Genomic DNA, 72,089 nt, shown 5'->3' with positions numbered 1-72,089 from the left:
AAAATATGTATGTATCCTCTCTTTTTTTTTTCTCTTTAATCTTGTGGTCATTTGCAGTGAGAATATGTTTCTATTGGATATGCACTTGTGACATCTTGGCCACAAGAAGAAGAATGAGGTATTTTGACTACAAAGCAGAATACTTATGTTGGGTTCATGGATTTAGCCCTTGATTGCATGAAAGTACATGAATTGACCATGTTGTGAGTTGTGAAGCTAATATATTTCATATTTTTTAAGATCCTTGATAACTTCTCTTTCTTGATAAGTTTGTATTTTTCTTTGTTTTTAGTTTTTTCTTTGCATATCTCTAGTTATTTCATTGTTTAAAAGTGGCTTTTCTAATTTGAATGCCTATATTTTTAATAATATTACATCCAAGTTATTCTAGGTAAATATGGTTATAGGATTACATGGTTTCATGGAAGATTCTTATTGGTCTAAGGCTAACCATATGTGTGTGTTTTGGAAAATCATGTCTACCAATGATCCCAATCTTTGTATCCTATATATCTACATGTTTTGTCTCATTATCCAAATTGATCCATTCAAAGAAGTGCTATAAGTATAGGCAACAAAGAGAGGCATGGTCAATTATTCATGAAATTGGTATGCGATACTATCTATTTGTTCAATTATTTAAGATTCGAGCATTGACTACGCATTTATTATTTTAGATGGTTATCATGATGCCTAGAAAGCTTGGTTGCAAGATTTAATTGAGATTTGATAGTGATGTAGATTCATCATTTTATGATGAATACAGTTGGCTTGAAGAAGGTGATATCTTAGTTTTTTATTAAGAACTTTTGAGTATTGGGTAAGGTGTCAATTTATAATACATTAATTTCATCATATGATCTCCAAAATAATAGATCATGGTGTAATTATATGTTCTTGATGGTTTCATGATTTTTTAAGGTTTCATTTGAAGTTGGAATGAAATTATAAGATCTCATAGAGACTAGGGAGATTTGAATGAGGCCAAGAGATTTGATGTTTTTTAGTATCATGTGTTGAGATGGTTACCAATGAGGATTTCAAAAAAAAGAATTGAGGATCCTACGATTGGTTATGGATGTGAGTCCATTTTTCACCTAAAGAGAATATTTTCATTTATTATAATCTTTTATTACTTTATGTAGTATGCACTTAATAATCCTATATCCCTCTCTTGGTCTACCTAGCAGGTGAATGATCTAAGAGGTGTTACCCACCCCATTAAATGCATTTTTAAATTGTTACAAGCATGAATATTGTTGGTATTCCTATGGGAGAGTATTGTAGATATGTTACTATGATGATATGGTACATTCATGATTGAGTTTGTCATTGATTTCAACATAGTAATTTTTTTTGGTATCTAACAGAAGAATAGTGGAAAGATCAAGTTAGTACAGATGGCTAGTTGAGTATTCTAACTATCTGAGGTTATAGGAGATACTTCTAAGTATCTAGTATATGCAGTTAATGTCAGAAGAAGAAATAATAAGTCTAAAAGAAGTAATGAAAGTTTTGGTGATTTTTGTTCTCAAATAGATTTTATAGAGGCATGTTCTAGTAAACTTGTTATATCTCTTAGCAGAGTTGATATTCTAAGGATTGAGGTTGAGGACATGAAGAAGACATGTTGATAATGATGTGGCTAAGTCTGATTGGCATAATATTGCATGTATAGAAATTTATTCAAGTTGTAAGGTGGAAGATTAATGTTATCGCTAAGTGTAATGTGTTCTTAATGTGGTCTTATAATGATTAATCATCTTCTCTCCACAACATCTTAGATACATCATTATCTACTAACATAGCTCTTGTAGCTTCTGTAACTGACTTGAGCTTTCATTCTGCAATCCCATTCTGTTTAGGGGTACTTGGAGTTGATAATTGCATAATGATTCCATTTTCTTCACAAAACATGTTAAACTCATTTGAAGTAAATTATCCTCCTCTATTTGATTTTAAACATTTAATCTTCATACCAGATTCATTCTCAACTCTATTCTTAAATATCTTAAACTTATCAAATGCCTTAGATTTCTCTTTAAGAAATGCACCCCACATCCTTCTAGAATAGTCATCAACTAGAATCACAGAATACCTTTCACCATAGAATCCTTTAGTCTTTATAGGACTATTGAGATCTGTGTGTACAATCTCCAACTTCATTATAGTAGTAAAATTCTTGCTGGGAAAAGAAGTTTTTTTATGTTTTTCCAAAACACACTCCTTGAAAATTGTGTTAGTAGGCTTTACAATCTTTGGCAAATCTCTAACTGCAAACATACTACTAGTGTTCACAATACTTTCAAAGTTTATATGACAAAATATCTTATGCCATAACTAACTATTATCTACCTTTGCAACCAAACATGTCATTTCAAGAGGATTCAACTTAAATACATTACCTCTATATCTGGTTCCTATTCCAATTACCTTTCCATCTTTGTATTTGATCATGCATGTATTCTATATGAATTGCAACTGATAACCTTTGTCCACTAGTTGTCCAACACTCAAAATATTGTGCTTTAAACCATCAACAAAGTATACATCCCTAGTGTTAGTTTTACCATCAAGAGTTATAGATCCAATACTTTAACTTGACATGTTGCATTGTCTCCAACTTTGACAATGCCTCCATCCTAACTTTTAAAGATAACAAACTTGTTCATATCACCAATCATATGATGTGAACAACCACTATCAATTATCCAATCAAATTTTCTCTCAACCTATGACACCAAAGCTACTTTATTTGGACTTTCTTTTTTAATTGCCACAAATCCTATTTCATCATCACTAGCACGTACTGCTTGTTCATCAGAATCATTATCTTTATTTGCATACAAACACTCTCTATCTTTTCTAGATTTTTAATTTCCCTTATACTTTTTCTCTCTTTTAGGATATTTACATGCATAATGACCATATTCATCACAATTCCAACATTTAAATATTTTCTTACCTCCTTTTTCTCTTTTTACCAGAAGGGCTACTCCTTCTTCAATCCCTCCTTAGATTTGTTGTTGCTAGCAAAATCTCCTCTAGTGCTTGTGCTCCTTGATAGACAAGGTCGAATATTCAAGGCACTAAAAGTTGTCTCTATTTTCGTTAATTCTCTAGATTGTTTAAGCTCATTCTCAACTACTTCAAGTCTTCCAAGAAATGAATCCTTTGTGAAATCTTTAGTACAATATATCATAAACTATATAATCTAAACTACTAACTTAAATGGTGGTGTTAGAGTCTTTAATATCTTCCATATAACCTCATCATCTTCTTTGGTTCCTCCTTGAGATTTGATACCTACAATAATTTATGATATCCTACCTATATATGTTCTTACAGATTCATCTTCCATCATTTTAGCACCTTGAAATGCACAAATCCAACTTTGTATCCTCAACTTCTTAGAATGTGCATCACCTTCAAAAATATTTTCCAAAGCTTTCCAAACCAAATGTGAAGTAGCAAGTGATTTTACCTCCTTGTATTCAATTTTATGAAGTGCACCCAATAGTGCTTCTCTAGCTCTCATGTTGCACATGAAGAGATCTCTTTCTACCTTGGTACAAGTTGCCAAATCCTTTTTAGAAATGATTGTCTATGCTGATTTGTCAAGATCCAATATCCTGGAACCATACACAATAGATGTGTCTTCATCTTTTCTTTCTAGCGATCATAATTTGTTCCCTTAAACTTCAGACTATCTTTCCTAAACATGTTCATCATGGATCTCCCAAAGTTGTTAAATTTTATCTTCAAGGACCTGATGCTCTGATACCAATTGTTAGAAACAATATTCCACCAAGATAACTGAGAAGGGGGAGGGGGGGTGTGAATCAATTATCTGAGAGGACTATTGTCTCTAACATTAATTTTGTGTCTTGTCTTTTCAATTCTTGAATATATCAATTCTGATCACTTATTAAGATGAAGATGTACAATTTTAAGATTTTTTCTATTCTCCTTGCAATTTTTCTTAAGCTATGAATCTATTTTTTAGGACTTGTTTGGAAAGATATAATAAATGGTTTGTGGATTTAGACACATTCCCTTTCTTGTAGGAATTATGGTTCATTTAATTTGAATGATGGATGTTGATGTTCTTTTAGTTTGGTAAGTCATTTTATTTTTGTAATGGTGGGGGAGATTTTATATTCCATAAATTGGTACATGTTCATATATACAATGATATTCTTTTATTTGCAAATTCTCTCTTTGTATGGGTTCTTCTACATGGATGTTTGTATCCACAAGTTTGAATGTCAAGACTTCAAAGAGATGAAGATTGATTACGAAAGAGATATTGTATTATACATTTTTTGCATGATTTGAATATCATTTTTTGTTTCCTTGACAGTATAATAGAGTAATTATATGCATGTTCTATCTGAAGTATTATAGATAGACTTGGAAGGATTTGATCTATTTTCAAATTTGACATTACTTCACGTGAAGGGGGAGTCTTTGGAAATATGTTTAACCTATCCTCTTGGATGTCTTGGTTTGTTAGTAATGAATATGATGATAAGTTTGCATGTTTTATTAGATCGGGATCTATGAATTATGCAATTGCATGCGTTGATTTCCATTTGATTACAATGGCATTCTTGGATGAAGGTTATCTCTATCCTTGAGATTAGTTTAGCATCAATATACAAATTATTCATTGTCATCTTTTGTAGTCATTTGTACATTTTTGTATGGTGCATTGGTATATGAGGATATATAGATGTAGACTTGATTATATTTTAGAAATGATATGTTAATGGCATCAATTCCTATTAATAGTGATGTACTTTAGTTTAAGGTATTTTTATTTTGATGAATTTCAATTTTCTATGGTCGATATTCCAACAAGTTTGAGTAAGGCCACTACTCAAAGATTTTGTTATTTTTTAAATTTGATGCTTATGCTCATGTAAATATTAGATAAAATTTAAATGATAATTGATATGTTTTAATATGTACCATATTGGATCTAATGTGAGAAGTTATTTGTTTGGTGGTGGTTATCAAAGTTTCTTTTACAATTATCTTGTTAGAACATGAGAGTATGGTGATGACTCAAATTCTATATTTATGGCTAAGAGATGTTTTTCTTTTCTTTGTGATTCATATGGGTGTATTTACAATATATGACATCAACTAGGATAATATTAAGATTAAAGTGTCATCTATCTTGTAAGTACTATGATGTGGTTCCAACATCCTTTGAAGGTATTCCAAAGCACTTAGAATTTATTGGGAAAAGTATTTTTTGTTGAAGTGTAGCTTCAGTAGAAGTGAAGTACACTAATTATATGATACTGTGTTTCTCATATGAGTATGTGTAGGATCATGGTCAACCAAACTATGGCCTTAAGTGGCAGTGAAAAGCTAGCAAATTAGGGTTATTAACTTGACACATAATTTTAAAGTAGTTATGGGTTTTATATCAAAAAGTTGTAAGAAAAGGATATATAGGAAATTGAATATAGTTTCTAAAATAGTAGGCTTTATCTCGAGAAAAAATTATTTGATTTGTCAAAATTTTAGATTTTAATGCAGTACTACAAAACTTTCATGGTGAAAATAAAAAGTAGGTGTATGTCTAACCACCTTAATCAAAATCAAATGATAATATGTTTTAATATAATTATAGATATAAAAAGTAGACTCATACCCGGATGTGATGCATATTTTTGGGTATTTTTATTCCAAATAAATAATTCAATATGAATTTCCTACTATAACTTTTTCAAAAATAAAAAAACTCCTATGTCTAGCCACCTTAACTAATTGAAAACTTTACAAAAAAAAAAAATCTTTTTTTTTTCTTGTACGCAACTTTTGCATTTCAAAATTCTTATACTGTTTGAAAGTTATAGCTATTTTCCAATTTGTATGTCAATCGGCAGTTTACAAACATCTTCATTAAAAATTAACTAATTAATAAATACTTATCAAACTCATAATTTGATAGTCATTATATTGATGGAATCTTGAGAGTGTTATAAAAAACCCTTTTTGTTTCATTGAATTTGGATGAAAAAATATTGTCAAATGGCTAGTCAAAGTTTGAATGTCACGGAAACATGTCTCAAACATGTCTTTTGAGTTGATCAAAGAGGTTTGGTAAATACCAAGCCTAATCGAGTACCCGATCCTTGATCTGGTACCCAATTTGAAATTGGGTACCTAAAATGTGGTGGCAATTTTTTATTTTTTTCAAAAATTGAGAAGGTGGGAACTAATTGTACATTTTAAACAAAAAGTTTACAAACATATTTAAATATCTTTTCACATTTAAGATATAATGATATATTTGAATAATATTATTTTTTTATTTTTTATTTTTTATTATATAACAAATTTTATTTTTATAATATTTTATATGATATTAAATATGATTAGATAGTATATTAGGATCATACTACTATATATTATTATATAGTATTATATATTATTTATAATATTATAAATATTGTCTATATTATTATTATATTAAATATATATTATTATTATATTAAATATATATTATTATATATATTACTATAATATATATTGTTACATAGTATTATAAATTATCACATAGTATTATATAGTTTATTAAATTATAATATGATTGATTACCCTATGTCCCTAGGAGTCCTATGACCCCTAGGGACACATGTCATGATGCAATGGGTCAAATGGGTCGTGGGCTAGCCTATGACCCCATTTCACCCTTTTCATTAATTACCCTATGTCCCTAGGGGTCCTAGGACCCCTAGTGACACATGTCATGATGTAGTAGGTCAAATGGGGTTGTGGGCTAGCCGACAACCACATTCGACCCATTTCATCGATTACCCTAGGACCCCTAGGGACACATGTCATGATGCGATGGATCAAATGGGGTCATGGACTAACCTATGACCCCATTTGACCCATATGATCAATTACCCTATGTTCTTAAGGGTCCTAGGACCCCTAGCGACACATTTTGCAATGCAATGGGTTGAATTGGGTCATGGGTTGTGGGCTAGCCTACGAACCCATTTGACCCATTTGATCAATTACCCTATGTCCGTAGGGGTCCTAGGACTGCTAGGGACACATGTTTCTATGCAATGGGTTGAATGGGGTAGTGGGCTAACCAACGACCACATTTGACCCATCTAATTGATTACCCTATTTCCCTAAGGGTCCTAGGACCTGTAGGGACACATGTCACCATGCAATGGGTCCAATAGGGTCATAGGCTAGCCTATGACTCCAATTGACCCAAATTTGATTGATTACCCTATGTCCCTAGGGATCCTAGGACCCCTAGGGCACAACAACATTTGGGGTCTAATTGCGATGACAATTTGGGATGATAGTCTAATTTGTGGTGATTTTCATTTTTTTGCAATTTTTCCTAACGCCATTGCAGTACTGATGTAATTGCAACGCTCGTGTAAGTATAAACAAAAAAAGAGAAAACATGACATAAATCATTTCCCTTTTTTTGATTGTGGAGATTTGCGCACGAAAGAAGGTGGAGAGCTCTAAATGAGAGTGGAGAGCTTTGAACATCATCATGCCCTTATGCTTGGTGCATTTTGTTCCTGTGATATATCTCTGCATTTTGTTGTCATGTCCTTGCTCTATGATTTCGTTGTTGTGATCTCTGCATTTTGTTGCCATGTCTTTGCTCTATGATTTGGTTATCATGCCCTTGTGATCTCTATGTTTCATTGTTATGCCCTTGCTCTATGATTTGGTTGTTGTGCCCTTGTCATCTCTATATTTTGTTGTGATGTCCTTGCTCTATGATTTTAGTGTCATGCTCTTTCTCTATGATTTTTTTCCATGTCATTCCCTTGCTCTGCAATTTTCTTGCCATGCCCTAGCTCTATGATTTTCTTATAGGGTATGTAAATGTTGGTTTCTTTTCCTTCTAAATAGGTATCTCTTTATATCTCCTTTTGAACATGTATATTTAGAGATCTTAGGTTCTTATTACATCTTAGCTACAGAACATAAAATTGATCTAACTACATAAATATTTCAGAATCTAAAAAAAAATACTCAACCTATGCTAAGTGACTTACTTCAAGATCCTCCACAAAAAAAAATGTAGACCAGGAAAAGTGGTTAGAGTTCGCAAGAAATTTTTAGAAAACATATCATAGCATATTTTTTAGAAAGAAACTGGCCATAACCAATTAAATGGATCTAGTTGTTGATTAGATGATTTGATTACAAATTCCTATAGAACTATCATTTGATTAGGTATAATAAAATGAACAATCATTTGTTCCTAGCTAGCAGGATCAAATACAGTTTTCCAAGGTGATAAAATTTCATGTGCAAGGAATTGAAGAATAACTTTAGTGAAGAGTTGAGTTTAAGGGGTTGAAGAAGAAATTTTTGCTCCTATGTAAATTTCATAATCATGAGGCTCATTCCCTTACAAAAGCCTCTACCACAATGATATTACCTCTAAACCATGCAAAGGGTGTTGAAGTGGTTCCTAACCTTGAAACACTCTTATAAGAATCTAATATTTGGGATTATCACACGAAGACTATGCCAATTTTTGAAACACTCTTATAAGCATTTGATATTTGGACTGTAAATTCTCAAAGACACTTGTAAGTGATTTTAATTTTATAGTACCTATCACAACACTTTCCTAGATTCTATCCAGTGGCTCCCATAATATCCTCTATGTTGTCTAGCTATTGTTTCTTCTGTGCAATCTCTTTCTAAAGCCACTCCTTATCCTTTGCTCTCATGCCTGAAAAATTGTTTATCAAACTTCTGAATATCTACCTCTACCTTATCTAAAATCAACTTCACATTGTGTTGTAACTTTGGCATAGGTGCTTGATAATCGATAGCTTTCATTTCAGCATTCAAATTTTCAAGATTGGTCAACACCTCACTTGTGGACCTCTCATGTCAAGCACTTTCTGTATTGTTTTAACACCATGTTCTTGCTTTTGAACTAACAATTCTTCAGGTGCATGTTCTTGTATAACATTAATTATGTTGAACAATTGTAAACTCATAGAAAGTGCATTATTATTTTCATGTATGTACATATGTATAATAATGAATAATAATATTTTCATGTATGTCAAAATAATAACTAACATTACCATTGGATCATGTAATAATGAAGTAATCAACCCATTTAATCAACAACTACACCAATTTAACTATTTTTTCCAATGTCATAATAACTACTACAACACTTTCCTAGATTTTATCTAGTGGCTCCCATAATATTCTCTATGTTGTTTAGCTATTGTTTCTGTTGTGCAGTCTCTTTCTAAAGTCACTACTTCTCCTTCTCTCCTATGCCTTAAATTTTGATTATCAAACTTCAAAATATCTGCCTCTACCTTATCTAAAATCAACTTCACAGTTTGTTGTAACTTTGGCATAGGTGTTTGATCATCAAGATTGGTCAACACCCCACTTGTAGACCTCTCATGTCAAGCACTTTTTGTACTGTTTCAACACCATGTTCTTACTTCTAAGCTAGCAGTTCTTCATATGCATTTTATTTTAAAACATTAATTATGTTGAATAATTGCAAACTCTTGGAAAGTGCATTGTTGTTTTCATGTATGTGTGTGTATGTATGTATGTATGTATGTATGTGTGTATACATAGAGATCTTGTGGATTGTGGATTATGGATTATAAACAAAAAAGAAAATAAAACATGACATTAATCATTCCCCATTTTTTTTAATTGATTGTGGAGATTTTTGCATGAAAGAAGGTGGAAAGCTTCGAACAAGGGTGGAGAGCTCTAAATGTTGGTGGAGATCAATGGAGATCTAGGATTTTTTCATCATTCCCTTGTGATCTCCATGCCCTTCCTCTACAATTTTCTTCAATGAGAGAAGAGGTACCTATGTAAATGTTCTTTTCTTTTCCTTCTAAACATGTATCTCTTGTTCATATATAATAGCTTTGGTCAGATTCAAGGGTAACTGATTATGATGATTGTATGCATATGTGCATGAATGTATGTAAATCAGTTTACTATGTGAACTGATTTACATGCATACATGCACACTTGCATTGAAATTGTGCTAAATTAAATTAATCATTCATGTCTTGAATTCACACAAGTAATTATCCTTGCATTCAAATGAATTTATTTATACCAAACTATGTATGCAAAATTCTGTACTTACATATTATGTTATCTCTTGGTGATTAAGTAAAGATCTCATGCATAATATCGTCCAGGTAATGATCAAATGCATTCACATTAAGTCATAACAGGATCAAGTAGATGGTCCATTTATGTTACTTCATAATTTTTTTATTGAACATTTTGTTTAACATAATCAATAATACTAGAATTATACAGCTACAACTAGTACTCTTGTTTATTTTATTTAATCATATATATTTAAGACTATTGTTTTTCCTAAAAATAGACTGTATATTTGTTATCACTAAAGCACAAATATAGATCTCTGATAGTTATCTTTTTTAATTTCAAGATCTTCATATTTAATGTAAAGAGTTTTCACTACTAGACAGTAGAATACCTATAATGTGAAGCCACATAGCTCATGGTTTTTAACAGAAAATTATATTTTTATTTTATTTTTGTCCTTCAAAAATGTTATAGGTGAATGTTCTTCTGATTTTGCATATAGTTAATAATGTGTCGCTTGTCATTCGATGTAATTTTCTATTATGAGATAGAGACATCTATTATAAGGATGGACATGCTAATTTTGATCATCCGGCTTTCAAATCTGATTCCCTTATCAAATTAATGAAACTACTTGCAACTGACACCCTAATTTTCTATAACTTGCTCAATCAGTCCTTTACACGACCATCTTCCTCCTACCCCATCATAGCACACAACCCTTGTTTGAGGTTTATATCTTAGTCCCACCATTTCAGAAGACCAAGTATAGTGATTTGTATCTAGAAAATTGATGATATAGAAATTCAATATGGAGGAGGATATATTGGCATCACAAATGAATCATCTCATATCCATAAACACCATCTAATCTCCTATAAGTCTTTCTTTTCTAAAGACCCAATACATGGAGCCATTAACATCATGAGTAGGCTCACTCTCCTCAGAAAAATTCAAATAAAACTATTCATACCAAACTAAGTATGCAAAAATATGTACTTACAAATTATATTATCTCTTGTTGATTGCGTAAAGATCAAACATAGTTTTCCAAAGTGATAAAATTGCATATGAAGATGTATGTATGTGTGTGTGTGTGTGTGTATGTATATATATATGTATATGTATCTCTGCATCTCATTGTCATACCCTTGTGATCTATGTATATGTATTTTTGTGAGTATGTACATGTATATACATGTGTATGTATGTATATATATGTGTCTATGTATGTATGTATATAAACAAAGAGATCTATTTATATATACACATACATATACATAAAGAGAAACTTCTTTATCTATATATACACATACATATACATAAAGAGAAGCTTCTCTAATCACCTACTGGGGAAAATATAAAGAGATACATGTTTAGAAGGAAAATAAAAGAATATTTACATAGATAGCTCTTCTCCCCTTGAAGAAAAGCATAGAAAAATACTACTAGATTCAAGCCTGAACACCACAAATTACACTGCCATCACAAATTGCCATCGTAATTTGACCCCAAATGTTGTAATGTTGCAAAGGGCACATAGATCACAAGGGCATGATGCAACAAAAATTGTAGAGAAATGGCACATAGATCACAAGGGAATGACAATGAAATGAAGAGATCACAAGGGTGCGGCAACAAAATTCTAGATCTCCACTAATCTCCACCAAGGGCACAACAAAAAAATGAAAATATCATAAGGGCATGGCAATGAAATGCAGTGATCACAAGGGCATGGAAATGAAATTTCCACCAACATTCAGATCTCTCCACCCTTGTTTAGAGCTCTCCACCCTCTTTCGCATGCAACTCTTCACAATCAAAACAAATGTTGAATGATTTATATTGTACTCTTTTTTTGAAAATATCAATAATCAACTTCACATTGTGTTGTAACTCTATCATAGGTGTTTGATCCTTGATAGCTTTCATTTCATTATTTCAATAGTCAAGTTTTCAAGTTTCATCTTCATTATATAGTCCTTTCCACCTTAAAAGCCATTGTGTTACTTCATCAAAATCAGGACTTGAACAAAGCCAATGATAAAACAAAGCCCATATTCCAAAATCCATATAATAAAACAATAAAATTCACTCAACCCATGCTAAGTGACTTAGCTCAAGATCCTAAACAAAAATAATGCAGACCAAGAAAAATGGGCAACAAATTTTAGAAAAACATATCATAGCAGATATTTTTAGAAAGAAACAAGCCTTAACCTAGTTAAATTGGTCTAGTTGTTGATTAGCTGAGTTGTTAAAAATTTATGTAGAACTGTCATCAGATTAGGTACAATAAAATGAACAATTAGCTATTCCCAGCTAGCAGGATCAAATACAATTTTCCAAGGTGATAAAATTTCATATGCAGATCAATGTATGTATGTATGTATGTATGCATGCATGTATGTATGTATGTGTATATATATGTATGTATGTACATATATGTAAGTATGTACATATATGTAAGTATATATGTATGTTTTTATATGTATACATTTATATATAGAGACATCTTGAGGATTGTAGAGATCAGTGGAGATCTAGGATTTCATTTTCATGCCGTTGTGATCTTTGTATATGTATGTATATACATATATACATATGTATGTGTGTGTGTGTGTGTGTGTGTGTGTGTGTGTGTGTGTGTGTGTGTGTGTGTGTGTGTGTGTGTGTGTGTGTGTGTGTGTGTGTGTGTGTATAAACAAAGATATCTTGGCACAATAGAAAAACTATAAAACTCACTCAATAGGTAGCATCACCATGGGTATAGTCACAAGATTTTAAACATAACTATATAAGGAGAGAGTTGGGATGTATATAGGTTAACCTTACTATTACCAATTTAGCTTACCTCCTAAATTGCTTATATATTGCACTATGTGTTTTAAGTTGTTGATCGTGCATATTACAGAATGGTTTGGATGTTGAATATGAAGTACATAAATCAATAAATAAGAGAAATTGATCAGTTTTATTCAAACTAAATATAAGCACCAAAATAATACACTTTTATTGAAATATATTTTAGAACTAATTCATAAGGTACAAAATGTTCAAGTTTTAGAGAATACTTAATACAATGCATTCAGATACCACACAAGTCATGATAGCTCCTAATACACTATAAGAATAAGCACATTGCATAAACATAAAAGTACTAGAGAAATAAGGGAAAAATCCTCCATTTCCTCAATGGAAGAGTCATTGATCTTAATGTTGAAGAAAATTTGAGCCCGCATCTTCATCTTTGAATAAACCTACAAAATGTGAAGGGGGTCAGTTCATATGAACTGAGCAATGGGAACCATTCCAATTATCTCCACACTACTTAGTGTTCCTATAACATGATTATTTAGATAAAAGCATTAAAAGATGCAAAGGAAAGAGAAATATTTCAAAGAAAAGCAACTTTTATGTTAATAAGTTTGTTTCATGTGTAGATACAAGTACTAAGACTTGACATTATGGAAGGATCATGTGTAAATTACATAAATGAATCCTTTTAGCTAAATATTTATAGAAGCCAAGACAAAAATACTAAGGAGACTATTGAAGGGACACACATAAACTACAGGTGTGGAACCTTCTAGTCAAATCATGTAGGGGTAAAGATCTTGGGGAGACTGTTGAAGGGGCATACATATGTGACAAGTATGAGACCTTCTAGTTGAACCAAAGCAACTGACTAAAGATTTGACGAGATTGTTAAAGGGATGTACATCAATTACAAGTATAAAACCTTTCAATAAAATCATTAAGTTGTTGAGGACAATCTCAAAAAAGTCAAACATTAAAGGGGCAAGTCGAATAGGCTTGAAACCTTTTGTTTCAAATGGAGTAATAGGGTTGAAAGCATTAAGTTTCTAAAAGAGAAAAAATACAAGTGTGCTAAATGAGAGATTGAAAATCAAACAAAGTATCTAAGTCTAGTGATGATAGATTCCTACAAGGGCAACATGGAAAATAAAAGTGCATGAATTCAAGCATGTACAATAGGAAGTAAAAGATGTGTCAAATCTCAAATTGTGTGGCAAAGAAAATTAGAAAAAATATATATTAAACTATATAGATCTGTTGATTGAAATATGTAATGAAACTAAGTAAATCTATAGCACAAAGCATGATGGAGATGTGACAACTATAAGACAAAGGACCATCAAAGAAAACAACAAGAAAATGAGGTAAGAGTTAAACATTATCTTTGCTTAAACCAGTGCATAATGTGAAATAGTAATCATATTACAACCCAACATCATAAGTATTAATAGTAAAACATGAAAATAAATAGCGTTCTAGGATAATATGTTGTACAAAGAAAGGTGAGGTTTTTCAAAAAAGCTACAAAGCTATTTTTGAGAGCAACAAATCTATCAAAAGAAAGTAGAGAATGCTCATCTTAAAGTAAGAAATTCTACTATGTTTTTTATTCTAAAATGTTAGTACAAATACATATAGCCATCAATGGATTCATCAATATTTTTCTGTAAGACAACAATCTTCACCCATGTACAAACATGATGCTATAGTAACAAAGACTATTTAATGTGTTCATAATATTTCTATCTTATCTAAGTATAGCCATAGGGGAAAATGCAAGGGTGTATTGAATAAGTTATAGTATTAAGGAAAAAGGCATGCATGGCATCAATAGAATAGCCAAGGCACTCATGATATCAACAACACATAGCATAGAGGAAAACCAACAACATCTACCAATCATGGCTATGAATACAACATCAAAGCAAATAACCTAGCCAAGACAAAAAAAAGCTTGAGGCATGGACAATGGTAGCCATCACAACCAAGGAAACCCCATTTATTTGCTAAAACCCTTGTGTTTATAACTGTTATAATGGTATCAAGCATAAGCACAAAATATATTAGTCATGGCCAATAGGAAAAGTAAACCCACAAGTTTATCTCAAAGTTTGGTATTTCTTTCACAACCAAGTTTATGAATTAGGCAAAAGTTGGCTGCAAGCTATAAATTGCACTATATCAAGTTGTGCAAAAGGAGGCAAAGTCAACATCATGTTCAATTTTTTTCATGAAATAGGTTAATGTTGGAATAGAGCCTAATATTTACACATATGATGCCTAGATTCATGGCAAATAAAGATGGAGATTCAAGCACTCATGGCAGACAGGATACAATAGTTACAACAAGCAATAGCATACATAAGAACAACCACAAAATGGAGATGGAGAGTTATGGCATGCACAATAAAAAAACCAGCACTCACAGTCATGGCATGCATGAAATAGCATCGGAAGCTCACGGAAGGATACCCAAAAATCATCATAGCTCATGGCTACAATGAGCAAATAAACCCAAATCTGGAGAAATGATGAAGCTCACGAAAATAATGAAAATGAAAAACAATAACCAGCAGTTAGAGCATTCATGGCTATAACTAAAACCTCAACAACAAAGAAGAAGCCAAGAAAATGAAATGGAGGGTCATGACATCAACCCAAAACAATAGTCATGGTGTTCACAATAAAACACCCAACAAAATCTAGATAGCAGAGCAAAAAAAATCTACTTCTTCTCCATTTTTGGCTAGGGTTTTTAACCCTCTGACTTTATCTGTTTTCTCCAAATGAGCGATCGAATGCCAAAATACAACTTTATTTTTCCTTTTTTAACATTGCTTTATCATTCTTCATAATATTTCAAGTGCGCAAGTGTTAAAGGAGATGTAATTTTATTTTTCTTTTAAGTAATAATATATCATTTGGTTTTGATACAGTCTATATTATTATTCAATAGACCTTATTGCATTATATAAATTGTAATTATTATTAATTAAGTTGATGTGTTATAAATCAAGTAAGTAAATAATAAATATTAGAATGCAGAGGTTGTAAAGAGGAATATTAAAATTATAAAGGAAGGTCAAAGTAAGGATTGATTGTGCTATTCCTAGCTTAAAGTGTTGTTATAAGGAGAATTGCATTTTTTAAATGCCTAAGTTTGAGGATAGACATTTAGTGGCTATTTTTGGACTCACATATTAGACTAATGATTTTGGAGTCAATTATGGAGCTATTTTTTATATTTTTAGGGTTTTCTTGGACTTGTGTACATGTGTAATTGGTCAAGGCATAGTCTGGAGTATTTTTGATGAGACATGGAACAGTTAAGGCCAGTTTTGCATGTAGTTCACTTTGTGAGCCTCTTTTATGCATATTTTGCATATTTTTTAGCACTTTGACATGTCATATTTTTGGATTGGTTTTGAAATCTGACCTAGGGTTTTGTGCATTATTTTAAGGAGATAGATGGAATTTTTCAGTTGGCTATTAGCTGGGCAAGTAGTTGAGGACAATTTTTAGGGGTTTCGTCATAGTTTTGATCAGTTTTGACTCATTTTTTCCTTTCATATTTTGATATCCAAATTAGGCTTTTAGGCTCTATTTATTGTACATTCACCTCACTATGAGGGATCTTCTTTCTAGGTCAAATTTGTTGCATATTGAAAATTTTGAGTTGATTGTAGGAGTACTTTGTAAAAGAGATTTTTCAACATCGGTTATATAGATTCAGCAGTTCCTTCTCATTTGATTCTTTTTGAAATATGATGGGTTCTTTGTTTTTATGTTGTGTTCATCCTTCATTAAAGTTATATCCCTTTTTGCATGTTAGAATCTTGATACTCGTAATTGAAGGTTTTTGTTTATGTCCTTATTCTTTTGCAAAAAAAATTGGTAATGCTTAGGTTTCCTTTCAAAGAAAAAGATTATGGGTCCTTGAATAGAATCTCTTAGTTACATGCTTGTCTTGGTATTGTGAATCATTTGTATCTTGGGTAATTGGTGTTATTTAAATTGAAGTTTCATACAAATTATCAGTATATCACCTCATTTAGGTTTAGTATTCATTATTTTCATTCACTTGTCATCTCTTTTCCCACATTAAATTTAGGTTTTAGGTGATCACTATTTAGGAACCATCCTTGCTTCTCGAGATTCATCTCTCATTTTAGGACAACCCACTACTCAAGAGAGGTTCCATGTTTCAGCAAGATAGCTAGATTCTACATCTTCCTATAGGTGCAATCTTGATTGACAACACTTGCATTAACTATAAACTACAACACAAAGGTTGAACCATAGTGTTACAATATTATGATTATAGAAAATTGCCTAATTTTCTCGAGTTGGTGTATGATGGTGAAGAGTTGTATTAGTGAGTAAAGTTCACCAGTGGCTATAGGAGTATAGCTACATCAAAACAATTAGAAACCATAGCTACATATTCATTAGAGTGAGTAGTTCAAGCGTCTTGATCTTGTGGATATGAGTATGTAGGTAGCTTGGTAGGTGGAGTATGCATCTAGTGTGTAGATGCCTTGGACATAGTTAGGTAGCACTTAACCATTTTAAGACATTATATGTTAACTCATGAGGCTTATATTTTAAGACATTATATGTACCTAGTGTACCTGGCTTCTGAAAATAAAAGGCTAAACTCTGTGTTTCAACATTAACTTGACTAGTCTATTTAGACCCACTGATTATTGTCATAATATTTTAAACATAACTATATAAGGAGTGAGTTAGGATGTATATAGGTTAACCTTACATTAACTGTAAACTACAACACAAAGGTTTCACCAAGGTATTACAGTATTGTAATTATAGAAAATTGCCTGATTCACTCGACTGGGTGTATGATGGTGAAGAGCTACATTAGGTGAGTAAAGCTCACCATTGGTTATAGGAATATAGCTACATCAAAAAAATTAGAAACCAACACTACATATTCATCAGAATGAGTAGTTCAAGGGTCTTGATCCTATGGATATGGGTATGTAGGCAACTTGGTATGCTGAGTATGCCTCCAGTGTGCAAATGCCTTGGACATAATTAGGTAGCCTTGGACATAGTTAGGTAGCACTTAACTATGTATCCATGTATTTATGTATGCATGTAACTATTATCTACTTAAAAGTACTATCCACATGGGTGGGGTGGGCAAGGGGGGGTGGGGGAGATTGAACTTGCACCTTCTGCAATACTTTTTCATTTCCATTATTTGTGCTCTCTAAATCAAAGGTATATAACTTTATCATAGGTAACTATAATTTTCAAATAGTACAAACCACAATAATTTCTTATAATGTTGTGGTTCTCTTTATAAGTTTATAAAATTAAAGTTTAAAAATTAATTACATTTATGTACATCTTTTTCAAGTTTGATATTTCTCTCTTTCTTGACTCAAGGTCCAAGAATAATTTTTCAAAATGCATACTAACCAATTGGAGATTGAGCCAAAAAATTGTAAGAACAATTGTGCCAAAAGAGCTAAAAACATGATTAGTGCACAATAATCATCTTTTTACACTCTTTTTGGTATAATTGTTCTTACATTTTATGATTTTTGGTGCGAACAAAATTCCAAACTAATCAAGTAGGTGATCCAAAATTAAATCACAATTCATTGAGGCATGTTTAAAAGATACCTTATTTCACATAATATTGAATATTATGTGTTTATGTGCTATTGTTAATGAATGTTAAAGGATGAACAAATGTTAGATGTTAGCTTTGGACATTATGAGATTATTTTATGGATGCTCATAATTATTTTTTACTTCACGTGATAACGGATGAAAGCCATATTTTATTAATGAATGAATATGAGATCCATCTTTTACGAATTTTCCTTAGGGAAAAATTCACCCAAGATCAAAGAACTCAAACACAAGCACAATAGTAGACCAAAAAAAGTATGATCAAAATATCGATATGTATTTGATTCAATGTATTGAAATTACACTAGGAGTGCTTGTATATAAAGTCCTTTGGAATGCTTCTAGAATGTATAGGAATCAGCATCATGATAAGTCACACAACCAGGCACATGTCCACTAGAAGTGGGTTATCCTCCATTAAGCACAAGAGTAAGTGTGATGATGAGAGGATAAGCCTACAAAGTTGTAGCATGCAAAATAATGTTGTAGACACCATGTGCTAAATTAGGAGTGTCAATGACTGTGTTTTCTACATGACAACTCAGTTAATTATGCAAACTCCAGTGTTGTAGACACCATGTGCTAAATTAGAGTTGTTTACTTATGTGTTGTCAACATGACAACTCATAAAAGTAAGCAACCTCCTAAGTGTCTCACCAAATAAATAATAAAATAATGTATTAACCTAAGTAAACTTAAGTAAAGTGTAAATAGTAAATACGTATTTACACCAACACATCTCTTCTTAGGTACTCTTTCTAGGCTATTGTACCAATTCTTAAGCCCAAAATAGATAAATCATGATTTGAAATGCAAACTTGGGTACTAAGCTTAATGAATGAGCACATCAGCTAAAAGGCCTTGTGTGATGAAGGGCTATATGATTTTCTACATACTTCACCACATAGCAGTGCATTGCAGGTTCACATACATTCTTAAGTATTTGTGAGCACTAAGTGTGTGAAGGCTCCATGCAAAAACATGTAGAAGAAAAAAAGGTCATGATGAACATTTTCGATGACATGTTTGCCAAGAGCATACACAAGTTCCTCAAGGTGACTTCACATTATTAAATTTTCATGTTTACCAACACTACTGCTCTACATCCAATCCTGCACAAATAAAAAAATGTTTCCTCAAACATTGCAATCATATAATAAATCAAAATAGCACATGCCCAAGCCTTAAACTAGTTAAATTGGTCTAGTTTTTTATTAGTTGGGTTGATTAAAAAATCTAGTAGAACTATCATCAAATTAGGTACAATAAAATGAACAATCAATTATTCCCAACTAGCGGGATCAAATATGATTTTGCAAGGTGATAAAATTGCATATGCAGGTGCATCACTTGAGGCATGAAGTGTATTCCCAAATTTATAACAAATGGTTGGATATAAAGGCTCCATATGTTGGCCCAAAAATGGAAGCCAAGGATGTAACCATGCATGTATTGGCATGCTCTCCTTGCGAGGATCCCAAGTATCTATTTATGTTGTTAATTTGGGCATCACCATAAGATCCAGAATGTAATGAAGTATTGAAGCTGGTAGTAACTTCTCCCATGCCTCCAAAAAACATAGCATAGGTTCAAGGTCCCTTAGCTCCGAGGAATTTTTAGTAGCTATTCTCACTGCTAGAAGAATAATTTTAGTTAAGAGTTGAGTGTAAGGAGTTGAAGAAGCAAGTTCTGCTTCTATGTAAATTCCATAATCATGAGGCTTATTCCCTTGTAGAAGCCATAACCCAATTAAATATACGTATATATACAAGTCATAACCCTTTTTAATGGGTCTAGTTGTTGATTAGCTAGGTTGATTACAAATTCCTATAGAAATGTCATTAGATTAGGTACAATAAAAGGAACAATCAGTTGTTCCCAACTAGCAAGATCAAATACAATTTTCTAAGGTGATAAAATTGCATATACAAATGTATCACTTGAATGTTAGGCATGAAGTGCATTCTCCAATTTCTAATGAATGGTTTGATATAAAGGCTCCATACATTGGCCCAACAATGGAAGCCAAGGATGTAATCATGCATGTATTGGCATTATCTCCCTATGAGGATCTCAAATATCTACATGCTACATTTTTTTACTGTGCCCTTGTGATCTATCCATCTCATTTCCATGCCCTATTGATCTCTACATGTCATTCATTTTATTGTACCTAATATGATGAAAGTTCTATAGGAATTTTTTGTCATGCCCTTCTAATCTCTACATCCCAAGTATCTACTATTGCTATTAATTTGGGCATCACTATATGATCCAAAATGCTATGAAGTATTGAAGTTGGTAGTAACTTCTCCTATGTATCTAGAAAATGTAGCATATGTTATGGCTTCTTTCTTTCTAAAAATATCTACTATGATATGTTTTTGTAAAATTTCTTGTGAACTCTACCCATTTTCCTAGTCTGCATTACTTTTGTGGAGGAACTTGAGGTAAGTCACTTAGCACCTTAAAAAAGATCTCTCTATACATACATACATACATAAATGTTTGTATGTATGTATGTATGTATCTATGTATATATATGTGTGTGTGTATATATATATATATGTATGTATATGTATGTATGTATGTGCCCTTGTGAACACTGCATTTCATTGTCATGTCTTTGTGATCTTTGCATCTCATTGGTGTTCCCTTGTGATCTCTTTATATGTATGTATGTATATATATAAACAAAGAGATCTTGGCACAATATAAAAAAAATACAACTCACTCAATGGGTAGCATGGCCATATATTTGTTGGCAACACCTATTGGTAAGTAGATTCCTCTTTTTCTCTCTCATTTTTCATGTGTTTATTTCACATGAACTATTATTTCTTGGGGGGACTTTCTAATATTGGATTCATTTTATGTAGGACGAAATGAGGACATTCCTGGATGTACCTATGTGATGAATTTCTTGTGAGCAATGAAGATGGACTTCCATTGAGAGTATTAAGAGGCAATGAGGATATTCCAAGTACTTTAACGATTGTTAATTTCTTAAAGATTTTAGATGTTAACAAGGAATTTATATGTTGGGTGGGGGAAATGAGCTTCCACCTTCATGTGATTGTCATTGATAAGCAGAGAATATTAAACTATTCTCAAAACCAAGTGAAGCTCAACATTAACTTATGATTGTATGACAATTAATTGTGTGAATCTCTTGGTTTTAGGCAATGCAGAAGGATGTCATAGTTCAATATACAATGTCAATTCATATGCATACGGCATCCAGTGGAGCTGAAAAATATATTAGATTTGTATTTTTGTTAGAGGTCTTTAATTAGGTATTTTAAGTTATAGACCATCATGAACATTGTTCATGATTGTCTATAATTTTAAAAACTTAATAGACCTATTAAATAAATGTAATCATGTTATGTTTTATGAGATCCACCTACAATCCATGTATTTGAATACAGTTGCATGTACATTCTCGATTCAAAGTGGCAGAATCTTATTTTGAATGTGATGGAAAAATGACATGCACAAGAAGATGGGAAAATGATGTCAATTTTGTAGGTCTGGAACCTTTTTTTGTACTTAGATTGATCCTTTCTTAAATATTCTAGATGTTAATGGGGAATTTAGATGTTAGAGAGGGGGGGAGCAAATGAACTTCCACCTTCACTTGGATGGCCCTACTTAGAAAATAATATTAAACTATTCTAAAAACCCAAGTGAAGCTCAACATTAACCTATGATTGTATGACAACTAACTATGTGAATCTATTGGTTTCAGGCAATGGAGAAGAATGCTATAGTTCAAAATACAATCTCAATTCATAAGCACACAACATCAAGTGGAGCTAAAAAAACCCAAAAATTTTGCATTTTTGTTAGAGATTTGCAGAGACCTATTAAATAAATGTAAATGTACTAGGTTTTTTTAGCTCCTTCTATTGTCCATGCATACAAAATGTAGTTGCACGTGCATTCTTGATTTAGAGTGGCAAAATCTTATTTTGGATGCGACAAAAAAATGACATACACAAAAGATGGGAAAATGATTTCACTTTTGTAGGTCTGGAACCTTTTTTTGTACTTTAAACATTGATCCTTTCTTAAAGATTTTAGATGTTAATAGGGAATTTAGATGTTGCGGGGGCGGGGGGCGGGGGGGAGCGTAGGGCCAAATGAGCTTCCACCTTCACGTGGTTGGCCCTAATTAGTAAAGAATATTAAACTATTCTCAAAACCAAGTGAAGCTCAATATTAACCTATGACTGCATCATAGCTATTCAACATTTGCTGCTAACTTTTTTATTAATAAAACACGCTATCATAAATTGTGATGACTAGTTGTCGATCCTATAGCATTCCTATCACATACCCATCTTAGTTCTCATAGATTTTTTCATCAACTTGTCATAGGGCCCATAACATTTCTGTCCCATAGACATCGTAATTATGACAATGTATTCGAAAGATTTTGTCACAATGATGATGGTGAAAATGAACAGTTTTCCAGTATGTTAGCTCAATTTACAACACCTATGGCCATCACAATTGCAAAAATCACCCTTGCAATCACAACTTGCAACAACAAAAGTTTGATGCCATCTTATGTGAGCCAATTCCTCCTAATGTCAGTTGGGCAGCGGGTTATTGTTGTAGTTGCAACTGCATGTTGTATTAATTCAGGCCCAAATATAGTACTAGGGACACATGTTACCATGTAATGGGTCAAATAGCTCATGACACCATTCGACTGATTCAATTGACTACCCTATGTTCCTTGGGGTCCTAGGACCCCTAGGAACACATTTCACCATGCAATGAGTCAAATGGGGTTATGGGCTAGCCTGTGACCTTATTCGACCCATTTCATTGATTACCTAGGGGTCTAGGACCCCTAGGGACACATGTCACCATGTAATGGGTTGACTAGGGTCATGAGCTAGCCTATGACCCCATTCAACCCATCTGATCAATTACCCTATGTCCTTAGGGGTCCTAGGACCCCTAGGGACACATTGCACCATGTAATGGGTCGAATAGGGTCATGGGCTAGCCTACAACCCCATTCAATCCATTTCATAAATTCCCTTATGTCATTAGGGGTCCAAGGACCCTTAGGGACACATGTCATGATGCAAGGATTTGAATGGGATTGTGGGCTAGCCTACGACCCCATTTGACACATATGATTGATTACCTTATGTCCCTAGGGGTCTTGGACACATGTCACTGTGCAATGGGTCAAATAGGGTCATGGGCTAACCTACAACCCCATTTGACCCATTTACATGTCACTATGAAATTGGTTGAATGGGGTCATGGGTTAGCCTATGACCCCATTCGACCCATTCGATTGATTACCCTATGTCAATAGGGGTCCTAGGACCCCTAGGGATACATGTCACCATGCAATGGGTTAAATGGGGTCATGGGCTTGTTTATGACCCCATTTGACCCATTTCATTGATTAGCCTATGTCAATCTAAGGATACATGTCACCATGCAATGGGTCAAATGGGGTTGTGAGCTAGCCTACAACTCCATTCGACTCATTTCATCGATTATCATATGTCCCTAGGGGTCTTAGGACCCCTAGGAACATATGTCACCATACAATGGGTCGAATGGGGTCGTGGGCTAGCCTACAACCCCATTTGACCCATATGATTGATTACCCTATGTCCCTCAGGGTCCTAGGACCCCTAGGGGAACATGCCACCATGCAATGGGTTGAATGGGGTTGTGGGCTAGTCTATGACCTCATTCAACCCATCTGATCAATTACCCTATGTCCTTAGGGGTCCTAGGACCTCTAGGAACACATGTCAGCATTCAATGGGTCGAATGGGATCATGGACTAGCCTATGACCCCATTCAACCCATCTAATTGATTACCCTATGTCCTTAGGGGTCCTAAGACCCCCAGGGACACATGTCATGATGCAATGGGCCGAATGGGGTCATGGGCTAGCCCATAGCCCCATTCAACCCATTGCATTGATTACCCTATGTCCTTTAGGGTCCTAGGACCCCTAGGGACACATTTTTCCATGCAATGGGTTGAATGGGGTTGTGGGCCATTCAACTCTTTTCATCGATTACCCTATACCCCTAAGGGTCCTACGACCCCTAAGGACACATATCACCATGCAATGGATCGAATGGGATGATGAAATAGCTTATGACCCCATTTGACCCATATGATCGATTACCTTATGTCCTTAAGGGTCCTACAACCCCTAGGGACACACACTAGTTCATTTTGACTCATTTTTTACCAAAATTTGGTCAAATTTTTTACTCATGTTGGTCAAATTTTTGACAAACTATTTTGTCACTATTTTTGTGACCAATTCTTATCAGTATTAGAATTTTGATAATGCATTTGGTCAAAAATGGTCTCCCTTGTTAATGATACCATTGGTCAAAATTCCAACCAAGTTTCATCAAAAATTTGACCAAAACATCTATCAGGATGTCAATCCCACGATGACATCCTGGTCTATGCTTTGGTCAAAATTTTGACCAAACTAGCCCTTGATTGACCAAGATGCCAAGCCCATGATGAAATCCTAGTTGATTACTTATAGCCATACAAAATTTCTATTTCTCATTATTGTAATGATTATATTTGTTTTCGTTTGGTTGATGATTGCTATATGTTATAGTGATAAGCCTCCTTTATCGCTCATCACTATGTTGTTTTTGTAGTATCTTCACATAGTGATAAAAGGAATTAGTATATGTCATAGTGATATACTTTCCTCAATGCTCATCACTATGTCAAGATTAGGCCTTCTCTATATAGCAATAGAAGAGTTCGCTAAATTCTATAGTGATATAGTACCCAAAATCTCTTTTGACCATACTGTGATCAATGTAGTGTATCCCAACTCATGAAGCCTAATCATTGTAACTATAGACATATATGAAACATCAAATGAAGAAACAACATTATGCATTTTTTATATCTTCTCCTTTTCGATCAGCAAAAACACTCATCATCATGACTTATAGTGACACAACATCTTTATCACTCATCGTTGTAATGATTATATTTGTTTTCTATTTTCTAATGATCACTATATGTTGAAGCAATAAGCCTCCTTTATCAGTCATCGCTATATTATTTTTGTAGTTTCTTCGCATAGTGATAAAAGGGATTTCTATATATCATAGCAATATAATCTACTCATCGCTCATCTCTATGTCAAGATTAGGCCTTCTTCATATAGAAATAGAAGAGTTTGTTATATTCTATAGTGATATAGTACCCAAAATCTCTTTTGACCATATTGGGATCATTATAGTGTATCCCAACTCTTGAAGTCTAATCATTGTAACTATAGTGGTATATGAAACATTGAATGAAGACAACATTTATATTGATATGGATGAAATGGTTATGCATTTTCAATATCTCCTCCTTTTTTATCATTGAAAACACTCATCATCATGACTTATAGAAATACAACATCTCTATCACTCATTACTATAATGATTATATTTTTTTCTATTTGTCGATGATCTCTATATGTTATAGTAATATGCTCCTTTATCTCTTATCGCTACATTTTTTTTACAGTTTCTTCGCATAGCGATAAAAGGGATTGCTATATGTCATAGGGATATGCTTTCCTCATCACTCATCGCTATGTCAAGATTAGGCCTTCTCTGTATAGTGATAGAAGTGTTTTCTATATTCTATAGGGATGTAGTACCCAAAATCTCTTTTGACCATATTGTGATCACTCTAGTGTATCACAACTCATGAAGCCTAATCGTTGTAACTATAGTGGTATACATCAAATGAAGAAACAACATTTCTATTGATTGAGGTTTCCAACATGCCTTCACAAAATAAATCTCATTAACAATTAAACAAAATGTTGAATGAGGGATTCCATTGCTTATTCGATGGTTCAAGTGAGGCAAGGTGTCAAAGAAATATACAGCGAAGTCAAGGCAAGGTTTCACAGCATCCACTAAATTTTTGGTGGAATTGGTGTGGCCAATGCTTACACAATTTCTAACCACATCGTCTAGGTGAGCTATTCCATCCACCCCTAAAGATATAAAAATAAAGCTCAACTCGATTAGAATTAACCTCAGGCAGAAACAAAAGTTACATGAAAATATAACTAATACGAGAAAATAGTAGATCACATAAAAGAGAACACAAGACACCAAAATTTAACGTGGTTCACCAAATCTCTGAGCTATATCCACCAACAAGTCCAATATTATTATGATCAAGTGATTACAACCTAATTACAATCTGTAATGCCTTAGAGCTCAATACCATGGCAAGAAGTTACAATATCACCATTAGATTATGAAATCCCTAACCCTAAGCCTTTTATACAACCTTTGCTTACAAAATTAGGGCTAAAATATTAGAAAAATAGTAGCCAACACCTTTTATATATAAGGGTGTTTTTGGCTTTGAGGTGCTACAACCAAAAACCCCTAAGGGGGCATTGCCCCTTGACCCCACCTTGTACTATGACAAGGAGCACACCTAGGGTGCTACCCCAGGGCCCTTAACCCCGTCTTGGAGGGATTTCCCCCAAACCCCATAAAAATAATATAGGGAGAAAATCACACCAAAATAAACCTTTGAGTTTGATAGGCTCCATATCACAACAAACTTAGTGTTTTGTATGAACCCACCAATGTTTTATCGAATGAGGGTTACAATTTTTGTGTCGTCAGCACTTCAGTTAACATGACCTGTACAAGGTAGAAAAATGTGACTGATACAAGATAGTGATGGTGCAAAATACAGCTACTCATGCATTTTTAAGTTCATTTAAAGTTTAATTATCAAGTACCACAGTTATGCGATCATAACTCTATTGTTAAAGCATGGGATTCATGATTGGGAAATCAAAAGGATAAGTTGAATGACAAAATAACACTTCTATCGATGTAGGCTTATGATGCGACAATCATTCAAATTGGTGTATGTGCCTTCAAATGTGAATGATCAAATAACATGGTGACAACTCACAAATGATATGATTAAATTACTTCAAATGGTTAGCTCTTCGGTGAAGTAACAGTTAAGGCTAATGTGATGAGGGTTTTGTAGTTATCAAATTTCATGTAACATTGTGCCCATGAAACTATATCAAATGACGAAACTTTTATGGTATAAATTCACTAAAAGGGTCTATAGTGACAATTCCACCATCAATGCATTCCTTCACATCAGTACTACTACTTAATTAATCAAAATCTATCAAATCACCTACAACCATCCCACCTCAACTAGTCAAAAGAGATTTAGCATCTATGCTATGGAATATTCTTTATTGCCTTGTCTTTTCCTTTCACTTCATTTCTTGTGGTATTGATCAATCTCAAGTACTAACCCATACAAGCCTTTTCTTCTATAAAAGTAGTTGGTTCCTCCATATAGAGGGCCTCAAAGTGCATTTAATCCCTTCCCAATAGTTTTCATACACCAAACATTGCATTGTTACATTTATAATCATGTAATATCTTGGCCAAAAATGCTACAGAGCTCTTGAATAATCAATTCAAAAAAGATAGTAAATTATTTCTTACTTTTACGAGTATTTTCAACAAGTTTCCAAAGGGATCAAGTAATGCCCTACCCAAATATCCTTGGAACAAGGATTCAATACAAGCTAAGATATTTTTTTTAACAAGTATGAATGCACATGTCAACATCATACATGGATCAGAAAGATCGTAACGGAAGACTTAACTACAATCTTAGTAACCAACAAATCTCCAAATGCCACTACTGAACTGACACACACAAACTCAAGAAAAAAAACCAAAGACAGAATTAGAACACAAAATCTTTGATCTAACAAAACATGGAACCACAAGAAATCCTAAAGGATACTCAAAAGTCCAAGTCACATTCCTCGAAAAACAGTGGAGAGGCCCCCTTTTTTTTGCATGAGAGAATAACAACTGATAGTCTTACATGAGAAAGAACCTTTTTGCATTAGAAAGTACAAAATCCATGTGAGGAAACACCATCTCGCACTAGGACATGTTGGGATCAACAGTCAAAAAAACCACACTGGTGTGCGGTTTCACATAAATATTCACCAATGTTGCATGAGAAAACCCAGCACATCACGCGAAGAATTGCATTCTCGCATGAGAAAGTACAATTTCATGTGAGGGTACACATCAACAAACTACAAACATAAATAGAAAAGGATAGGAAATAAATTTCCTCTACACCAAGGAGTACTGAATCCACATAAATCGAGAAAAAAACACTCGAGTGCATAAACAACAAGATGCCATGAAACAAGAAAGAGGAACATCCATCCATCTAAACCATAGCTATAAAAGAACGTACTGAAAGCAACATCATAGTGTACAAAAATAACATTGCAATAACTGAACAACCAAACTAAGTACATGGTTCCTCCCAACTGTCAATAGCATCATAAGACCATTGTGGATCCTAGCCATCCCACGTGCGTAAGATCCCAAACTACTGACCAAATCGTCAGTGTTATCTAAAACATGCTACAAAATAAGATTAAAGAAATCTAACATGCTAAAAGTAAAACATTAAATAATCCAATAAATCAACCACATTATCAATCTATCATATGCTAACATCATACAAATAGGAAATCTAACATGCTAAACCTATAAGCAATAGATGCACTAACAAAACAATTCATATCATGTAATCATATGCTAAAAATCATAATATAGGGATGTGTCTAATAAACTACCATCATCTAAAAATGATATCCAATCATTCCAATGAAAGCATAAATCACAAGAAAGCATACTCTAGAACCCAAAGTATCAAGTGAAAACATCTAGCAACGATCATACTAGGACAAAAGACTATCTGTGTATATTAGTCCATAGAATGGTATAGGTAGCTATGCCTCCCAACCATGTGGAACCCGTAGGTCCACACCCATCATGCTAATGGAGATAATGATCCAACCACAAACACACAAAAAACACAACATCCATGGCTAACACTCACGCCAAGCAGTATGATGATTGAAAGACATAGACAATGCATAAACTAAAGGTCCTCATCAACCACTCAATGGGCTACTAAGTAGGGACTGACATCATAGAGATTCACCTGGCATCGAAAAGCCCAAGCTTGGAACATGCAGATTCAACTCCCTCAATGACAAGGCTCTAGCACAATTTGTTATCTTAAGTTTTATTACCGCACACATTTTATTTAGTTATCACTTAGTTAAAACTTCCTCTGCCAACCCTCTAGGAACAATGATCACCAAGCTGTAGCATAGAAGCCCCCTCCATATGCTACCTTACCCTACCCATACTCATCCAACGATGAGTGCCTATAGGCATGCAAATTCCCAACCCAACCCCAATGATCATAACTTCTGGAAGTACCACAAAAGATTGGGCCTTGCAAGTCACCTAACAAATGTACGTGCACATACTCATGTGAACACAAGAAAAATATCACTCAACCAAAATAGTTCGGGAGGATCGATTCTACATGAATCCCAAAGACAATAAAACCATACATCATGAAACCACTCAACTAGCCTCAATTTGAGAGTATGAATTCTATATGAATCCTAATGATGCAACAAGACCAAAAATCATGAACTCACTCAACCAGCCTCAATCTAGGAGCATGGATTCTATGCAAATCCTAGTGTCCATGAAATAATAAAAAAGGTCCAAAAGAAACAATAACACCACATACAAAATCACTCAACTGAACATAAAGTTAGGAGTACAGATGTGGCACACATCCCAATGCAAACATAAAAGTGCAACAATGGTCTGACTGACATCTAGATGGATGATCCAAGTACACAACCAACATCATGCCAAGAAAACCTAAGAAAACTAGGTAGCATGCAAAATGAGGTAAAAAACCCAAAAACTCAAAATCTTTGAAATTAAAACCCATTTGGTCTTTGGGTACAAAAATCCCAAAAATCAAGTAAAATTTGGATTCGAACACCGTATGAAAAAATGGCTAGCATAACGGTGCAAAATCCCAAACCCTCATCCCAAAAAATTAGGAAAATACTCATACCCGACCAACCAGGCAGAACCAGCAAACAGAAACAGAGGGGAACACTAGTTCTCAGCCTCCTAACAAATCTCTACCAAAAATAGAAGCTAAAATAGAGCAGAAACAATAAAATGGGAAAGGCCTACCTCACAGCCAAAAGGGCAAAACAAGAATCTAAGCCATAAAATAAAAAGCCCACAGAAGTGGCCAAAAATTGTAGCGATCTAAGGTCTCCTCGAGCTGGATCCAACGAGCCCAATCTCATGACAATCTCACGCCCTTAGCTCCCACAAGGAACAAAATAGTAAATCCACATGAAGAGGATTTTGGGTTTTACTCTCCAACTTTCTAATTTGAAAGTGAGAAGTGAGGAATTAAATTTCTTTTTGGATATTATTCACTTTTCGAGTGAATAATCGATTAGGGCAAATAACCAACCAACCTAGTTAAACCCCAAATTGACCCAAATGAAAATAGGCTATTCCTAGAAATAGGAATTCATCTATGGCAAAGCTGCCAAAAATTAAATATAAATAAAATTAAAAGCCTGAAAATCCAAAAACACAAAAATTCCTTAACAACTTTTGCAACAATGCGAACCTCTAAATGCACGAACATGCTCACTAGTCTAGTCACATAATGCAAATGAGTTTAGATTTAATAATCACTGAAAGGATTAATTGATTAATTAAAATAAGGATACTTCGACCATACAGGGATGACATTGGTGAGATATGAATGGTTGAATCACTAGTTCTGTGTGCCACTACCAAGGATATAAATCCTGCACACTAAACAACATGATCAAGTGCAATTGAATATAATAACATAGCCAAAGAAATAAATGCATTAAAGAACCTAATTTAACCATATATTTAATTATATTGAAATAATCCATTTACATCATTCATGTTCACATATAGCATAACAACGCAGGAATGAAGTACATAACCATAGCATTAAATCCATCACATAACATAATCAGAGATATGTCCAAATACCAGATAACCAGATATCATCATAAAATACATTGTCATCTCAAAATGGCATCATCATGCAATATGATCAACTAAACAACATAGTAGTCTAACATCTATGATACTAAAATCAAAATATAACATTTGACCCTTAGGTCATCTCAAATGTAAAACATAACATAAGTAACAATTATCTCTCAAATTAAAATATAGCAAGGTAAATATCCGCAACACATAACCAATGAATCCAACATGGACAATCCATTTCTAATTATTTAAGCATTTAATAATGGTTGTTAAAATAAAATAAAAAGGCACTTAAAAGATATAAGAAAACATAGTCATATCATAACTAACCATTGCTACAGGAACCTAGTCTAGTGTAGAACGGTAATAGTACATACTGCAATCTCTACACACATCTTAGGGTAATCATAGAATAATATCATGATACCACATTGATCCTAGTAACCACTGGCACAAACCTTAGTGAACCATAAATCACATAATACTCTCAAAAATTAGCCAAGGCATAATCAAAGCAACAGATATATAACATAAATCCAATCACTTTAATGGTGTAGACCACTCGTGGTCACAATCATGATACCTTCTCATGGAGAAATCAACAAGGTTGCATCCATCAGGATGACTTATAGAATTCAAATAGGAGAGGCACTATAGATCATCCTTGAGACTTCAACTATGGAACACTTGAGGGAATTGAACAAAACTACATTCTTTCTCTAATTTGCATTCAAGGAAAAAAGACATAGCATCTTGTATAGCTCTACAATCATTGACATGCATATCACTATCCAAATTTAGTGTGAAAGGAGCATTTGTCATCGACGTTGAGACTCTTTCCTGAAAACCCAACACCACATCAAATCAGTAAAAATCATGTTAAGAAATAGTATATATTCAATACCATCAAAACCTATCATAGTTGACCTTGTTCAAATTTTCCACACTCTTAACCATTAAACCCATCTTTAGAGACAAAGTGGTATCAAGGACCATAATGATCAACCATATCAAAGATAGTCAAAGGAGCTTCATAAGTCACCACATCATAACAATCAAGCTTAATAGATTCAATAGTTTCATTAGATGAATCAACAATAAAGTTATTATTCAACTCTTTACAAAGAGGAGTTGAAAAAACTTTTTCTACTTTAGGTTGTTCAGGTGTATTTATGAAAGAGAGATCAAAAACCTTATAGTCCCAATAAACATAGGGTTGAAGTCCAAAAAACCCCAATCATCTTCTAATAAAGAATTGTTCCTCACTCAATTGATTTTAAATATTAGGTTTATTGTTTTGTGTTTACTCCCTAGGTTTTGCCAACTTAAAATATTTAGCATCCAAACAACTATTAGGCCTATCATTTGCATGTAGAGTATACATCACATTATCATAGGTAAATTCAACTTTGTGATGAAGAGTAGAGGGAATACCATGCATATTATGCAACCATAGTCTTTCCAAAAGAAGGTTTTAATTGAGAGGTCCAGGCATCACATGAATTTGAGTATCCAATATAACCAGACTAAATTTAATAGGTAAGGTTATGATTCACATTGTCTTCTTAGCAATGTTGCCAAAGCCATGAATACTAACACTATTAGGTTTTATAGTGGATATATCTGCATTGATAGCTTTCAATATGTCTAAACTAAAAATATTCAATCCCATTTTACTCTCAACTAAATTCCTACAAATAAGATTTACATTGATCAGAATTGCAACCATAAGAGCATTGTACTAGTCTTGACCTTCCTTAGGAGGTAAATCATCTTCAATAAATACAATCTAAAGAGAAGTGATCATATCATGTATAGACTCCAATAAAGATTTATTATTATTTTTATTAGGTGGTGGCATAGGAAGAGTAGATAAAGCCTTGTGAAAAGCTTCATGATAGGTAGGAGACATTTGAAGAAGTTCCCACAAGGAGATCTTAATAGGAGTAGCACATAACTACTCAACTAGATCATAATCCTTTCCTAAGGAAATAGGAAAATAAGGTACTTGGGGAAGCACTAGTTGAGAAGGAGCTAAGAACAATACCCCACACTAAGAGTTTGGGGAAAAGCATGGTCTCCAAAACCATAGAGGGTCTAAGAGAAAATAAGAACTCCCCAATTGTCTAAAGCATAGCAACAAGAATTTTCTCCACTAGAAAAAGAGATCTCACCTAAAGAATAATAGAAGAGGCAAATACACCCAAAGGGAAAGGCCCAACCTAGTTATTTCCTTCCACCATACATTCAATTGAGAGAAAAGATTTCCTACAACCATAAAACTATTAGAAATAGGAAATCTCGAGGGGTGAATTAGTATTCCACTAACTTTTTCCCAACTATGGATATCATTCACAATATTATAACTTGCATAAATGAATAAAATAGTTAAGTTGAGTAGTAAACATAATCATAAAGCAATACAACACATAGCACCATATTTTGTTAACCATGGAAACCCTAGCCAAGGGAAAACCCTGGTGGGGATGGTACCAACAAAATATTCCACTAATCAAAACTATCATGTGAAAGAGTCTATTACATTTGTATAGTGTATAGGTCCTTGTTAGAGGACTAGGCCTTGTTAGAATCCTCAGCCTTGTTAGGAGTTGTTATTACAATTAGAAAAGGTATGCAAGATGAGCCCACTACTCGAACATTCAATATACAATGATATTCAGTGTACAAAATTATAGATGCAATAACCTCTTTCTCCATGCTAATATCTCAATATTTGATGTGATATTGATAGTTTTCTATGCCAACTTCACATAATCTTCCTTTATACTATTGTAATCATCAAGTTCACATCACAAAAAAAGAGCATAATTATCACAATAACCACACTTAACTTAGAAATTCAAGCCTTTCATTTATATTGTGATATACAATAATATTTTGTATTGTCAACCTTCATGCTTTCACACGTGTCCCAAAATTTAAAACTATACTTTTCTCACTTAGGGTTAACATCTAGGATGTCATCCCAAATTATTCAAGTAGTTATTTTGGTAATAAAATAATTCCTTAACATAAAATACATGATTCCTTAACTATGTCATGTTTAATATATTCATAACTGTAGTTGGAAAAACCACAATATCTCTTTTTGTATTGACCTTACTGACTCATTCACTTAGCTATGGTATCCTAACATATTGTATGATAACCAGGTTACTATGTATGTTCCAATAATATCTCTGTGAAGATCATGAATCAAAATTATGTTTGTGTTGACAGACAACCTTCATGATACTTAGAAAATTTTCTAAGTCCTTCAACAAAAATTGTATCTTCATGATTTACTCACTTCATACTGATTACATGTTTCCATAAATGACAACCCCATATTGTCTATCCTAGCCAAATTTCTAACAATCTCCCCTTTGGCATTAAGGGAAACATATGGGAAAATAGTCTAAGTCCCAAAAATGCAAAATCTCAAAACTTGTGAATCTTCACATGGCCATTACAAAATTGCAAAATGTGGATCATTTCCTATTTAAACCATCTTGCATCATATTATTCATTGCTCTCCCTTTGACTATACTCTAACTTATATCTCCCTTTTCATATTACATACTACACTCCCCCTTAAACAAACATACAATTTTCCTTACTTCACTTCCCTTTTGATATCAATGACAAATTTGAGTCAAAAACTACATACAAATCAAAATTTTACCTTATTTTCTTTATGCTTTCTTGTTTCATATGTGTGAGATGCAATCAACAAAGCTTTTTTTCAAATTATTGATTTCTTTGTCCTATGTGTCTTCGACTACTTCTAATGTTTTGAAAAGAGTGTAGAGTCCATAAGACAAAACTTCAACTACATTAAGTCTAAATATACAAACTTCTCATAAGATGCCTTGGCATGAAGGCATTCATCTAGCTGCTTCTGAGTATGACTAATCTTCAAAATGAGATGTTCTCTCAGAAATGAAAATCTCTTGAGTATCCTTTCTCTTTCTAACCTTATTAAGCTGATATAATCACAAACCTTGGCAATTCTTCTCTCTAGATCTTCAATATGCACATTTGATAACTATAGTTCATTGACCATGCCTTGTAATTGAGATTATTTTCCTTTCATCTCTTCAGTAATATCTTTAATGAATTTTTATGATAGAGTAAAGTTTCCACATGAAGTGTTTCCTTTAGTTAAACATCTTCTTAAATCTTTTATGCAAGAGTTAAGGTTTACAAGATCATTTCTGATATTCTTGCATATGGTCTCAAACATTTGTGTATCATGCCTCACCTATGCCTTTGTAGATGCATTTTCCTCAAATGTACTGAATTGACTATCAAATATCACGATCACTTCTTTTGCCTTCTTTTATGGATATAATTTTGTGACCTTTAGTTGAATGATGTCCTACGACTTACTTGTCACTTTGTCAAGGACTCCTTGTGTCATCTTTATTTTTTTGGTCTTCTCCACTATTTTTTTGGTTTCTAGAATTGAGATCTAACTGAATATGTTTATCTTTGGATCACCAGTGGAGTCAAAGATGCACTTCTTGTCACATTTTCCAACAACAACTTTATTGAGGTCTCAAGGGTATTGTTTCTTAGAATCTGAAAGTTGGGTGTCATTACTGGTGTGACCACTTGCATGCTTTGACTATCTTCTTTGCCTTTTTCAGTTTCCTTTGTCATTGATTTTTCAAGTTCCTTTTATGTTTCTTTTTCCTCTACCTCCAATTGTTTAGGATCTGCTTGTCTTTCAATTTCAACATGTCTTAGTTATAACTTGAAGTGAGAAGTTTCTTGTGTAACTACCTTTCATTCTATTTTCAACCTCTCATTAAGTTTCTTAAGTTCATCTACTAAATTAGCCAAATTATCATTATTTTTCTTCTCTTCCTCTCTCTTTTCTTCTTCCACTTCATCATTTTTTTCCCTCATCCTTCCTTTCCTCCTCATTCTTAACACTCATACTCTAACAATTTGTTAATGATGGGGCCATAATCCTTTAAAGGATCTTCTATTGTATCTATAGTTATACTAGTGCTCTCAACAACCATGGTATCTATACCAATTTTGATCTGAGGGGCTTGTGATGTTGGTGCTTTTATTGCTTTACTATCTTCTACCTCTTTTACCTCTATATCTATTATTGCAGGTGTAGGAACTACTGGTGTTGTTTCTGTGGGAATAGGGATGACTCCCCCTGTCACTGTTCTTTCTACCTCTTTTCTAGGAATAGTAGAATACATTATTTTGTCTTCAAAATTCTTATGTACTCCATTGACCTTAAACTTTGTCATTACCTCAATATTCTCTATTTCTTTATTCACATCTTCATAGTTTCCTCCCATTATCAATATTGCTCTTATCTTGTTCTGTAACAATGGCTTAATGCTCTTCATTGTCTTCTTAAGGTGTTCATCATTTTCTTCTTCACATAATTTTCTAATTAAACTCTATCTTATAGCCATATCTTCTTTAACTACTCTTTTCTTTCTATTCACTAACCCATCATACAAATATATGGGTTTCTATCTTTCAATATCTGCAAACTTCTTATTAGACAAGATCAAGTGTCTAGTAATTGCATTCTCCAATTGAAATTTGTCAATGTTACTATAAAAATTGCAATATTTGTTCAATTATACAAAGTTTCCATCATCAATCATCATTCAATTTAGCTTTTCAATCTTTGGCTTCCACTTCTTTCTGCCTTTTCTTATAGTCTTAGTTTTCTCCTTTTCTTCTAATCTATATGGTTGAGTCTTTGTAGGGGTTACTTTTCCTCTCATATTCTTCTTTCCTTCATCTGATACTATCAATTTCTACATTTTACTAGGTGCTTCTTCCATCTCCTTCACTCTCTTTTTTTGGGGCCTCTACTAGCTCTTTCTTGACTTCTACTAAGCTCACAAACTTTCTCTTAACTTTAACTATCTCACCTCTTCACTTTGCTAAACTACTGGAGATTGAACAACTTGTGGTTACACTAGTACAACTACTACATATGGGGTAGAAGAAGCTTTAGCTACTAGTTTTTCCATTGTAACTCTCATGGTCAATGGTGCTACCTCAAAACTAGGACCTATTGCTATCAATGGTGGTACAAAAATGGCATTCTCTTTTTGAATCTACTTCCTCCATCTTAATTGATAAAATATTGCATACAACTTCACAATTTAACTTTGCAAGATTATAAATACCTCAAAAATCACAATTTTAAGGTTTTGTTGAATTTTCCTTCAATTCACTCTTATATTCATGTTCAATTGCTCCTTAACTCTTCATCTGATCAAATGGTACATAAAAATCCAATTTTGATGCTTAGATCCTTTCAAATTAACTTTTTCTTTAATTGCATGAGTACGTAGGCATAAAAAAGTTGTTTCTATTTACGAGAGATCTTTCTCTTTGTATAAACACATATGAACTCAAAAAATCATGCACACTTAACCATAGCTTCCTTGCATCCTTTTCTACCTCATATGAATTGTGCAAGTCTCAACTCGTCGACTAAGTGTTCAAATAATTTTTTGATGCTAATTCTTTTGGTTAATTATGAGATAAGTTGCTCAAATAGATAGGGTTGGTTAGAAACTATTAATAACTTAATCCTATTCTTAGGTGTTTCACTTGACATATTTTCTAACACAACATGTGAACTTTTTGGATCCTTAGCTCTAAAAAATGTTTCATTAAGATCTTCTACATGTTCATTCATAGCTTCTTTCTAACTATTTTTTGTATCCTCGTTCCTTCTAGCATTCTTCACATTCCTTCTAAATTTCATGTTTCTTCTATTGTTTGGCATGCTTACATTGTTCATCCTACAAAACCTATTGTATGTCCCAAGTTGTTGCAAATCTAACATGTTATCACATTGTTTCCATATCCCAATCTTGACTAATTAATATGTAATATGCAATCTCTAGCAATATGTCCAAAGTTGTTGCACGTATAACACATGATACCATTTCTTACAACATTTTTTCCTCCAATAGCTCTATTATTTGCAAGGCTAGTACCTCTAAACATTATACCATTATTATTTTTAATCTAGGTTTCCTACATTCACTAGCTTTATGTCCAAAACCATAACAATTATACCAATAAGCAAAAATAAGGTTAGTATACTTATCTATATAGTCCTTTTTGTAAACAACTTCATTGCATGCATAAAACTTTCTAGTATGTTGCCTCCTTACTTCTTTAGGTGCTTCAATTTGTTTAAGTACATCTTCATATTGACTTTACACAACCTTGTTATGATCTTCTTGTTTTGGTTTAGGCTGTTGGATCACAAGATCTGGTTCCTTAGCACCTTCATCTCTCTTAGATGATTATCCTCCTAAGTATCAAAAACTAGTCTTATCATAAGGATTTCTCTATGTAAAAAAATTCTTATCAAGATTTTCTCTACTTGAATACAACCTTTCAAGATGTTGCTTAGAATATGTAAGTTCTTCTTTCACAATTGCATTGTACTTCTCAAGTTCTACATATTGTAACTTCAATTATTCAAGCTCAGATGTCACTTTCCCAAGTTTTGATCTCAAATCTACATTCTTTGATCTAATATCTAATTTAGTTTCTTTGTCATCATCCTTCAAACTCAACTTCAAGTTTGTAATTTCTAACTCGTCCTTCATGCTAGGGTAGACAGTATGAGGTTTTCATTTATGGAAACATGTACTCAGTATGAAGTGAGTAGATCATGAAGATACAATTTTTGTTGAATAACTTAGAAAATTTTCAAAGTATCATGAAGGTTATCTATCAGCACTAGCACAATTTTTATTGGCAAGCAATGCAAAGTATATGTTTCCATAATTGACGACCTCACACTATCTACCCTATCCAAATTTCTAACAAAAACACCTCCATCCACTAGCAAAAATTTGCCTCCATCTTGATAGAAGCTTCCACTTTAATAGGAAATATGAATAAAGGGATAATTGGCATGGATGAAATGCACCACCATAAGGCCACATGGTAACCCCACCTCAATAGGGGCAGTCTCCACCTCAATAGGAGCCTTGCAAGGATGAAACTAGACTAAGATAAATTACCACCACAAGAAACCATACTGCAAGCTCCCATCAAAAGAGGATGAAAAAAAAAAAATCACTTCATAGTAAGGGAGAAGAGGAAACATGAATAACTAAAAGAACAAGCATATCTCCATAAAGAAGGGTCATCCAATAGCATGGGATAAACACTGCCAAAAGAAAGAGGTCAATACAAAGGGTGAGACACGAAGAAAATAATGATGGAGACCATCCCAGTTGCTACAACTGCATATAATAAGTTGTTAAAAAGTAATTGTCCTTCATAAAATTGATGGAGCCTTGTAAAAAACTTGTAGGAAAGGCCCTTCCATAGAGATGTCACAACCCACAACCCCAAAATAATAAACTCCCCTATCAAGAATGAATTCCCCAACCATAGACCCCCAACTAATCCAACTACATAAAATAGATCCATATGAAAGGTTCAACACACAAACCTAAACCCAACACATGACCATGATCCAAAAATAAGTTTTCCAAGGAAAGGGACCTAAGCTCTATCCCAACACCAAAACTTAGCCCAAACAAAGAGACCCAATCTCTAGCAAATAGAACCTGAAGGAGGAAAAATAAAAAGTAGTGCATCAACCCTTGACCAATCCTAAGAGATGAAGCATGCAAAATCCTTGTTGAACATCGAAGGAATAGAAACACAAGTTAAAAAATCCAAGGATAATAAAGCCAAGCTAGCCTCCACTAGAAAAAAACCAAACCCTTACAACAACTAGAGGGATGACATGCCAAAAACCACTAAAAGAGAAGGATTTTCATCATCTTTGTTTGATTCTAAACACTCCTCTTCACACTCATAAACCTAGTTGCACCAACACTCCCACTCCCACTCACCATTTCAAAAACTCATCTACTTTAAATAAGTTATTATTAATAAGCATGATGTGAAGGTTATTTTTTACCATCACAAGGAAGAAAAATATAAGCATGGTAATTTCATAATAAGGTAGCTTAATTTCAAATTATTATATATGTTTTCACATTTTCATGTTGTAGTGGTCAAAACCTTGTATCTCATCATTTGATTAATATTTAGATAGAGATTAAATTTGCCAACCTTTGGTATTAGAACTTGTGTATTTCTCAACAAGTTTCTCAATGCTTTTAGTTTAGAGTGTCTCCGATGGAAAATCATTTCTTGGTCCAACCAACTCCATGATTCTAACTATTTTAATTCTTTTTTTGTGATTTTGAATAGACAAATTCTTGAGCCAACCCTATAATGGGATTTATAAGTCCCTCACTAAAAAGGGCTACAAACCTCATCTTTGTAATATTAGGAATCATCAATGAAATTCTCTTAAATTTTTATATGTAAGTATTTCGAAAACCTTACTATTTTAGTTGTACATACTCGCTAATATGCAATTCATGGTCCTTTTTATCAAAAAACTTTATGGGCTTGTTGGTCAACTTATTGTATATAGTAGCCAAGTTGGGACCTAAGTTAACTAGACCATGGCACTACCAGTCATGAATTATGCCACCAAAATTTAAAGTAGAAAACTTAATAATTTCATCTTTTTGCATAGGTCAATGAGCCATGTAGTTTTCTACCTTTTGAACCAAAGATCTAGTTGTACATTTTTCACATTTGTTAAAGTAAGATAGAGTTACTTTCATATGTATTATAGACCCTTTTACTCTACTCTACCACCTCCCCTCTTCTTCTTGTCATTCACTATAGTTATTTAGATACAAATGGTTATAAACTGCCTTAAGGAGAGTATTAAATTTGGCATAAGATTATGTCACCTCATCAATGAATGGGATTTAAACATCTTGAATAACCTTAGCCTTCTTCCCACATGTGATAATGTCTTGTGTTGGATACAATTGATTAATTGTGTGTTCTCTTTGATGTTACAAAAATGTCATATCATTATTAGTCAGTATATGTCAAGCTCACTTGGGTAGTGAAGACAGTTCTCAGTGTCTACCGAGCATTCCTATGTTTTCCTAGTTTAGAAGGTAGTGTCTACCAAGTCTACTCGAGCGTCAAAGGAAAATTTGCAGAAAGCGAGTGTTAACCGAGAACACTAGGTTAATGAAATTTTGATGGCACCAGTGCTAATTGAGCTCACTCGGTTGCCAAAGGATTTTTTCAAGTTTGTAGTGTTAATTGAGCTTTTGTTGGTTAACAAAGGAAATTGTTTCTAACATAATTTCTATCGAGTTGGGTTGGCTAATGAAGGATTTTCTTTTTCTTTTTGTATTAAGCTTGATTGATTTATCTATTGATTCCATCCAGCTAAGGTGATGAATATTGTTTATTCTAAGTTGTATTTGAGTTGATTTGACAAAGTGGAAGATAAGTATAAGGTCAAGTTGTGATTTCAAAGTGTATGAATGCATGGCATGAAAGATGATATTGAAGATCTAATGATAAGCAAAGGAAGCAAATTTGAAGGATAAGCAGAATATCCTTGTGGAGTAGCAAAGCCTTATTCGCTCAGGAAGGATCAAGCACAAGCCAGAACAGAGATTTTTAATCAGCAAATTAGTTGCATTCAAATCAGGTCATCTCATTGTTACTCTCTAACCACTGTAGCAATGATCTAAATCTCTTAACAGAGTTGGCTTAACAACCATTTGCAAATCCTCTAACAAGGTGGCAATTCCATTGAATTGTCTCAAGACCTCTAACCAAGCCACTCCTAATTGGGTGATTAAATCCTTTAATAGGGTCACACCTAATAGTGTGTTTTGTAACTTTAAATAGGGTTAGCTCCTAACAGGGCTCATTTTAGAAGAGTGAAAAATAATAACTAGTTGCAATTGGTGGTTTTTCCCAAATTGGGTTTCCATGTTAAATCCTGGTGTCTATTATTTTCATGTTATTTTCTATTATGTGTTTGCAACTTAGTTAAAGTAATGTTAATCACAAAAAACATCTAAAGTTTTATATGTTAAGCACTTACTGAACTAATTCAATTATTACCGAGTTACAGCATTCTGTGTGTGCTTACCAAGCTTCAGCGGTATTAAGTTTTTCAGTTTGCATTTTTGTACTGACATCTAAGGGATATGGGATTTATTTTAGTAGTAATTGATTCATCCCTCCCCTCTCAGTTACTCCTCTTATATTTCCAAAAATTGGTATCAGATCTTTTGGTGCTTGCAAATAAGGTTTCAAGGACCTAAGCTAAAGATCAGAATGTCTTACAAAATAGAGATTCCCAAATGGAATAGAGACAACTTTGTAGCTTGGCAAGGAATTATGAGGTTACATCTGGCTACCATCAGTGATTCAAGTTGCAAGTATCTTAATGTTGAATACAAGACTCCCACTGGAACATTATCAATTGAAGAAAATGTTGAAAAGAAGAATCATAATATCATGATGATTGATATTGCATCTGCTCTCAGTTATGTTGAATTTGATGAAGTCAAAGATTGAAAAATAGCTTATGAGATGTGGAAAAAACTAAAAGATATCTATGGAGGAGATGACAATGTAAGAAGAGCCAAAGCAGAAAGCCTTAGAGGACAATTTGAGCAAATGAGAATGACAGAAGATGAAAAAATTGCAAAATATGTGGAAAGGATCAAGGCCAGTGTAAGTGCAATCAAAGCATCTAGAGGAGACATTAAGGAGGAAATTTTTTTGAGTAAAGTGCTTAGAACTCTTCTTCCTATTTATGCAATTAGAGTGTCTTCTATTCAAAAAATTAGATGTGATCCAAATAACAAATTAGGCTTGGATGCTCTAGTTGGAAGATTGATAGCTTTTGAATTAGATAACTATGATAACTCTGTTCCTGCTTCAAAGAATATTGAATCTACATTCAAAGAAAAGCTCTCACTCAAAGAAAAAGGTAAGAAATCAAATTCCAGACAATCATGAAGTGAAGAAGATGGATTTAGAAGAAAGTTTAGACAGTGATCTTGAAGTTGTTGAAGCCCTACTTCCAAGGAAGTATTCCAAAGGAAGAGGAAAGTACAAAGGTAAAGTTCCTCTGATCTACTTTTCTTGTGAAGAAGTTGGTCACATTTTTGCTAGGTGTCCAAATAAGGAAATCAAAAATGAGAAGAAAAGAAATAAACATAAAGGCAAGAACGACTCCAAGAACTACAAGAACTACAAGGACAAAGGTAAGAAATCTTGTCTTATAGCTAAGGATTCTGATAACAGTGAAGATGAAATGGTACATATTGTTGTGAAAGATGAATCTAATGATGAAGGAGATAAGATGGAAATTATCTCTCATGTTAGCAAAAATGATATATGGATTATTGACAGTGGTTGCTCACATCATATGATTGAAAAAAAAACAAAATTTGAACATATGGAATAATATGATGGAGGTAGTGTGAGATTTCAAAACAATGAACTTGTAACATAAAAGGAAAAGGATGTATTTTGTTGACCAAAGAACTTGTATGTGGCAATGCCTATTGGGTTGAAGGGCTAAAGCATAATCTATTGAGTGTAGCATAGGTGAATAACAATGGATTCAAGGTAGAATTTATGAATGGACAAGCCAAACTACTAGATGGAAAAGGAAATCTGGTTGGATCTAGCAAGCAAACAAAAGGTAATCTTTTTTATCTTGATCTCAGTGATTGTTCATGTTTTATTGCTTGAGTAGAGGAAAGCTGGTTATGGCACAAAAGGCTATGTCATGTGAACTTTGATAATCTGGCTAACATAAGCAAACATAGAAGAGTAAGAGGTATTCCTAGTTTGAAGAAGCCTGACATGGGTCTATGCAAGAATTGCAAAATTGGTAAGATGGGAAAAACTAGCTTCAAGACCAAAGACTATCAATCAGAAGAAGTCTTGGAAATTGTTCATACATATTTTATGTGGACCTATTGGAATAGAAAGCTATAATGGAGAAAAAAAATTCATTCTTTTTTTAATGACTATTCTAGAATGATGACAGTAATGTATCTCAAAGAAAAATTAGAAGCCTTTCAAAAATTCAAGTGGTATCTAGCAAGAGTGGAAAAGGAAAATGATAAAAAGTTGAAATACTTAAGATCAAACAAAGGTGGTGAATTCATTTCCCATGAATTCAATAATTTCTCCATTGAAAAAGGAATTAAAAGACAAGTATTAGCCCTTGGTACACAACAATAGAATGGTATAGCTGAAAGAAGAAATAGATCTATCATGTATTGTGCAAGAACCCTGATGATTGAAAAGACTGTTGCTCTCAAATACTTGAAGGAAGCTATCAGTACTATAGTTTATACCTTGAATAGAGTTCAATTGAAGAAAGATTCAAACAAAACACCTCATCAGCTATGGTATGGCTACAAACCTAATGTAAGTTACTTGAAAGTATTTGGCAGTAAATGTTATACATTGAAAGAATCTAGAAAAGGAAAATTTGATGTAAAAGGTGATGAAGGCATATTTCTAGGATACTCTTGTAGAAGTAAAGCATACAGATGTTTGCATTTGTCTACTCAGAAAATCATAGAAACTGCACCTGTAAGAATTGATGAGTTTGCAGAAAAGAGTGAAGAAGAAAGCAACAAGGAGCAAAAAGATTACAAAAGATTTGTTTACTATGAACCTGATACCCTACCAAATCTATCTAAGAGAAAAGAAGCTACATCTCGTAAGTCCCCAGAAATTCCTATAGTTACCAAGTTGCAGACAGTGCAACCCAAGCTACAGTCTAAAGGACCCAAGTCAAAGGCTACCAAGCTAGTTCAAACCAAGCCTGATGGACCTAAGTCACAGATAGAAGGACCCAAGTTTGAAATTGAAATTCAAAATGAAGATGGTGGAACTCATTCAAAAACCAAAGAGCATGTGTTAGCAAGATATGTCAGAAGACATCATGCACCTGATCAAATCATTGGAGACAAATCAGATGGAACAATGACAAGAGCCAAATTAAAATATCCATGTTTACTTGTTGAATTTGAACCTAGAAGTGTTAAAGATGCTCTAGAAAATGAAAGTTGGATTGAAAATTTGAGTGAAGAGATAGAATAGATAGAAAAGAACAAAACTTGGACTCTTGTTCCTAGACCCCAAGATAAAAATGTAATTGGTATAAAGTGGGTATTTAGAAATAAGTTGAATGAAGATGGAAAAGTTTCAAGAAACAAAGAAAGATTGGTGTGCAAAGGTTACTCTCAAGAAGAAGGTATTGACTATGGCAAAACTTTTGCTCCTCTGGCAAGACTAGAAGGTGTTAAAACCTTACTAGCATATGCAGCACATAGAGGATTTAAAGTATATCAAATGGAGGTTAAATCTACATTCTTGAAAGGAATTCTTGATGAAGAAGTCTACATTGAACAACCAAAAGGTTTTCTAGATCCTAGCAAAAGAGACATGGTTTGCAAGTTACACAAAGCATCATATGGTCTCAAGCAAGCTCCCAAAGCTTGGTATGAAAGACTCTATAATTACTTGGTACATATTAGTTTTCAAAGAACAAATGACAACAGTAGTCTATATATTAAGGAAGGACCGGACAAGAAGATTGTGTTGGCAGAAATATTTGTTGATGATACTCTATTCACAGAAAATGATGACTTATGCAAAGCATTTTCAGAAGAAATGAGTAAAGAATTTGAGATTTCCATGTTTGGTGAGATAAAATTCTTTGTTGGATTGTAGATAAGCAGAACAAAAATGGTATCTACATCACTCAATCTAAGTATATCAAGGAGATACTAAAGAAATTTGGAATGGAAGATTAAAGACTAGTTGGAACCCGTATGTCTACTATACATAAGCTCTCCAAAAATGATGATTCCAAAGAAGTAGAGAAGACCACATACAAATCAATGATTGGAAAATGGCAGTATGTAGTACACACAAGGCCTGATATTGCTCTATCAAGTGAAATAGTGGCAAGATTCTCAACAAATCCCAAGGAAAATCACATGATGGCAATCAAGAGAATCATGGGATATCTGAAAGGTACCAAAGTCTATGGTCTATGGTAAAAACTTGGAGGCAATTTGGACTTGAAAGTATTTACTGATGCTGATTGAGTAGGAAGTCTTGATGATAGAAAAAGCACTAGTGGTGGAGCATTCTTTCTTGGTAAAAGACTAGTATCCTGGACAAGCAAGAAGTAAAATTGTACATCTCAATCCACAACAGAGGCAAAATATGTAGCAGTAGCAGTCAATTGTTCTAACATTTTTTGGTTCAAACAACTATTGGAAGGAATGAAGGTAGAAATCAAAGACCCAATAGTCATATATTGTGATAACACCAGTGCTATCAATATATCCAAGAATCCAGTAATGCATTCCAAAACAAAGCACATTGCAATAAAATATCACTTCTTAAGAGAGTTAGAGCAAGATAAAGAAGCCAGCTTAGAATATGTGAATATAAAGGAATAGATTGTAGACATATTCACCAAGCCATTACCTAAGGATGCTTTTTTGTATCTAAGAGATAAGCTAGGGGTCATTCCCCTATCTGAAATTCACTAAATGAAGTTTAGCAAATGCATCAACCAAAACCTATTGAAGACCAGTAAGTTGATGCAGAATTAGCAAGGGCATATTGCAAATGAATCAACACTTAAGGTATATTGGTATTTACAAAATTATTGTCATTGACATCTATTGTCAAAGAGGGAGAAGTTTACTGTCATATCTTTAAGAAATTTCTAGAACTAGAATAAAGTAACAAACCAAAGAGGGAGAAGTTTTCCAAAGAAGAAGTCTGCTGAAAGAGGGAGAATGTTTTGAATGAATTTGGTAACAGTTGTTGCAGTCAGAATATAGTGAAAGGAAGAGCTCATACTGATAGAGGGAGTTCTTAGTTTGAATCCAAAATTTCATTGTGCTATGACATGTTGTGTTGCCATCAATGCCAAAGAGGGAGATTTTTGGATACAATTGATTAATTGTGTGTTGTCTTTGATGTTACACAAATGTCATATTATTATTAGTCAGTATATGTCGAGCTCACTCGGGTAGTGAAGACAGTTCTCAGTGTCTATTGAGCATTCTTGTGTTTGCAGTTCAAAAGGCAGTATCTACCGAGTCCACTCTGGCGTCAAAGAAAAAGTTGCAAAAAGTGAGTATTAACCACAAACACTTGGTTAACGAAGGAAAGTTAGATGGAACCAGTGCTAACCAAGCTCACTTGGTTGCCAAAGGATTTTCACAAGTTTGTAGTGTTAACCGAGCTTCTATTGGTTAACAAAAGAAATCATTTCTAAGTTAGTTTCTAGCGAGCTAGGTCGGCTAATGAAGGATTTTCTTATTTTGTTGTATTAATGTTAATTGATTTATCTATTGATTCCAACTGACTAAGATGATGAATTTTTTTTATTCTAATTTGTATTTGAGTTGAATTGACAAAGTGGAAGATATAAGTATAAGGTCAAGTTGTGATCTCAAAGTGTATGAATGCATGGCATGAAAGATGTTATTGAAGATCTAATGATAAGCAGAGGAAGTGAATTTGAACAATAAGAAAAATATCCTTGTGGAGTAGTAAAGCCTTGTTCGATCAAGAAGGATCAAGCACAAGCTAGAATAGAGATTTGTAATCAGCAAATCATTTGCATTCAAATTAGTTCATCTCATTGTTACTCTCTAACCATTGTAGCAGTGATCTAAATCTCTTAACAGAGTTGGCATAACAACCATTTTCAAATCCTCTAACAAGGTGACAGTTCCATTGAATTGTTTCAAGACCTCTAACCAAGCCACTCCTAACATGGTGATTAAGTCCTTTAATAGGGTCACATCTAATAGTGTGTTTTTTAACCTTTAACAAGATTCACTTCAAAAGAGTGAAAAACAGTTTCTAGTTGCAATTGGTTGTTTTTCTCAAATTGGGTTTCCACGTTAAATCCTGGTGTCTACTGTGTTCATGTTATTTTCTATTATGTGTTTGCAACTTAGTTTAAGTAATGTTAATCATAGACAACATCTAAAGGTTTATATGTTAAGCACTTACTGAGCTAATTCAGTTATTACCAAGTTACAGCATTATGTGTGTGCTTACCAAGTTTCAGTAGTATTAAGCTTTTCAGTTTGCATTTTTGTACTGACATCTAAGGGATTTGAGATTTATTTTAGTATTAACTAATTCACCCCTCCCCTCTCAGTTAATCCTCTTATATTTCCAACAATTTTGTAGGTTAATTGCTACAACTATGTATATATTTTTACTTTATTCACTCAGAATTTTTCTCTTGAATATGGATGGTATTACTTTATGTATTTTTTCAACACCCTATGCAGACATGTACTAGTTAACCTTAGAAATCATTTGAGATATCATTTCTAAACATTGCATAAAACTTTCTTTCAACCTCAATATTATGATTGGCTAAAACAACTCACCCTTGTTGTCTATTGTATCTTTAGGTGTGCCATAATGATAAGAAGATCTTACAATACTATCATTTCCACAAATGAAACCCCTTTGTGTAATTTTAATCAACTAAGAAATTATCTATTTCCTTTTATGGTTTATTTTCCCTTTTTCTCTAATGTAATACCTTATCTATATGTCACTCGTAAGTTCTGAATTGTAAGAAAATGATTAAAAAGGAATGGGTTGACAAAAAGACCAATCTAACACCAATATAATAATAGTTATACACCCACCCCTGCTTCAAAAAAAGATGGAAGCTTTCCAAGAGCAAGATCACATGAACATCATAATCAAGTTTCTTATTAGAATATTTTATTTTGAAGCTTAGGAACATAAATGACTAAATGAGATATCATCAAAAAAAAATATGAGCATCAAAAGCTCCAAATTTCAAAACAATACTAATCAAATCATTTATACAAAGTGCCTTTAAAACATTCTTGAAAATGATATTCAAAACTAGAATTTATTGCAAGGACCTAAAGAGTTTGATATAATTCAAAGCCACAAATAATGAGCTCCTAATGCACCTTTGGAGTCCCCTTGTTAGATTTTTATAATTCCTAATTATAGCTAATGATATTAAAGAGTTTCTAACACATTAAGCTATTTAAAAACCAATAGGCATTGATTTTATAAATGTATATTTAGCTAAAAAAAATTCACTAGACATCTATTATACCTCAATGTCACTCAAAAATATAAAAGGCATTCATATGTGACAAAGCTACTCCACAAATAACCACAAATCATTCCTAGTGACAAGCGTAACAAGATCCCTACAAGAACTGAGAAATAGTGTAGCACTTGTTTGCTCACAACTCATACGTGCAACAACTACCAAATAGCCTACAAGAACCTAGATATAGGGTAACAAGAACCATTATCTTTCTAGGTCCAAGAAGAGGACATTTAAAACATATTTATTATACTTATGAAAAATATATTCTATACTATTCCACCTACTAAGAAATATTATCTTTAAATATAATAATTAGTATCAAAAATCAAAATTTGAAGTTAAGGATGTTATTATTGATGCATTTTTTATTTTCAAATAAAATCAAGAGCATAGCCAGGGTAATGACCCTTACACAAAGGTGCCAAAAGAGATCAACAACATAATAAAAAAAGTGCTAGTTGTTACAAATATAGGTCACAAATGGCACACTAAAAAAAAAATTAGTATCCCACATTAAAAGTGAGTAGACTACTCACCGACAACATGGGGAGGTGAACAAGAGGCTAAAGAATTACTTATCTATGTCATTGAGCAACTACTCAAGTGATATTATCACTAAGATCCTCACCACAAGGGAGAAGTGGTGAAACCCCATTAGAAAAATTATCAGCACAAGGGAAGAAGTGTTAGGAAGATTACACATCACCGTCTGAAGATTGAATCAGAATAGGGGCAATGGATGGATAAGGGTCAAAAGAGTTAGAGAGGGCAACCCCAATGGAAGGAGGTACAAGGATTATAAAGGATAGATTCGATGCATGAGTATCATCCAGATATACAACACAAGCATCATCTCTAAGGTAGTCGTCATAAATTTATGATGCAATGCCAAAGGAAGAACTAGAAGCCCTAAATTTCAAATGTTTATCATTAGCATCCTTCCACTAAGTGGAAACACCATTACACCACAAGAAAGAATAGCTAGTTGCAAGATGACATTTAGAGAAGCATTTACATCATCAAAACGGTTGCTACATCTGTGTAGGGGGGAAATGGAATCAACCACCCCAATTCCTTATAAGGGGGAAAACCAGGATCTGACTCTTAAGTTAGATTTGATTAACACAACAAAAAGTGTCAATGTGAGATCAAATGCAAATGGGTGAATTACTCAAATTTACTTCCCTCTCACCTCCACCTTAAGAGGGTTTTGTGTGAGCAGATATGCAATGTGAAACAGAAAAAGAAAGTAAAATAATATGATAAAATGAAGATATTATACCTCATAATATACAAACTTGAAACTAAGTTACGAAACAACCTCCAAAAGGGCTAAATCCCTAGATTTGAGGTAAAATAGCAAGATGTACAAAACTCAGAAATCACTTGGCGATTTGGTGAGGTCAATTTATGTACACAATGTCAACTTTTGTGTGCAAGATCTACTTTGTCTAAAAATAGGGGAGTATTGTGTCCTTGATCAATTGTGTTTCATTTCAAGTTTGATTTTACAGTGCTAAAGAAAGAGAAAAAGGGTACTATCTGTCATTCTGAGATCTACCACTTGTAATTAAATTGTTTTTGTTTACTAATGGGGGTTTGTCATAATCAAACCCCAGTTTAAGATTTAACCTTGAATTGAAATAGAAATGGAATGATAGAAATTAGTAGTGATAGATCTAACTTTAAGTAGTGTAAATCAATGGATATTCTCTTGAATTTAGAATGTAATCAAGTATGTAAATGCAATAGTACTAACTCAACTTGAAAACCCTAGGAAAGGAAAGGAAAGTGAAACAAAAACCTTTATGAATTAATGTGCTTGAAATCTGCCTTAGGAATGAATGTAAATGAATATAGATCTTGAGAGGATGAATGTAGAAGATGCAACCAAGGACTCCAAATGTATATAAAAGGAGATCTTAAATGTTGAAAATGCTAGATCTTGCATAAATTTATTCAATGAATTGAATGCATGAATCCTTGATCTTCAATGGAGATATTGTTTGAATGCTTGCGAGCTTGAGATCTTGGGCATGGATCATAGAATGCTCGTGGATAGAAATGGAGAGAATGGATGGGCTTATAAAAGGTTCGGAATTAATTTTCTCCTGCAATTTGACCCACCTAAAAGTGAACACCCCTGAACAATCTGGAATTAGGACTCAAAAAGAGAGCCCAAAATAGGGCCTAGAAAGGGAAACACTATGTCCCTAATAGGCCCATTAGGCACACCCTACATCCTTTATAAGGTAGGGATGCAATATGTGTCTTCCAACAAGGGCCCAAAGCCCTCGGGATTACTTCAGTGTCCCAAAACAAGTCTCAAATCCTAATAATTAGGTGAAAAACTTGAGATATAGTTGTAATGTGGAAAATAGATTTTGAGTGATTCCATGAAGGAAAGGGAGGAGCTAGGTTGTTAGATCCTTCTTCAATATTTATGTCATGAAAATAGAAGCTTTAAAAAGAATCTATTAGGTCTTACCCTAATTCAACTTAGGAGAAAGGGAAAGAAAGGAGAGAAATGCAAATGAATGATGTAATCACATTAAATGGGTGATAACCATCATTAAATTGTCATCCTTCCAAAATAAGATGGTACATTTAGCCCCTACTTTAGTGAGTGTAGGTTAACTCACACTCACAGGTGAAGTAGACAGAAGAAGAAGAGAAGAATTTGGTAAATTAAAACGAGATAGAACATCACTTAGTCAAAGGGAAAAATCCCCCAAGACCAAGGGTTCTAACTCCACATCCATTCACTAAAGTGAAAATAAAAGAAAAAGACAAACAAAATCTAACAAGGGGTTAGAAATAAACCTGTGAAAGAGACCTCAAAGAAATGTCTCGTCCACTAATATTATATTTTCAAAGCTATTACAAGACCATAAATAATGACATAATAAATGCAAAAGAAACATCATTAACAACATAGCTTCAGAATCTATCTCTACTAATTGACAACAAAAGAGAGAAGGGAGAGAATAGTGATTACCTTGCCCAATAGATTGGTCACCCTACTGTAAATCACAAGAAGTATTCCTTGCAAAAGATGGCATTGAATAGTCTAACGAGATGGTAACTCACTAGTCAATCCACCAAAGCTCCACCCATGGACCAACATCCTTTGTATCACCATGGCATGGTCCTTTAAAAATGTGTTGCTTGTGTATGGGACTTGCATGTTGTTCTTGAATGCACAGCTATATATGAGATTTAGTAAATTCTTATGTGTTAATCATATATAAGATTTAGCATATATGTTTGGAATGTGTTACCCGTGTATGGGACTTAGCGAGCTTGTACGTGTTACCCATGTACGACATTCGGCATGTATGTGGATGCATTAGCCATAAATGAGATTTAGTAAGTTTGTTTGTTGTGTCATCTTAGATTGGAAGCACCCCAATTTAATAAGGTTTAGCACCCATTTAATGCATTTCTATCATGTATCCTCTATCTTTCCTCCATTTCAATAATTAATTTCATCTCAATAGACCTTTTATTAATTTGAATTAATGTAAATGAGTTAGACCTTTATTTTTCTTAAATATTATGTCCTCTTTTATTAATTAATCTTAAAATTGGTCCTATCTTAAATAATTATTTTTCTCCCCTATAAATAAGCTTTATGTGTCTCCTCTTATTTTATAATTTAGGGTAGACCTTTATTAATTAATCCTTAATTTACTCTACTAAGGAATCTCATTTAATGTTCCACTTTGAGATGGGTCTTACCTCATTTTGAAGTTTATGGCATTGGCCACTTTGTGAGATATCTATAAAAGGGAGCCTCCTTATTTCATTTTCACAACACAACACATCAAGAAATCAAGACATCCAACGACTTGCTCAAGCACTCAAGCATTCTTCAAGCTATTCCTCCATTGAAATCAAGGATTCAAGCATTCAAGCTATTGTAGCAGTCATCGTCAAGATATCTTTCAATCCATTCAAGATCCTTTGTTGCATCTTTTGCATCCGTTCATCTTCATCTTCATCTTATTGATCCAAATCAATTGGTGAAGTAAGCACACCACATTTGATTCAAATGATTCTACCATTGTAAGGTGAATTTGTACATTTACTTTACATGTTATTTCAATTATTTCAATTCAAGGTTAATTCCTATACTGGGATTTGACTGAGGCAACCCCCACCACCATCAACAAACAAAACCATTATTATTTCAAGTTGCAAAGCTTGGATTGACAAATGGGTGGCAGCTATGACTACCCTTTGTGGCATTTTACGGAACTGCAAAATCAAAATTAGTGTCGAACTTCATCATTAGGAGCACACTACACCCTTGATTGAATCTAGATCAACCCTGACCCTCATGTTCAAGGTTGCACTGCACCCCTAACAGTTTTCCCTTGACAGTTCACCCCTAATAGTTATATCAAGGTCGCATTGCACCCCTAATTTGACCAAATCACCCTTGATTTCACACCAAATGATTTTGGGGTTTTTCCTACAACATCATTTCCAAAGTAATCTAGGGCATCATCTCTTTTGGATGTCATTTGACGACCCACTTTTAAGGTTTTTCACAAGGTATCTTTCTTTCCCTCTTTTATTTCTGTTAAGGGTTAAGATTGTCAAGAAGAATCTAGAGAAGAGGCTTCCTAGAGCCTTCCATTGTACAGTCCAGATTAGGTTTAGAACATTCTAGGATATAGAATACTCTAGAAAAGGAGTTTCTAGATTTTGGTATTATTGCACATACAAGTTGTGCATTGTTAGAACACATTTGAAGGTCTGATGTATTTCAGCAAGCTAGATTAATATATTGTTGTTGCTATATATCTTTGTTTTGCCTTGCTTTCTACATTACAGCAGTTATTACTTTGGTTTTTATGTTGTTCCTGACCTATTTTAACATGGTATCAGAGCTTAGGCTCAGCTAGAAATAGATTTATGTGTGGTTCAGTTTGAGATTCATTTAGAGCTTTAGCTAGAGATTCAGCTACAAATGTCTCTACAAAGATTTGGTGTTGAAAATACATTGTTGGAAGTTTGTTTGCCAGGCTGATTTTTTTTTGGCTAACATGGGCTCTTCAAATGAATTTTTTCCTATATTCGATGCAAGTGGTTTTGCGGATTGGAAGATTGCAGTCAAGAATGCTTTGACAGAAAAGGCCTTATGGAGGATAGTGAATAAGGAGATTGGAGAACCTCAAACTAATAAAGAAAAAAGAGAATTGGAGATGCAAGTTGGAGCAACCTAGAGGTATTATTGGTAAAGCTTTAAGCCCCAATCTCAATCGAAGGTTTGTTGATATTGATGATCCAATAGTGTAGTGGGATAATTTACAAAAAAGACTATAAAGATGTTGATATTGCTAGCACATTTAGCATAGAGGAAAAATTAGTGAACTTGGATCCATTCTATTTTGAAAAAATGACTGATTATCTCAATGAAGTTACTTTTTTACATGCTCAACTAAAGAAAATAATTATTGAGTATGCAAACAAAGATTTTTAGCTGATTCCAATGGTTGAAAGCAAGCTTCCCAAACCATACAAGGTATTTATGGAATCAAGGAAAAGGATTATTCAGCTAAATCCTAATACTCCACAACAAACTTTTGATCAATTTTGTAAGTCTGTTATAGATGAAGAAGCCCAACTTATTAAAGAAGGGTATATGAAGAAAAAACATGCATATGCAGCTAGAAGTAAGTTTGTTATAAATGATGGAAAGAAGAATTGGAGAGGATATAATAAATTTTGGAATAATGTGAGTTCTAACCATTTTTTTTTTCAAATGATGGTGTAGAGAAACAAGGTGGAAGAAAAGCCATTATATGCAAGTATTGTGGTGGTGAAAATCACATGGAGAAATTTTGTTTGAAAAAGGACAATGAAAAGCAGCCAAAAAATCCCAAGCAAGGAAAGTTTAAGGATGGAAAGAAGGATAGATACAACTTTGTAGCCATCTCCCAAAAATAGAAGATAAAACATGGAGGTATTAAAGGGAGGTACTTTGCTTCAGATTCTATCAAAGAATGGATTTTAGATTCAAGTGCATCATTTCACATGACTAGAGATAGATCTTTGCTTACTGATTTTAATGAACGAAAGATTTCAAATCAAGAAATTACTATTGGCAATAAAATGAAACTGTTAGTTATAGGTATAAGAAATGTTAATGTAACAAATGGTCCTTTGAAAAATGTTTTATTGGTTGAAGGATTAGGGATGAATCTAATTTCAGTATACAAAATATTTCAAGCTAGATATGAGTTTGTTGTTATTGTTGATCAATTTGTTAGAGATAGAAAAAACCCAACCGATAAAATTGTCATTGGTAGAGTTGATCATAAGGAACATCTTTTTAAATTTGTGGGATTTGTTGATGAAGAATTTAAACACTCTGATGCTTATATTGCTCAAGTTGAGTATATGTCAAAACTTTGGTATGCTAGACTTGGACATATCAATTATAGGAAATTGCAAGATATGGTTAGAATAGATATGGTTAGAGGGTTAACAAAAATATCACCATCTGAAGGACTTTGTGAAGACTGTGTGCTAGGGAATCATCATCGAGATCCTTTTGATTTAGATAAAGCATGGAGAGCCAATCATCCATTACAACTCATTCATAGTGATTTATGTGAACCAGGCTATCCCTCACTTTTAGGTGTCAGGTATCTCCTCACTTTTATTGATGATTAGAGTAGGAGAGTATGGATTTATTTCATTGAAAGAAAGAATCAAGTACTTGAAGTTTTCCAAAAATTTAAGGCTTTAGTTGAGAATCAATGTGGTAAAAGAATTAAATGCTTAAGAATAGATAATGGGGGTAAGTATTGTAACTATGCATTTGAGTCATTTTGTGAGAATTGTGGAATTAAATTGCAAAAAATATACCATATACTCCTCAACAAAATGGGGTGGCTGAACAAATGAATAGAACTCTTCTAGAAATAGCTCGTTGTATGTTGCATTTTAAAAGTTTACATAATAAATTTTGGGGTTTGGTTGTTTCTTGTGTTGCATATATTGTGAATAGAGTTCCAACTAAAGCCCTCACAAATATCACCCCTAAAGAAGCTTGCAGTGGTAGAAAACCCCACATTGGTTATTTTAAAGTATTTGGGTGTATTTCTTAGGCACATATCCCTGATGAAAAGAGGAAAAAGTCATGACCAAAGAGTCACAAGTGTTTGTTTAAGGGTTATAGGTTATATGATTTGACAACAAATAAGGTATTTGTTAGTAGAGATGTAAATTTTGATGAGCATTCACAACTTACAACAACTACTCCTATTCTAGAAAAAAGGGAAGATTGTATTGATGAGGATGATGTATGCATTGCTAATACAAATAAAACTACTAATGCTTTTAATCAGCCATTTTCTACAAGTAGTGATAATGAAGAAGATAGTTCTCCAGCTAGACAAAAGACAAGAACTATTGAAGAAATCTATAGGCAACACTAAAAAATCCAAGGAATGGTTGTGCTCTCATGGCCAAAACATTACAAGCAATGATCCAAAATCCTACGAGGGAAGAAAGAATGGGAGCAACCCATGAAAGAATAATATAATGCATTAATGGAAAATAAAACTTGGGAACTTGTACCTCAACCCCAAGGTAAGAATGTTATTGGTTGCAAGTGGTTTTACAAAACAAAATTTAGATCAGATAGTGATATAGAGAAATTCAAGGCTAGATTGGTTGCTTCAAGATTTAATCAAAAAGAGGGTGTTGATTATGAAGAAACATTTGCTCTTGTCATTAAAATGAAAAAAATTAGAGTTATTTTCTCTTTGGCTACAAGTCTTGGGTGGCATGTTCTTCAAATGGTTATAAAAAATGCTTTCTTAAATGGAGATTTATAAGAAGAAATCTATATGGGGCAACCTTCAACTTTTATAGATCAGCAACATCCTAACCATGTTTGAAAATTAAAGAAGTCATTCTATGGACTTAAGCAAGCACTAAGAGAATGGAATGAGAAGATTGACAAGTATTTTCAGCTTCATGGGTTTGTTAAATATAAATCAAATCCAAATCTTTATGTCAAGAAGGTGAAAGATGACATCATCATTGTTGCAATTTATGTAGATGATTTACTCATTGCTAGACCAAATATTAGATTAATCAATGATTTGAACTCGACTCTCAAATGGCCATTCTATATGATTGATTTGGGTGAACTAACTTATTTTCTTGGCTTGCAAATTAGTAGGCTTCATGATGGGTTGTTCATCTCTCAAACAAAATATTTTTTGGATCTTTTAGAGAAATTTGAAATGCTTGATTGCAAGCCAACCCCTACTCCTTTCCAATCCGGAGTCAAGCTTACTAAGAAATGCACCTCCAAGAAAGTAGATCCTACTCTATATAGACAATTTGTTGGTAGCTTGGTTTATCTAACTCATTCTAGACCAGACATTTGTTTTGCAATCAATCAAGTATCTCGATTTATGAAGGAACCAAAAGAAAGTCATTGGATGGCTACCAAGAGAATTTTGTAGTATGTTCATGGAACAATGAACTATGGCATACATTACAATTATAAGTCCCCAGTTTCTTTGCTTGGCTTTACAAATTCACACTAGGGTGGTGATATTGATGATAGAAAAACTATTGGAGGCTATATTGGAGCAGCAAAAAACAAGCCAATACATCACTATCTTCATGTGAAGTGGAATATAGAGCAACAAAAGAAGTAGTTTGGCTTCGACATCTTTTATGTGAGCTTGGCTTTGAACAAAGTTTAGCTACTACTTTTTATTATGATAATCAAAGTACTATACAAGTTGCAAGCAATCTTATTTTTCATGCTAAAACAAAGCACATTGAAATTGATATTCACTATATCAAGGATCTTGTCCACGAAAATATTGTTAATCTTCAATTTTGTCCAAGTGAAGATCAAACAGTGGATATATTTACTAAGAGTATGCTTGAGGCTAAATTTCTCAAGCTATGGAGTATGCTCAGTATGATTGATGTGAACATTAAGGGGGGATAGTCATATAATGTTACCCTCTTCCCCTCTCTCTTGTATTTTTTTTTAGCCAATCTTAAGGGGGCATGTTAAGGGTTAAGATTGTCTAGAAGAATCCAAAGAAGAGGCTTCCTAGAGCCTTCCATTGTATTGTCCAGATTAGATGTAGAACATTCTAGGATATAAAATACTCTAGAAAAGGAGTTTCTAGATTTTTGTATTACATGTATAAATATGTGATGTGCACATACAAGTTGTGCATTGTTAGAAGACATTTGAAGGTCTGATGTATGTAGTAAGAAAGCTAGATTAATATATTGTTTTTTATCAGCTATATATCTATATTTTGCCCTACTTTCTACATCACACCAGTTATTACTTTGGTTTTCATGTTGTTCATGACTTGTTTTAACAATTTCAATACACTTTGTCATTGCTCAATTTTACATTGCATATCTACTTAATTTATCTTCATAGCTCTTGTTAAATTAGGGTTTTAAGGACATTTGTATGCTTTCTCCAATCCTATAAACATTACATCTTTGTTTTCATTAGTGCTCCGTTATTACTCAATTGGCACTAATCTTCCTAGATATAGTTACCGTAGAGTTGGGATTGAAAAGATCAATCTCCTTGACTCCCTCTTTGCATTTTGTAAGCGAGATTTGTGATGAGCATAGGGTTTTTTGTCCTTGATTCACATTTCCACCTTAATATCTATGTTACTCATATATGAGATTTAGCATGTATTTGTGTGTGAAAAATAGATAAAATAACAATGCATAGATTTGAGAATAGCTTAGAAGTCATTACAAGCATCCAAGGCTAAAGTACTCTAAACCATACTTAGAATTTGTATTCGCTACCCCATGGTTGTGAGAAAAAATTATGTACAAGGATGGTGTACGTATGCCCCCTCCTTATCATGTCTATATACTAGACGTCAAAAGGAAACGAAAGAGGAAACCTAGAAAACCCCACTTAAACCCAAGGAAAGTAGATCCTTAGAGAAAACTATATATATATATATATATATATTTTTTTTTTTTTTTTTTTTTTTTTTTTTTTTCTTTCCCCCCAAGTGTTAGACAAGAAAATGAAATCTATGGTGGATTCTTTTTTTTTTTTTAATCTTGGAAGATATAAGGACGAGTAGTAAGCAAAACTAGATAGCCATGCACAAAACATAAACACCACATATCCACAAGAAGTATTATAAAATTATGCTACATCATAGAGAAAATGAATGCCAGAGAACTTCATAGGATAATTTATTCTAAACATAAGATGCTACAAAAGATACAACTTATGAAGTACACAATAGATGATCATTGAATGTAAAACATTAAGATTCAAGGAATGAAAAGATATCTACTAGGCAAAAACACATGGTCATGCATGTAATAGAGCAATACATACCTATGATAAGAACGCATCATAAAGAAATACAAGTCTATAAAGAGATGAAAGGATGTCATGTTATGCCTACTTAGTTGTCATGAAAGAAACAACAAAGGGATAGTGGATCCTTGAGAAAAGAGAGAAAGAAAATCCAATATATGCCCTACATGATAGATTCCTTATAATAAAGATGCACTTACAAACACATGATGTTAATCCCTATGTAACACAATAAATACATGCAAGAAGGGACATCAAATTACAAGAGAATGCAAATTCATAAAGGATATTAGATGCATTGAACAAGGGAAGAAGGAAACATTATGTCTCCTTACATGGTTTCAATTTATACTAGACATGTAATTTCAAGCAAACATAAGATTGCACTTGGGATGTTAATCCACAAATAATCACAATAAATGAATGCAAGAAAAGATGTCATTGTATAAAAGGAAAACAAGTCAACAAAGGGAGATAATGGATCCTATGATATAGATATAAAGAGGAAATAGGTTCCTTGTCTCCTAAGCGAGGAGACAAGGAAAATGACTATTATGTTACTCTCAAGGTAGGACAATGAGCCCCCCAAAAGATAGGTAATGATGTCGCATAGCTAGGAGCAATGTAACAGGGATGTATATGCATCAAGTAAAATGATTGTGAAAGATATACCATTCATCATTGCAAATCATATGAAACATAACATATACAATGAATTGAACATAAGGATAAAGCATAGACAAAGAAGATCTCTTCAATGCAATTAGATTGAAATAAAGGTGTTTGATGCACGAAGTCAATAATGCATGATGTTGATGTGAAATCAACAATTTCCCAATCTCTAAGAGTTGAGAAGCCACCTAGAGAGTCAATGTGAGTGGGATCCTTATGATCTAATGTGAAAATAGCATCATAAGAAATGTCATTTTCAACAAGATTAAATTTGAATTTAGATGTGTCTTGAAAGGAACAAGAAGATTAATCAAGGGTGTTTTCTTCTATGGCTGAGGATATCTTAGAAGGAAAAATAAAACCCTTCCAAGCCTATCTTTAGAAGGAAGATTAATGATATGCATAGAAAGAGGTTGATCATTAGAATCAGTCACCATGACACCATCCAAACGTGCTTCATTAAGGAGGGAATATTCCATGCTCTTATCTAAGGGTTTAGCCCAAATAGGAGTATCAAAGGAAGGAATGAAGCATGCATGAGAGAGGGATAATCATGACTCCATGAAGATTCATGAGGAAGAGGATAATCAATATTCCTATCCAAGGGCTCATCCCAAATAGTAGCACTATCAAGGTTAGGAACATCAAGAATCACTAAAGGTTGATCAACATCATCTTTGAAAAGAGTACCCTTTGAAGGGGAATGAGAATCAATGCATGGAAAAACTAGAATTTCATCATATGCATGAAATGAAGCATCTTGAAGATTGTGAATGAAACTTGAAAACAAAGATAACAACCTCGTTGAAAGAAAATGCAATGACTATGAATTAAACTAGATGCAATTTTTTTGTATTTTCATAGTGCAAATATAAGAAATTCCATGAAAACAATGTAAAAGGAGATCTAAATACCACTAATGCAAAGAATAGAACACAAAGTAGATTGAGATAGTCGAACTCCAAAATGAAACAAAGGAGGAAATCTAACACCACACAAGAAAGAGTTGACAAGTTGGGTTCACGAAAGATGTGTAGGGGGAAATGAAATCAACCACCCCAACACCTTATGAAGGAGGAAAACAAGGATTTACGTCTTAAGTTAGATTCAATTAACACAAGAGAAAGTGTCAATGCAAGATCCAATGCAAAAAGGTGAATTACTTGAATTTACTTCCCTCTCACCTCCACCTCAAAAGGGTTTTGGGTAAGTAGATATGCAATGTAAAGCTGAAAAGAAAGGAAAAGAAGATGATAAAGTGAAGAAATATTATACCATCGAAGATACAAACCTAAGAATGAGTTACCAAACGACCTCCAAAAGGACTAGATCCCTAGCTTTTAAGCTAAAAATAGCAAGATAGATAAAACCTGGAAATCGTTCAGTAATCTAGTAAGGTTAACTTTTGTGTGCAAGGTCAACTTTCTCCTAAATCATGGGAACACTACATCCATGATCTAATGTATCTGATTTCATAGTTCTAAAGAAAGCCAACAAGGTTATCTAAATCTCCAACCTGTTTGTCATTTTAAAGTCTGAAACTTGCAATAAAAATGTATTTTTTGTTGATGGGGGCTTTGCCTTAGGCAAACCCCAATTTAGGAATTAACCTTGAATTGAAATAGAAATGGAATGCTAGAAAATAGTAGGTATAGATCTAACATCAAGCAATGTAAATCTATGAATATGCTCTTGAATTCGTTATGTAATCAAGTATGTAAATACAATAGCCTTGATTCAATTTCAAAACCCTAGGAAAGGAAATAAAAGTGAAACCAAAATCTTAATGAATAAATATGTTTGAAATCAACCTTAGGAATGAATGTAGATGAATGTAGATCTCAAGAGGATGAATTTAGAAGATGCAACCAAAGACTTCAGATGTATGAAGAGAGATCTTGAATGCTTAAAATGTTAGTTCTTACATAAACTCCTTCAATGGCTTGAATGAATGAATCATTGATCTTTAATGGAGAGACTATTTGAATACCTTGAATGCTTGAACTTTTGAGAGCTTGAGAACTTGAGAGTTTAATGGGTGTAGATCATAGAATTCTTGTAGATCACAAATAAAGCAAATGGATGGGTTTATAAAGGGCTCATAATCAACTTTCTCTCGCAAGTCGACCCATCTAGAAGTTAACAATCTGGAACAATCCGAACACTAAGACCCAGGGAAGCAAACCCAAAATAGGTCCAGGCAAGGACACCTATGTCCTTGATAGACTCATTAGGGATGCATTATGTCCCTGATGGACTATGTCCTTGTCAACCAAGGCCAAGAGCCTTTAGGATTCCTTTAGGGTCCAAAAACATGTCTTGAATCTTAGAAATCAAGTGCAAAACTTGAGATATTGTTGTTCTAATGTTGAAAATATATTCTGAGTGATTCGATAAAGGAAATGGAGGACCTAGGTGGTTAGATCCTTCATCAAGATTTACACCATGAAAATAGAAGCTTTAAAGAGGATATATTAGATCTTACTATAATTCCACCTAGGAGAAAGGGGAAGAAAGAGAGAAATAGAGGATAATATTGGAATGAACAAGGTTAGAGGATTATCTTAAAAGAATTTGAGTACAATAAAAGTGAGGGAATTTTCTTTGGCAAGATCAGTCATCATTGCAAGTACGTTTAATTCCCCTAGTTTTCAACCCACCAAAGCTTATTGATAAATGAAGGGCTTTTTCACGTTCTGTCTTTCTCTAAATTGCCCTAACAAGTGGAAGCTAATGTAATACTTTCTACTTTGTGTTAAGGGTAGGTTGAAAGAGAGAAGGGAGTTTTAATGTTGCCTTCCACCACAATCTATTAAAAACATAATAAGAATTAATGGTTCTATTTGAAAAGGTTTAGTCAAAAGGTTGGTTAAGTCAAAAAGGGTTCAAGAAGATAACCTAGGGTTACGATCAAAGAGAATGATTCCCCCAACCCCATAAACTATTCATTACCGAATCTTGATCCACAATAAAGAAAAATAGTGCCAAAAAATCCATTAGAAAAAACAAAAGCTCAACAGTAGCTGGAAAAAAAGGTTTCCAAGAGTTTGTTACCCAATAATATAAATCATGTAGAGAAGGTTAGAAACCATTAAATTTTGACACTAATGCACAGTGTCGGAAGTACGCATTTTCAACCTCACAAACAATCATCAAGGAACTATTTGCACACGATAGAGGTTAACATTTTACCTTTGGAGAAAGAGTTGCAATAGATTTGGCAACATGTGCAAAGCTTCATCTACTAGCAAAAGAAAGAGGGTTGGGGCCTCCATAATTCATGACCCAACAAATGGGCACAACATCATAAGAAATCAAAAAAGTGGAATCCAGTGCATCCTCAAGAAATTTAGATCCACCAACAATGAAATTAGAAGTCACAAGACCCCGAATTTCAAGCCCTCACACCATTGCAAAGCATGAACAGGAACCAAGGATTTGACAAGCAGTGCCCAAACCCATGGGGCGGTAAAGACACCCCATTCACGTGTGTAAACCTGTAGGGTTTAAACTTTTTGTTTGAGTGGGTGCCTTTTCTTCTCTAAGGCCCCGTTTGGTTGGGGAAGATGAATTTTCCTCATAACCAGGTTATCCGATAACCAGGTTTTCGAAAACCTGGTTATGTATTTTAGGAAGATAGTTGGACCGTTTGGTTGACACGGAAGATGAATTTTCAAATCCATATTCTGCGTCTGGTTGCCAATTTAGAAATTGGAATTGGAACAGAATATTACTAGGAATATCTTTTTGTTGCGTTTGGTTGTTCATTTTCTAATTGGAATTGGAATTTGATGTAAATTTTTTTAATCTTATTTAATTAGTGAAACACAAGGATTAGAATGAGTAAAGTATTAATATTTATGATTTAATTTATTTATAATTAGACTACATTATTATTATTATTTATTCTTGAATATTCACAGTTTTATTTTGTTAGTCAATAATAAATAAAATGATTATTATTTTTTATTTTAATTCTATTTATTAGCAAAGAAAAGTAAAAAATAATCATACATGCAATCATTTGTACGAAGTTATTTTTTGTCCCATTGTTGGAAATTGTGATCATATATATTATATATTTTTGAAAAATTGTGTAAGACAAATTTATCGTCGAATTGAATTTATTGTCAAGTTCATCCGAACTTCATAATTGTTGAACTCGAATTGAAACTTGAACCTTGTGACTTAGTCGCTAAATATGTGTGTTTGTGTCCTCTCTCTATCCCTCCCTGTGTTTGTGTTCATCCACGTGATTTGGCAGAAGGATTGGACACAATAAATGTTGTTTATGCAGATGAATTATTGCCTACACTATATGAGAATTCTCGCATCTCTTAAGACTAGTTGCCGACACAGAGAGGGATTGTGAGGCGTGTTGTGGCTCTTGGTCGGTATCTTCAAAATCCATTGGCCATGGTTGCAACATTATATAGTCTTGGCAAAGAAATATTATCATTGAAGCTTCATTCACTGGAACATTTCCTTACTCCAGATGAAAAGTATGAAGCTGTTGAGTAGGTAATAGTTACAACAACCAACTGTAGAGGCTATGAAGCCACTTGTCTTTATAAATGCTATTGGTTTTTTTAAGGGTTAGAGGGAATGGACAAGCAGCATCCGAAAACCATGTTATGGATCCATTGGATGATACTAGAATTCATCCAAAGTCATATGAATTTGCCAAGAAAATGGCTAAGGACATATATTGTGAAGAAGCTGGACATGATATAGATGATATGGATGAGGAAACACAAGAAATGGTTGATGAGCATGTCAAAAATATCCTGATCTGTTAAATGCCCTTGATATTGATGAATATGCTAGAAGTGTGGAGCAATGGACATCCAATAAAAAGCAGGAAACCCTTGCTGACATAAAGAGTGAATTGTTACATGGATTTCAGGATTTGAGATCGCCATATAAAGAGCCATCCCAGGATGAGGAATTTTATCTGCTGACTGGAGAAAATGAAGAGACCCTGTTAATGGAAAAAATTGTCCCCGCAAAGTCCAAAATCATCGTATAATTTGTGATCTGGAATCAAGCTTGACATGAATAATATTGAAAGAGGACCTTTCTGATGATCTAGATATAGATCCTTTAGAAAAAATTGCAGAAGGCAGCATCCTTACCTGTTGGGTGAAAACTATGACAAAAGTGAAGTACCTAGTTGAGTTAACTTGCAAAGAGAGTTCACTAAAGAACGATAACTATCAGGGTGCATAGGATAATGATAAGGAGGTTAAGGATCCATATTTTGCGGAAGAGGATTCCATTTCACGAAGTGAATAAGAGAATGAAACCATTAAGTTCCTAACAGATAAAGAGCCAGGGGAGAGTATTATCCGTCCATGCTTGAAAGGGCCTACTCACTTGATTCTAACACTGAACATTTTCAATGGAGTTTATGCACACAAGGATATTGTGGAGGGAGGAAAAGACCAAAAGGATTTTGCTAGCTATCTTCGACTTGGAAAATACTTTCAATTGGGGAGGAGACATTTGAAGATCTTGATGAGGTCATAGACAGATATATATTCAAGAGAGGATAAGATATTTCAGTATTTCGTTCTACTATTTGGTGAGTCATAAAACAAACATCAACAGACACCTTTCTACAGATGCAGGAACACACAAGCTCCTCTCTCTCTCTCTCACTCTCTCCCTCTGTCCCTCCGTCCGCCCTTCTTATCCCGCACTCTTTGCCCCTCTATGTATCTCTCCCTTTTAATAAATTTATTAAGTTAGTTAATTATTCAACAAAATATGCAACTAAATTTTACGTGAAATATTATATAGGAAAAAATATACCATTTTACATTCACATACATTAAACATTTGATGAGAACTTTAACAAGAAAAATGATGCTTTGTTAATAATTGCTCTTAAAAAATGTGGAATTTTGGCAACATAGATTTTACATGCAATTTTAAAAAAAAGATCATGAAAATCATTAATCATATAAATCATATTTTAACATCATGAAATTCTAATAATGAATTTCACATAATTACTACAATATGAAAACTTGCTAACTTGATAGAACAATATCCATGATTTGATGGTGGTGTGAAAACACACCGTTAAACACGAAAACACTGAGAAATTCACGATGTATGCCTTTATGCCCCACATTTGACGACACACCGTTACATACGAAAACACTGAGAAATCCACGATGTATGCCCTTATGCCCCACATTCGACGGCAACCCTCTCATGCTGCTCAATCTTCCCATTACTGTTTGTGTTGTTAGATGGTCAATCCTGCATATATGAACTAAACATGCTTGAAAAATTAAAACCTGATTTTTTTTTAATGGAATACACCAAGGAGTGGCATCAGAAATATTGATCGTTTACAAACACAGTAAACAATCATCCGATAGCTCATTTTTTATCAGCATGTGTGGTCTTGCAATATTAGCAAATCAAGAGCAATAAAAAAATACAAGAGAAAGACACTTTATCAATACCGTTGACAATCTTGTCAAGAAGCACGTACATAGGAAACCAAACTGTGGAAAAAAAAATAAGAAATTTAAAAAATATCCAAGCAAATTAGGAATATACATATAACATGGGACATAATCATGACTGTACAATCATCTACCAAAAATCCTCAATACTTTTGATAATCTTGTCAACGAAAACATACATAGGAAATCAAATAGGGACAAAAAGACAAAAAAATAAAAAACATATGCAAGAAAATTAGGACTATAGATATAACATAGGACAGAATCATGAACTATACAATCATCTAGCAAATCACATTTCTATATGCTTTCAAGTTCTACAATTGAGCATTCATCATTTGCCACTCCTTGTGTATTCCACGTATGTATGGTTCAAATATAACTCTAATTAACAATGCAATGAACAACTATACCAAACGTTTACGAGATCATAAACTACGTGTTGTGAGAGATCAATGCAATACCATTAAACAAAGCCAACTAACCCTCTAGAATTATTTCACATGCCAATCGTGTGAATGCCAATGAAATGAACAACTAAACTATGTACTGACCAATGCCAATCATGTCAATGAAATGAATGACTAAACTATGCATATATCAAGTATGCATACATACGTACATACATGCGTGAACATACATATGCACAGACATACATATATACGCACATACATACATACATACACATGTACATACATGTGTACATACATACACACCTACATACATACATACGCACATACATACACACATACATACATACATGCTTAGCAAAATAGAAAAAAAGTGCTCAATAATGATTTCCAATATAGTGTTGTGACAGATCAATGCAATACCATTACACAAAGCCAATTAACCATCTGGAATGACTTCACATGCCAATCGTGCGAATGCCAATGAAATGAACAACTATCCTGCGTATTGACCAATGCCAATCATGTCAATAAAATGGATGACTAAACTATGCATAGATCAAGTTTGTATACATACGTACATACATGTGTGTACATACATATGCACATACATACATGCATACGTACATACATGTGTGTACATACATACATACGCATATACATACATACATGCTTAGCAAAATAGTAAAAATGTGCTCAGTAATGAGTTCCAGTATAGTGTTGTGAGAGATCAATGCAATGCATAGATCAAGTATGTATACATGCGTGCATACATGTGTGTACATACATATGCACATAATACATACATATGTACGTACATACATACATGTGTGTACATACATATTGTTTGTTTCAAATCTGTTTAGCAAAATAGTCAATATGTGCTCACTAATGAATTCCAATATAGTGCTGTGACATATCAATACCACTGAAATGGACAACTAAACTTTGTAACAGTTTCTTGCCAGTAATGAGTTCTAGTATAGTGTTGTGAGAGATGAATGCAATACCATATAAATAGAGCCAATTCATAAGCTATGTATAGATCAATGGCAATCATGGCTTTTATCTAGACATAATCAATATGTGCTCAATATGTGCTTAATAATGAAATTTACAAGTATATCACTAGCTTTTACCTATACATAGCTGACCTATACATAGTTTATCATGGTTCTATTTCTATCTGCTATTTGCTTAGCATAGTTAATAGATGTGGTAACTATTTGTTTCAAATCTATTTAGCAAAATAGTCAATATGTGCTCACTAATAAATTCTAGTATGGTGCTATGAGAGATCAATACCAGTGAAATGAACAATTAAACTTTGTAACAGTGTCTGGCTGTTTGTGTCAAATCTGTTTAGCAAAATAGTCAATATGTACTCAATAATGAATTCCAGTATGTGCTCACGTGATTACTTGTATATATCATAATGCCAATCATAATAGCAAAACATGGCAATTATGCTTTTATCTATACATAGTTGACCTATACATAGTTTATCATGGTTCAAATCTGTTTAGCAAAACAGTCCAATATATGTTGTAACAGTTTGTTTAGAATCTGTTTAACAAAATAGTAAATATATGCTCGCTAATGACTTCCAGTATAGTGTTGTGAGAGATCAATGCAATACCATTAATCAAAGTGAATCATGCCAATGAAATGAACAACTAAACTATGGATATATCAAGTATGTATAGATCCATGCAAAATCACTCAACATACTTATGACGTCATAAACTATGTACAAATCAATGCAATACCATTAAACGCAGCCAACTCATAAACTATGTATGGATACATGGAAGATCAATGACAATCATGGCTTTTATCTATACATAGTTGACATATACATAATTTATCATGGTTCAAATCTGTTTAGCAAAACAGTCCAATACATGTTGTAACAGTTTGTTTAGAATTTGTTTAACAAAATAGTAAATATATGCTCACTAATGACTTCCAGTATAGTGCTGTGAGAGATCAATGCAATACCATTAATCAAAGTGAATCATGCCAATGAAATGAACAACTAAACTATGGATATATCAAGTATGTATAGATCCATGCAAAATCATTCAACATACTTATGACATCATAAACTATGTACAAATCAATGCAATACCATTAAACACAGCCAACACATAAACTATGTATGGATACATGGAAGATCAATGACAATCATGGGTTTTATCTATACATAATTTATCATGGTTCAAATCTGTTTAGCAAAACAGTCCAATACATGTTGTAACAATTTGTTTAGAATCTGTTTAACAAAATAGTAAATATATGCTCACTAATGACTTCCAGTATAGTGCTGTGAGAGATCACTAATTAAATAGTCAAAATGTGCTCAATAATGAGTTCCAATATAGTGATGTGAGATTAATATAGTTTTAGTTTAGTGCTATTAGAGATTAATGCAAAACCATTGAATAGAGTAATCATGCAGCATAAGTCATTGCAATCCAGTCAGTAGCTGAAATAGCTAAATGGTACCAAATGTCATTGCAATCCACTCCACTCTCTCCACCTCATCCATCATCAAGAACCCTTTGGCTCTTTCACGTTGAAGCACGAAGGTATCATGTGCTTTCACGAAAATTGCTCGACTCAGTTCAGGGATAGCTTTGAGAGCAATATATGCAGCAGTCAAAATATTATCATCTTCAGATTTATCCACTTTTACAATCTAAGGCTTAATGAGGCCATCTTTCAGTTCCTTCATAGTTTCGCATATCACATCCAATGATGCAGCCAAAGATGTCTTCTTCCTCTTTCCCCTCCTTGATGATGATGGTGGAGGAGTCCCTCTAGCACTTGCACTCGACTGATTGGAATGATATAACTCTTCATCAATATCTGGTTGGCTATCAAGAGGTGTACCACAATTGGTATCATCCTCATCAAGCACATTAAATGCATCGTTCATAGGGTGCCCTTCTTCAGCATCAAGGGGTGTTGTAGATGCGAACCCTTCAGCAATGTCATTACCAACAATTACAGCCAACTCATTGAAATATTGGAAAGGTGACCTCTTATACATTTTTGCATTTTTGAATTCTCTCCTCTACATATAAGCATTAATATATGGATTAGGTTGTAAGTTTTTCATTATTAAAATAAGAAGGAAAAATTTCTTCAATGAAAAGAGTACAAAGATGATCCTACCTTCAAAAGGTCATCCCACACTGAATCCTCAGCATCCACAGTTTGAGTTTCTTCATTCCAAGCTAACCCACTTGTATTTTTAAAGTCCTTCATTACTTTATATCCTACTTTCCATGTTTTTAGCTTATTCTTAAAATGATCTCGTGACAGATTTGAGTTCATCGTTGAATTGAATGTCCTCTCTATCGCAGTCCATGCCTCTTTTTTAAACCCACCTTCACCTTTTCGTCCGAGATGGACTTGTTCAAGGAGCAAATATAAAAACTTGCGTTCCATCGATTTTGTCCACATTTTCTTCTTTGAAGAAGAAGATTTGTTGCTCACAGCGAGGGATCCATCTATATCACTCAAAGTAATGGGAGAACACATCTGTTTCACATGATCAGATCCGTCCATGCTCATCATGAGCTCGGTATATGCCATTGTGTACTCCTTCCTGTATTTCATTTAAATTTGAAATAGAAAATCTTTAACTATCAATTTGTAATACGTCATAATGGAACAAGGCTAACATATTGAATAGGTAAACGTATTACGATTTAAAGTAATCATACGACTGAAATTGAAAGTTATTGCTCTTTAAATTTAAATAGAATGCAGCAAGTAGTAACATCAGAAAAATAGGATTTTCAACGAATTCGTTGTTCTCTTCTTACTAGTGGGCTTATGATCTTCATCATTTGGTACTCCTTGCTGTATTTCATTTAAAATTGAAGATGATAAACTTTAAATATCATTTTTTAATACATCCTAATGCAATGAGGCTAACATTTAATAAACTTGAAAGAATTTAACTGAAGATGATACACATTTTAAGCAATAATTGATGATAACACATCAACATCAAAAAAACTACCAGTAAGACAAAATGGTGATATCAATGGCAAGTAAATAGTCATGAGCCCCATTATGAAGCATGTTATTGTACTTTCTCAATGCAAAGATGTATAATAATTGTGCTTTCTTGCATTTAAATCAATTTAATCTATATTTCAAGTTGAATTGTGTATTCCAGATATGATCAACAATTTTTGTACATAATGTAGGTGTGAAATTGAAAGTTAATGTTCTTTTTATTTAATTAGAATGTAGCAAAGACTGATATCAGAATAACGAAATCAAACACCATCATTGTATATGCATACATCAATTTAATCATATAAAGCACATTGCCTTCTAATAAATCATTTATTCTCGAGATCTATAATCTTCCCACATCCTATTTGCTATATCTTCTCGAAATTGGGCCCACTCATTTCTATCCTCCTGAGACA

This window comes from Cupressus sempervirens, chromosome 3 (genome assembly GCF_028749045.1).
Source record: "Cupressus sempervirens isolate cs-2001-9-10 chromosome 3, ASM2874904v1, whole genome shotgun sequence".
Classification (NCBI taxonomy): domain Eukaryota; kingdom Viridiplantae; phylum Streptophyta; class Pinopsida; order Cupressales; family Cupressaceae; genus Cupressus; species Cupressus sempervirens.
This window is presented reverse-complemented; position numbering follows the sequence as displayed.